Genomic DNA, 72,089 nt, shown 5'->3' on the forward strand with positions numbered 1-72,089 from the left:
GGGACTGAAGTATGGTCCTAAATGATGCCAAAATCATGAAGATGGTTCAAGCTACACATGTTAGAGGTCAAAATGCTCAAAGCTTACAAGCCAAAACACAAAGAGATGACATCAAACAAGGCAAGCATGACTGAAATAGATGACCAACAGACCTTAAACATGGTAAAGTAATGCCAAGACCTTCATAGAACTAGGCCAATACATGCAAGGATCATGGCCTAAACATAAGGCGTACTTCTAGGCCAAATAGGGGAGATGTAAAACAAGTATATTAAGCATGCAAAAAGCCACAAATCCAACTAAAAATAGAGATTACAAATGACCTAAAAACACCCAAAAACCTCTGAAAAAGAGCTAAAACCAATCAAGTATGCACGTTACCCTTTAAGCCAAAATGTAAGGAAATAAGACAATGAAGGGAAAGGGGTGTCCCTCCCCTATGCAAGACTTCAAAACACTTTCCTTACCACTGAAAATCCACTGGTTTTCAGTGGTGAGGAGACCAAAACACTTAAGCAAATAAGGCCTTACCAAGGAAGCAACAAAAAGGCCAAATGAGGCCTAAGAGGGTGAGTTTGAACTCAAACCACCAAAGACCCTTAATGAAAGTTCTAAAGCATGAAAATATAAGCCTTTTTTATGTTATGCACAAAAACTAAATCAGCAAGAAAGATAGGTAAAAGACTAGTGCAAGTTTGGGGAAACTAAAGCAAGATGCTCACCCTTATAGCACACCTCAAGAACAGCCAATGCAGCCCTCTTCTTCTGGTCAAAAATAGCCCCAAAACTCAAGAATCAACCCTCAAAGTCCCTCAATCTCGGAGCAAGGTGTAATAGTGTGTGTATTAGTGCAAAAGTAAGGTAAAATCACACTTTTAGGCCAAGAAACACACACAAAGGGGGAGAGAGAGGGAAGTATAGAGAGAGGGTGTATCTATATGTATAAGCCCTAGTTTTGCCTTCAAAGTTTCTAACCTACAGCAAGGAGAAGGCTCTTCCTCTTACAGAAGTCCCTCTTGTAAAGCTTATACAACAAGCTTGCTTAGAGGGAGATCCCTCCATACACGTGTATGGAGGGAAGCAGAGTTGGTGCCAGCTATCACAGCTGGCACAAAATATCTACATAAAGTAGATGAACAGTGGTTGGCTTCCCAAAAATGTCATTTTGACAAAAAAAGTGCCGACCGGCAACAAAATGTGCCGACCGGCAGAAAAGATTGCCGATGGAAGCAAAAACCAGTCGGTGGCCTCTAGCCACTGCTGGTGGTGTGTGGGGATGCCTCACAAGGCATTCCCTGCCCCTCCAAGGCAAAACGTGAGTGTTTGGTGCAAAATCAGACACTAAATAGTCAAGTTCGGAGATCCTGAGGCAAGGCGCGTAGCCGAGACCTCCGGGAACTCCAAACGAACACAAACAAGGGTAATCACCAAGTGTTCCAATGGTGACGTCCAAGTCTTGAGGACGGTCAAAAATGGGGTGTCTACAAGGGCCAACAAACCACCATTGGACAGAGACATAATATGACCCAAAACACCCAAAAAACTTCTGAAATGAGACCAAAGATAATCAAGCATGCATGTTGTCGTTTTAAGCCTAAACAAAGGTAAAAGAAGGACAAAGGGGAGAGGGGTGTCCCTCCCCTTTACAAGACTTCAAAATCACTCCATCACCACTGAAAATCCACTGGATTTCAGTGGTGAGAAGACCAACACGACAAAGTAAACAAAGCTTGAAGAAAAGGGCACCAAAATAGGCCCAAAGAGGCCTAAGGGGAGGAGTTCGACCCCCAATGCCAAAACACCCTTAATGAAAGATGTTAAGCACAAAAATACAAGACTTTTTCTTGTTAAACACAAAGCCTAAATCAGCATGCAAGACAGGTAGAAAACTAGTGCAAAATCGGGGAAACTAAAGCAAGTGTCTCACCCTTGAAGAAGCCTTGAAGAGCAGATGATCCAGCCACTCTCTACTGATCAAAATCAGTCCAAAACCTCAACAAACAACCCTCAATGCCTCTCAATCTCGGAGAAAGGTGTAATGGTGTGTGTTTTAGTGCAAAAGTAAGGTCAAAATGCACTTTTAGGCTTCCAAACACACTCTAAGGATGAGAGAGAGAGAGGGTGATATATCAGATGTATAGATATAGAAGCTCTGGTTTTTTGGTTGAAGAGCTCAAACCTCTAACAAAGGGAGAGGATCATTGCTTATATAAGCAAAGGGCCAAGACTAAAGCTTCTTAAGGAAGCTAAATGAAAGGGGCAAAGGGTGCAAAGGAGTCTTGGCTTCTTGGAGAAGCTAAAACAGCTGGCCAAGCTTCCCCAAGAAGCTTGGCCAAAGGGTTCAAGCTTCTAGAAGGAAAGGGGGGTCAAAGGCTCACACCAGCCAAAAACTGCACGGGGAGGAGTGATGGTGCATTCCAGCTGGCATGCACCATGTCTCAAGGGTGCAAAGAAGTCACACCGGCTAGAAAAAGAGGTCACCGGAAAAATAAAGTGCCGGCCGGCCAAATATAGTGCCGACCGGCCATTGATTTTGAGAAAACATGGCCGGTGGCACCCTTAAACAGCCGGTGATGCTAGCGGAAGACTGGTGGATTGCGGGGATGGCCAACAAGCCATTCCCCTTCCTTCAAGGCAAAGACACAAGTGTTTGGTACCAAAACCAAACACGGAATAGTCGAGTCGAGAGATCCTGTGGCAAGGCGCGCTGCCAAGACTTTCGGGAACTCAAGACGAAACACCAACAAGGAGGATCATCGAGTGTTCCAACGGTGACGTCCAAGTCTTGAGGACGGTCAAAAATGGGGTGTCTACAGTTGCCCCTCTTTGACAGAACTCAAAAGTCATAACAATGACAGGAGTGAATGTCAAAGCCCAGAGACGATCCATTTTTGACAGGGCCGAAGAATTAGACAGACATGCAAGACAAGCAAGATATGCGCCCGAAGGCGGGGGCAAGACGCAAGACAATGCACAAAGCCGAACATAACTTATGATCATGCAAGAAAGCTGTAATGAAGCATACATGCGACAGTTTTAAGCTAGCATACACCAAACTACACTACAATGCAGAAAGGATGTAAGAGAATTATGCAATTCCCGATATGTCTCACTCGGAGGATAAAAGTACCTGCGCGGCTCGTCCGGTTGCACCAACCTCAAATGAACCGTACATACAATATCGTGCCTGCAAAGAAAACAAACTTAATAGGTACAATATCGTTAGCAATATGCATAATAGTGTACTCGAAATGCGTGACAACGCAAAGCAAGTCGGAAGCATAACAATGCTGTGCAGGCACAGATATGTAAGTGGAGCACGCGGTTTACGCAGGCAACGAAATTGATTACAAACATGCGGTCTACGCAGGTAATGAAATTAAACATAAGAATGCGGTCTACGCAAGTAATGAAATTGAACAAACATGCGGTCTACGCAAGCAAAACATGCTGTCTACGCAAGTAATGAATTTGAACAAACATGCGGTCTACGCAAGCAAAACATGCGGTCTACGCAAGCAAAACATGCGGTCTACGCAAGTAATGAAATTGAACAAACGTGCGGTCTACGCAAGCAAAACATGCGGTCTACGCAAGTAATGAATTTGGACGAACGTGCGGTCTACGCAAATAAAACATGCAGTCTACGCAAATAAAACATGCGATCTACGCAAGGAATGAATTTGAACAAACACGCGGTCTACGCAAATAAAATATGCGGTCTACGCAAGTAATGAAATTGGACAAACGTGCGGTCTACGCAAATAAAACATGCGGTCTACGCAAATAAAACATGTGGTCTACGCAAGTAAAATATGCGGTCTACGCAAGGAATGAATTTGAACAAACATGCGGTCTACGCAAATAAAACATGCGGTCTACGCAAGTAATGAAATTGGACAAGCGTGCGGTCTACGCGAATAAAACATGCGGTCTACGCAAGTAAAATATGCGGTCTGCGCAAGGAAAATATGCGCTCTACGCAAGGAAAACATGCGGTCTACGCAGACAAAACATGCGGTCTACGCAAGTAAAATATGCTGTCTACGTAAGGAAAACATGCGGTGTACGCAAGCAAAGTGTATAAAGAGAAAGTTGAACACATGTGAGTGAAAACATATCATTCATAATGCAGGGATGTAAAATACTGTAACACAGCATAATTGAAACGATTTGTGGGAATCCTCAAGACATGAAAAGGATACAGGAAGGGACGCTCTTCGTACGTATCGAGCATCGTTCGCAGAAGTTGTGGCCTAAGGTCAACTCGAAGGTCCACGTTTCAAAAGTGTGCTTTCCCGCATGGTCTCAAGTGATGAAGGTGCCAAACCATGTAGTTGACCCGAACAAAGGCGCGGAAGGTGCGTTGACCGCAAGGGGAGTTTTACTGGTATCAATTCCGACACTTTGCTACCCTGCCATCCTATGTTTTACTTTCCTTTTTACCGGTAGATTAAGCACATTGCACTGCCTCGGGCATGTTTTATTCTTTCTCAAAATTACACATTTTGCAAAACACGTGATGGGAATGAAACAACCATTTTGTTCAAAAGATGTTGCATTTGTAAACTTTCTATGCATCGCATCGCAGGGTATCACACCACAATGTGAACCAAATTGAACCTTTTTGAACACTGAGTATTTGCATCGTAATAATCCGGTAGTGAACCGACTTACAACTCGATAAGCAAAACAAAGGCATGATATAACCAAACAAGTGCGAGTACAACTTGATAAACAAATCAAAAACTCAAAGAGAGTGAGATACAACTCGATAAGAAAATGTACAGTAACTTGATAAACAGACAGGTGTGACTCCGTAAGAATCGATCACCGGGGAAGGGACCGGAGGTGGTGGAGTTCCCCAATCCCTAGCATAAACAGCTCAGGGAACCAGGAGTAAGCCCATCGGCTAGGGGTAGAGGCCATCGGCCACAAGAAATGGCCATCGGCCAGAAATTTGTTCAGTCGGCAAAAGGTAATGGCCGGTCGGCAGAATATTTGGCCGGCCGACTATGAATGAGGGAATCACCAGAATGTTGACACCTGTCCTCCACCCAACCTTATCTCCTACAAAAGACCCCAGCTTCGTAGTTTTTCTCAATTCCACACTGATTTGCTCTAATGGAAGAGTTTCTTACTCAAAATCTCACAGCTTGGATTGCTAGCTTGGATGGCTCGGAAAAGTTGAATTTCCGGGGTTTTGGCATAAATGCACTATTCACTCTGGGTCGTACCCCATTGCACCTTCCGTTTCTTCATGCCGTGACAAGGTTTTGGAATTCGGTGACGCGTGTCTTTAGCTTCGCTGGGCAAGAGATATGTCCTACCTTCGAAGATTTTCGAGCCTTAATGGAGTCCGAGCGCGACGAGGAGCTCCTGCCCCAACTTAATTTTGGCCATGCCCAATCCTTAGGGCAAATGTGTGGACTCAGTATGCGTGACGCTCGGTCTCTGATTTGTGATGGGATGCTGGATATTCCGAGTTTGATCGATCGGTTTTCAAATGCCGGTGATCGCAACAACCATCGTTGGCAAGGCTTCTGGCGACACGCCCTCTGTTTGTGCCTGCTATCTCATTTTCTATTTGTCTCAGGCTCCGGAGGGTCTAGTGTCCGGCTGACCGAGGTTGCCCAAGGCTTGAAGGAGGGCAAGAGCTGCATTGCCATGACTCTGGCTGAGACGTTGATTGGCTTAGACGCCTTTTATCGTCATGAGACGACCAGATTAGCAGGGAGTCCACTACCACTACAGGTAATGTTTCCCACCCAATCTCACATATGCATTGCTCACATCACTCGGCCCTCAAGCTCGGTCTTTTCTTACAAAACCCTATTCTCACTTTTCTCTCCTCGTACATCTCTCTATTCTTTATTCTCTCATTTTTCATCCCTTCCCAGGTATGGTTGATGGACAAACTGCAGGTTGTGGACTCTTGCCCGGCATATTCAGCTCGCGGCTACTTTTTCCGGCACCGTCTAGTCAATGCCCTGGATGAGGGATGGTGGTTCGCTTGGATGTGCCGCTTGTCCGCAGACCGTATTGCTGGGCGGTGCCCTTGGCTGAGCCTTCCGGCAATGAGTTACAATATGTCCTGCCAGACTGGGATTCAATTGGTTGGTGTCACTCACTGTGCATTCTACTTCCCATTCCGGATTCGACGCCAATTTGGCCATGATCAGACCTGCCCGCCAGAGGGGATAGAGTATCCTGCTGCATTTCCAGCCCGAGGCGCACAGCTTGCTTGGCAGGCCACCGCGTGGAGGACGAGAGAACTCCTGGCCCCCGCTCCTACTTTTAGTTGCACTTTGTCTGATGAGTGCTTGGATTGGCTTAATGAGAAGGCACAGGTCGGGCCCATCTTGGCATCAGAGGCTTCGACCAGCTCTAGGAGGAGGGCGCAGGAACACCTGACTTGATTATGCCCCGGATTTATTACTTTATTAGTATTTTCAGCTTTTCTTTATGAATGTAATAAAAAGCCACTTCGATTGTATGCAAGAGCAGGAGGACTCTGTTTTGAGATCAATGAAATTGAAGGTTGTGGTATTGAAAATTTTCCGCTTTGGTCCAAAAATGGTCAAAGTTGTAAAAAGATTGTTTTGAACAAAGTCAGCTTTTATTAAAACTTCTCAAAATCATTTTCGATGTGGATCAGAACTGGACACGCCTGAGATCTATCACCAAGATGCACAACCCCGGATCCCTGCAACTGGAAAGTTGCCCCAAGTCTGAAGAGCACTGCGACACTGCGCAGCAACGGAAAGTTGCCCCTAGTCTGAAGAGCATTGCGGCACTGCGCAACAATGGAAAGTTGCCCCCAGTCTGAAGAGCACTGCACGGGAGATCATAACCGAACCCTTGAATGCTGAATAGACAAAGATGGCCGAGATGATCAAATGGACAAAGTTGATCGGGGAAGTGTTATGGCTGAACTTCCGGATGAAGCTGCCTACGTATCCCAAAGATGGGAATCAAGCCTTACGTAGTTCAGGCTTAGGTTCACTCGAGTATTTACACTCTCCTTTTATGCTCTAATTTTTGCCAAGGCTTCCCTTTGCGGGTTTTCAACCTTGCGAGCTCAGTTTTTATATTTTCCAATTTTCTATGCTCTAACTTTTGCCTAGGTCGCCCTTTCGGGTTTTCGGCCTAGCGAGCCTCTCAAGGGTAATATTTCTTCAACTTGTCCATGTTAATTGGTTGGGAGAATTTCAGGCCATCTAGGTCCATCAGAACCAGAGCTCCTCCTGACCAGATAGCTTTGATGATGTAGGGACCCGTCCAATTGGGTCTGAACTTGCCCCTTGGGTCGTGGATGGGAGCTCGGTTGTCCTTGAGCACCAAATCCCCTTCCTTTAGGTTCCTGGACTTAACCTTCTTGTTGAAAGCCCGGGCAATTCTGCGCTGATAACTTTGAGCATGGTACAGTGCTTTCAGTCTTCTATCATCAAAGAGCATGAGTTCCTCAAACCTGCTCTGCTGGCAATCTGCTTCGGCTATTTGACACTCAGCCAATACTCGTCATGACGGAACCTCAATTTCGATAGGTAGAACGGCCTCTATCCCATAGACTAATGAATACGGAGTCGCTCCGGTAGAAGTTGTAATTGAAGTCCTGTAGCCCCATAGAGCAAACGGTAGCTTATCTGGCTAATCCCGGTAGGTTTCCACCATCTTCCGCAGTATATGCTTGATGTTCTTGTTGGCGGCCTCAACTGCTCCGTTGGTTTGCGGCCGGTATGTGGATGACTTATGAAAAGCCACGTTATATTTCTCCAACAAGTCAATTACTTCCTTCTTAAAGTGGGAACCATTATCCGAAATAATCTCGTTTGGGACTCCATAGCGGCAGATGATGTTGTTTCTGATGAACTTTGCGACGTGCGACGCCTTCAACACCGCGTATGATTGGGCCTCGACCCACTTCGTGAAATAATCTATCGCGACCAAGATAAACTCATGCCCATTCGACCCCTTTGGAGTAACAGCCCCGATCACATCAATTTCCCAAACTGAAAATGGCCATGGTGAAGTCATGTTGTACAGCTTCGACGGTGGGATATTCATGCGATTCGCATGGATTTGACATTTGTGGCATCGCCAAACAAAGCTGATACAATCCTCCTCCATGGTGGACCAGTAGTAACCCTGTCGAAGGATCTTCCGTGCTAGCATTACTCCGCTCATGTGTGCACCGCACTCTCCTCCATGGATGGCCTCCATCAGGCGCTTCGATTCTTCGGCTTCGACGCACAGCATGTGCATTCCCAAATGACCTCTCTTATACAGCTTACCCCCACAGATGATGAACTGAACGGTCATTCTTCTGATCGCCCTTTTATCCTTGGCATTTGTCCCTGGTGGATACGTCTCTTTCTCCAAGAAGTTCCAAATGTCGTAATACCAGGGGTTGTCGTCCTGAGCCTCATCTATGGCGGAAATTGACTCATATGCTGGCGCAAACTTCTGGTCAATAATGAATGGACGCATCCGGGCTCCGGACGGGATGTCTATCATGGAAGATAGAGTTGCTAGTGAATCTGTGAACCTGTTGTTCTCTCTCACTAGGTGGGTGAAATTTAGCTTCTCAAACCGAGGAATTAACAAATCCAAGGTCTAGTGGTAAATTATCATCTTCTCCTCTTTGACTTTCCAGTCTCCTTTTGCTTGAGACACAACAAGGTCCGAGTCCCCAATGACGTCCAACTGCCTTGCCCCTAGTTCTAGGGCTGCTTCTAGGCCGGCAATACATGCCTCGTATTCTGCTTCATTGTTGGAGACTTTGAACGGGAGCTTGAATGCTAAAGGGATACGGGAATCGTCAGGCGCTATCAACAACACTCCTATCCCATACCCGTACTGGTTTGATGCTCCGTCAAAGTACATCGTCCAAGTTTCATCTTCGATGTGCAGAATGGCTTCATCTGGGAATAGGTACTCAACCGCCTCATCCCCTTCAACCGAGTGGTCGGCAAGGAACTCCGCTACCGCTCTTCCTTTTACTGACTTGCGTGTCACATACTTCAGATCAAATTCAGAAAGCAACAGCAGCCAACGAGCTAGCCTACCCGTAAGTGCTGGTTTCTCGAAAAGATATTTGATGGGATCCAGGCGTGAAACCAACATTACAGAGTGAGCTAACAGGTAGTGCCACAGTTTCCTGGTAGCCCATACCAAGGCCAAACAAGCCTTCTCCAGTGGAGTGTAGCGGGTCTCATAATCCAGCATCTTCTTGCTTGGATAGTAGATGGCCCTTTCCACTTTGTCCTCTGACTCTTGTGCGAGCATGCAACCCACGGTAGTCTCAGTTATTGAAAGGTACAATATCAACGATTTTCCCGGCTCTGGTAGTGACAACACGGGCGGGTTCTGTAAATATTCTTTGATATGTTCAAAAGCTGCTTGACATCGGCCGTCCCATTGGAATTTCTTTCCTTTCATCAGGAGACCAAAAAGTGGTTCACAAGTTAAGGTTAGTTTTGAAATAAACCGTCTTATGAATTGCACTTTACCTAGAAAGCCTCGCACCTCCTTTTCAGTCCTTGGTGGTGGCATTTCTAAGATGGCCTTGATTTTGGAAGGGTCGACTTCGATGCCCCTTTGTGTAATCAGAAATCCCAGCATTTTTCCAGCTGTAACACCGAATGTACACTTCTGAGGATTTAGCTGGAACCGAAATTCTCTGATCCTTTGGAAGAACTTTCGTAAGGCGGTGTAGTGGCCTTCTCTTTCTTTGGACTTAACAATCATGTCATCCACGTACACCTCAACCTCTTTGTGGATCATATCATGCAATATTGTGGTTGCAGCCCGTTGATATGTGGCCCCAGCATTCTTCAACCCAAACGGCATCACTCTGTAACAGTACGTCCGCTACGGGGTGGTGAAAGCAGTCTTCTCCCGGTCTTCGGGTGCCATCACTATCTGATTGTAGCTTGAGAAACTATCCATAAACGAGAGCAAAGCATGCCCCGCTGTAAAATCCACCAACTCATCAATATGTGGCAAGGGAAATTCAAATCCCTGAAATCCACGCATACTCAGATCTTGCCATCCTTCTTCGGCACTGGAACAATGTTGGCTAACCATGTCGGGTATTCGGATACCGACAGGAAGCCTGCATCGATTTGCTTGGTGACCTCTTCCTTAATTTTGATGGCCCAGTCCGGACGAATCCTTCTGAGCTTCTGTTTGATGGGTCGGGCCTCGGGGTCGAGAGGGATCCGGTGCTGTACAATCTCAGGATTGATTCCAGGTATGTCTTCGTAGGACCACGCGAAAACGTCTTTGAAATCTTTTAATAAAGCGACTAAGTGCTCGCGTTCCTCCGAAGACAACGTGGACCCGATCTGGACCAGCTGCAGGTCCTTCTCAGTACCAACATTCACAGTAGTGATTTCATCCATTAAGGGTTTAACAAATCTTTCCTGCTCTTGATCAATTAATCGTTGCAAAACCGGAGGAATTTCTTCCTCGTCGTTTTCATCAAAATTTTGAAAATCCTGATTTAAGCAATAAATCAAAGGCACAGAAAAATACTCAGAAACCACATCCACATCATTCTTATTAGATACTTCCAAGCCGCCCAATTCTTCTGTTACAACAGACTCAAAAGAGAAAGAAAATGACGACCTAGACAGGACTGCGGCATCCGGGTTATCACCCCCAGGAATATCGGACTCAGACTCAGTTGAGCTGGAACCTGATTCCGACTCACAAGACTTGGTGGAATCAGATTCTGGCTCACTACCTGACCCGGTGCTGCTTGATACAAATCCCTCTTCATATTGCCAGACGAGAGAGGGTGCAATGGATGCATCCAAAATAGTTGATGGTAGGCCCGCAGCCGTTTCATTTCCGATCATGCATACCGAGGAGTTATCCCCCAAGCACTTCTGTTCGATCGAAGGATCTGAAAGTAGACATGTCAGTGCTACCCCCATTTCGTTTTCAGCGTCCTCAGAATGCACTTCCTTACTCTGTTCAGCCTCAGTCGATAGATTTGCCGGACCTTCGGCGACGTCATTCTCAGGTAGCTGCAGGTCAAAGAAAATCTCAAACCCCGACACGCGCTTCCTCTCCGCGTTCAGCCACGGCTCTGGGAAGCCACAGAACGGAAAGTCCTCCCCTCCCGAACGAAGCGTCCGTTTTGGGTACCCTGAATGGGCCGGTGCATTAAGTCAAAAGGCTTCCCCATCTGTTTCGCTCTGGCTCTTCCGGCCATTTCCTTTCCTTTCATTATCTAGTCCTCTTTGGTGGGTAGATAACCCAATCCAAAGGTATGAGGGTTGTGTGGCACTTCGGCCAATGCTACGACGCCTTTCCGGCTGCTCTTTCCCAATCCCATCCCGGGGATGTGTTGGAGCTTGTTCATGAGATAGACTGCTTGAGCACTGACATATACCCCTTCATTAGCTGCCATGATGTCCTGTACAACCCGAGCCTCAGCCAAGGTAAAACCCGATATGAACACATCTTCCATACCGTGCTCGATTTCTAGAACAGGCGTAGATACCTCCGGCGGCGGATGAATCGATGAATTTCCGAAAACAATGGCTACTCCCTTCCCATAGGGGTATTTCACCACTTGATGTAGGGTGGAGGAGACTGCCTTTACCTGATGCAGCCATGGCCGCCCCAAAAGCAGGTTGAAAGTTGCAGGAACCTCCAAGACATGGAAATCTATCTCGTGCTGTCCCGGCCCGACCTTTGTTTGAATCTTAATTGTTCCCATTACTTCCCGGCTCGTGTTATCATACGCCCGAATCACCTGGGCCGTTGGCACAAAGTCCGCGATTTTCAAACCGATCGCGTAGGCTGTCTTTGCCGGACAGACATTGATGGCGGACCCTGTGTCGACAAGCACCACGGGTATCCATTTATCTCTGCACTCCACGGAGATGTAGAGTGGCTTGTTATGGTTCGCACCCTCAGGTGGTAGTTCTTTGTCAGAAAAGGTCAACATCGGGATAGCTCCTCCCGAAAAGACTAGGCCCACCAGCTGTTCGGGCGTGGTGTCTATAGAAAACTTGGCTTTGTCCATGGCTGAAAGGACAGCCTGTCTATGTTCTCGAGAAGCCATAAGCAGCCCCCAGATGGAGATGTCTGCTTGTATCTTTTTCAATTGTCTCAATACGACCTCATCCTCGAGTTGCTTTTCTTTTTGCTTCTCTGCCTCCCTATCTTTTCCGGACGCCTCTAGTTGATCTAGGTGTGGAGGCTTGAAATACCGTCCACTCCTAGTCATGTGATCGACTTCGCCGATATACCAGGTATCATCTGGTTGGTTACTCCCCCAATCTTCGTCTGTGTGGGCAAGACATAGATCATCATCCTTCCACCACATTCCATCTGCTGCTGACAGGCACCTGTCCGGTTCTGGCATGACTGTTCTCATACTCGCAGTACCTTCTATCCTTATGCTCGCAGCATTTTCAATTTCTGTGTTTATAGCAGTCTCGATCCCCACATGGGCTTTTGCCTTCCTGATTCTCTCGGAATCTTCGAATCTTTCCTGTTCCGACTGTGTCAATGCAGGCGAGTGTTCAATAATCCCCGTACTCAAAATGCTCCAATCCCGAACGAAATTCTTGACACCGGCGCTCTCCGGCGATGCACTCTGTTCTCTAACCCTTCCGGCTGTCACTGATATTCTTGCCCCTGCCGGGCCTTGTTGTGGCTGAGACTGTTCCACCACATCAGGATGATCGTCCAACCATCCCGTAGCCTCTGTTGATTCCTCATAATCGAACCAGTTGACGGCTAAGTCCCCTGGATCTTGGTTACTGTAAAACTGGAGCTTGGCAAGGTCCTCTTCCACAGCCGTTACATCATCCGTTCCCTGTCCCAGACTGTCCCCTCGGATCACACACAGCTCCCCCTCTGTTGGTAGTTCGATATCTGGCCTGTCCTAGCCTGTTGACAAAATGTAGTCAGTTGGACTATAAGCATTCCCAACACCACTCCCAGATTCCGCAGACTCTGGCTCAACAACCCCCTTCTCCTTTGGAGTCTTCTCTCTCCTGTTCTCGATAGTCACCACCGTTGGCTTTGGTTGAGTTATGGAGATGTCCATCATGCACAAATCGGTGCAATCGGGAAGGAACACTTCCGGCTTAGGCAGGTGGGAAGTAGTGATATAGATGCTAGGGTCGTAAGGCACGACCCCAGCTTGGATGAAGTTGACTCTTTTGGGTGGTGGAGTTTGGTTATGTGTGGGGAGAGGGTTTGTAGTAATGTTGGGTTTCTCGGGAGGCAAAATCACCCCGTTATCGATGAGATCTTGAATCTCATGACGCAATCGGAAGCACAGGTCGGTGTCATGACCGTGCTATTGGTGAAATGCACAATATTTGGCTGGGTCGTGGGCAGCGGGGAGTCTTTCTGGTAAGGGCCGCGGCTCTAGGGGCTTCAGATGCCCCTTTCTGATTAAGACCCCCAAAGCTTTGGACAGGGGCATATAAAGTGGAGCGAAGGTTCTGGTGTTTTTGGGTGGGTATTTGACTATTTGTGGGTTGCTTCCGGACGCACCGGAGAATGGTGCGGCTGCCATAGTTCTTGAGGGAGGGTTGGTGGTGACCATACTCACTTCGGAGGTCCTGGTAGTTGTAGCGCCCCTCGGGCCTGCATTAGTGTTACGATTGAAAGTTCTGCGGGGTTGCTTACGGTCATTATCAATCAATCCTTGCTTTAAGGCATCCTCAATCTGCACCCCCATTTCATGTAGATCAGAAATGGTAGGGAAGGGGAGTACAATCATCTTTTGCATCAACTTCGGCTGAAGATTGCGCACAATCATCCGAATCTGGTCTTTGTCTGTGGGCCTTAAGGTCATCATCGAAGCCTTAGCCCGCCATCTGGTTACGAATTCTGAGAAGCTCTCTTTCGGTTCTTGCCTCGTTGTCTCGAGATCCCGGGTCGTAATCTCGATTTGTGTATTGTATGAGTACTGCAAGATCAAGGCCTCAGCCATCTCATCCCAACTTCTCTTGACGTCATCCTCCAATTTGGCATACCATATGGCCGCTACACCCGACAGGGTTCGGCCAAATAGAGACAGCTTCTGTAGTCTAGTGAGGCCCATTGGCCTTAGGATGTCTGAAAACAATCTTAGGTGCACCATGGGGTCTCCAGACCCATCAAATCGATCAATGTGCGGCATCTTGAATCTGTCAGGCAGCGTTACGGCTGCGTCAGTATACCCATCTTCGATGTCAGGGATGGTCTTGACTCCCTGGGATCTTTTGAATAGCTTTTTGAGCTTACTTAGCTTTAATGCTGTGGGATCTGTCTCGAAGTCGAAAGGAGAGTTCGGTGGGTTGGTGGGTGTTTTGGATAACTGGGGTTGGATTTGAGGTAGGGTCGGGGGTGGAGGTGGTCCAATGGGAATGTCCGTGTCATTCTGAACATTGCTGTCTCCCCGAGGGTAGGAATTCCTGGCGGGGGAGGAACTTGTTGCGAAGCAGATGCTCCATTTTGCTGTTGTGACCTTACGATTAACTCTGCTTGTTCATTCATAACCGTGGCCTGCTGCTTGGCGAACTTTGCCTGCCGAAAAGCATCCTGCTGCATCATTTTCATGCTCTCTTGGAGTTGGCGCACCATCTCCTCTAAACTAGCCATACTGTTTTGTTCTGACTGAATTATCGGTGCATGTTCCCTCTCTGTGGGTGGAACAGAACCCTGATCCCTATTGTACACAGGTGGGGTAGATAAAGCCCTCTGTACTGACTGTCGAACTGATGCCCTCTGCCTAGCTGTCCTCCGTCTAGGAACCGGGGGTAGAGAGTGGTACACTGGTTGTCCGTCTACCAGATCCTCAGATCGATGGAGCCGACGACCTCTAATCCAGAGTGCTTGGGGAATATCTACTGGGTTGGAAGCAATGGTGCTAAACTACCTAGCAAAAAGATAAATAAAGCAGTAAATAAACAAACAATCAGACAGCACAACGGCGTAAAATAAACATATACAACGCACAGTTGGGTATTCATAATACACAGTTGGTAAGCTGAACACACTGTTCCTCGATGCTGATCACTGTTCCCCAGAATCACTATACCCAAAACTGAACCTGATACCCGCAGATAACTGATTCTCATAAACTGATACTGATGCCCTCAGGTCTAATACTCAATCTTGCAAACTATCATGTACGTTCCTGTAGAGATATACTCTAAAAGCACATAGCAAGTAAAGAGAGCCAAAACACCCCTATGTTGGGGTAGGGTTTCCCTGTCCTATTTTGTCAGGAGCTAGGGTTCCACTATGCACGCAGCAGTTTCAAACAACCTATAATTGGGTAAGCAGCCTGTCCTAACTTGGAATGGTCACTATGGATCCGAATATGCACTAGGTTGAATGGTCGAAAAGGGTGCCCTGGTAAAACCGGGGTTTGTGTTCCCATGCTGTTAGAGCCCATAACCGGTCAGCCTTATGGTCAGGCCTTGACAAGGCAAGCCTCCGGCAAACTGTTCAGGAATGGCAGATGGCAAACACGGTGTCCTAGGCGCACCAATGCACATGCAATGCAAAGAGACACATAAATGAAATCAAAACAGGATATCACAAGTTCGAGTCAAGCTCTCTAAAATCCCCAGCAGAGTCGCCAGAAACTGTAGATGCGCCCGCGTAGGGGGCCCTCGCTACAGTTCGGACTCGATTAGTGTCACGGTTCTTAATCTGAACCAAAGAGTCCAAATCCGGAAAATCGTTTTGAGAAACAGATTTTTGAAAAGAAGTGCCAAACATGGACTGCTTTGCCAGATACAGAGTCGCCACCTAAATATTTTAAAACGGGAGAATTTAGGAAACCCTGACTCGGTGCCAAAGGCCACGTGTCCGTCATCACCAAAGTTGCCTCGGCTCGGGAGCTAGGGTACGATTGGGGAAGGTCAGCTATGAGCACCCCCTCTCGCCCGATCCGAAGATCGGCCTCTACTAACCGTGATATCCGTTTTTGAAAACGTTATGTGTTCTTATCCCGATTATTAGCCTCGAATTACTATGCTATGTGCACAGTAAACAAGTATAGACCAAATCACCTAAATTGGAACAAAACATTTCATGTTTGCTTTGAAAATGGTTTGCAACTCGCAAGTAGGCCAAAATGCAGGTTTTGCCACCCTCAAGTGGGCCTTTAGAAAAGATGGTTTTGCCACTATTTAGTGGGCTTAAAATTCATAGTTTTAATGCGTTATCCCAATTTAAGCAATTCGACCTCCATCCACAGGCATTCAAGCAGTTATATCACATATGCAGCTAGCCTCACGGTAATCATGTTGTTGTGGCAACACTCACACGCATGCAGTATGCTAAAGCATAAATGCTTACCGAGTACTCCGAGCCAAAACAAAAACTAGTTAATAATCATATGCATGATCCTAGTTCATGTTAAGATGGCTAATGCAACACATGCAAGATGCAACTAATATAGGCTCGGCTAATCTACAATGACATGTGAAGTGCTACAACTAACACGTATCCAATTTGGAATTGAAATACAAATGCAGTTAGAATGATGCGCCGAGCCCGGTGCATGCAAGGCAAATGTATGAATGCACGCATGCATAGCATAAGGTATGCCAATTTAAATATGCCCTAGTCTACCATCATAAGCGGGTAAATAAAAGGGAAGAAAGACGTGGCGTTGGAAGACATACACACACTCACGCACACTTATTACACAATTGCCCTCACTCGGAGGATCCGAATAAATATTACAGTCCGAATAATAAACAAATAAATTATTACAGAATTTCTAATTAATTAACAGAATGAAAGGTGGCCACGGCCCCCGCCTCGGGATGCGCAAATGATGCATGCTCGAACCTGTCTCGCCCGGAAAGTCCATACCATACCACTACCGCCTCGGTTTACACTGCCCTGCATCTTGGAAAATTGCCAAAGTTCTAGGACAGGTCCCCTGAACACTGTGGAACACCATCGGCTGAAGGAAATGTCCACCGGCCATTGAAAATATCCATCGGCTGTTGATGAAGCTATCGCCCCAAGAAGGATTGCCGATCGGCACTGAACACTGCCGGTCGGCAGAAAGTTCCTGCAGAATCTGGTTTTTGACGGCAACAAGGACAGACAGTGTATGTCATGGAATTTCAGGCAAGTGTATGCATGGCTACTCTCCCAATCATGTAACGGACTCAAGGGAGTATGGCCCTTAACCCTCGGGCTATCAATCGTACATTTGATGCATGATAGCCTAAGGAACCAAGGTTGCAATTCAATGTAAAAATGCATGCAACACACAAATGAGGACCAAGATCCTATCATGCCAAAGTCAAGGGCCTCGGTGACCGAGGGTTGAGGTGTGTTTTGTCACTCGAAGTACAAACGCCCCTCATCCCTCACACTTGGTTTGACACCCCAAACCAAGCAATGCAATGCATGTTATGCAAACATGGCTCAAAATGTAACATGATACTAAGATGCAAAACATGTCAAATGTGATGCAATCTATCATGTTAAGTATGCAAAATGCTAGTCATATGAGATGCAAATGTGATGCAAACATGGACCAATATGCCATAAGGCTAGCATGGGACAACATATAATGAACCAAATAAGCAACAAGCATATGATAAGCATGCAATGGTGGACTTAAGCCATAAATGGCAGACCTCAACCTTGCCATAAACAGTGGCCAAAATGATGTACAAGAGCACAAATGATGCATGCAAGCATGCACACATCAAGGTCCATCACCTAAGCAAGAAAGGGGACAACTCTAAGCATACTTAAACGCGATATAAAAGGGCATTAAGCCAACATGCTAGGCTCTGAAAATGAATAGAGGATGATGCCAAATCGAACAAATCATGCAAGTAAGGCATGCAACAATGACCACTACTTGAAGCCAATAAAGGGGGTCAAACCAAAGCTATGTCAACCAAACCTTAAAGGACCAAAATGACGTAAAACAGTCCCAAGGGACTCCAAAACAAGACTAAAGCATGCATAGATCATGGTCAAAACATGCCAAGGAATGAGTCCAAAACAAGGGCATTCAAGGCCACCAAAAGGGAGCATCACTCAATACTTATCCCAAGCAAACATGGCATGAATTTTTCAATACAAAACAGAGTTCTAGTATGCAAAAAGGGCCCTCAAAACCCACTGATACGGCAGCCTAATATCTAAACACATGGGCATGCACAATGACCATTTCCAAGGCATAAAAGGACAACCCTTCAAAGCATGAAAGAGATGATGAAGACAAATATACAAGCATGGATTAGGGACTAAAATATGATCTACCATGACGTCAAATCATGAGACTAAGGTAAGCTAAACCTGCTAGAGACTCACACACTCGAGGCTTACAAGCCAAAATGCAAGGTAACTACATCAAACATGCTAAACAAGTCCAAATCAGTGGCCAACAGACCTTATTCAAGGCAAAATATGGCCAAGAACTTCACAAAGCAAAGCCAAAACAAGAGGATATGCTAGGCTAAACACATAGCACACTTCTAGGCAAGATGGAGAATTACAAAGCAAGTATAAAATGCATGCTAGGGGCCAACAAACCACCATTGGACAGAGACATAATATGACCCAAAACACCCAAAAAAATTCTGAAATGGGACCAAAGATAATCAAGCATGCATGTTGCCCTTTTAAGCCAAAACAAAGGTAAAAGAAGGACAAAGGGGAGAGGGGTGTCCCTCCCCTTTACAAGACTTCAAAATCACTCCATCACTACTGAAAATCCACTGCATTTCAGTGGTGAGAAGACCAACACGACAAAGTAAACAAAGCTTGAAGAAAAGGGCACCAAAATAGGCCCAAAGAGGCCTAAGGGGAGGAGTTCAACCCCCAATGCCAAAACACCCTTAATGAAAGATGTTAAGCACAAAAATACAAGACTTTTTCATGTTAAACACAAAGCCTAAATCAGCATGCAAGACAGTAGAAAACTAGTGCAAAATCGGGGAAACTAAAGCAAGTGTCTCACCCTTGAAGAAGCCTTGAAGAGCAAATGATCCAGCCACTCTCTACTGATCAAAATCAGTCCAAAACCTCAACAAACAACCCTCAATGCCTCTCAATCTCGGAGCAAGGTGTAATGGTGTGTGTTTTAGTGCAAAAGTAAGGTCAAAATGCACTTTTAGGCTTCCAAACACACCCTAAGGATGAGAGAGAGAGAGGGTGATATATTAGATGTATAGATATAGAAGCTCTGGTTTTTTGGTTGAAAAGCTCTAACCTCTAACAAAGGGAGAGGATCATTGCTTATATAAGCAAAGGGCCATGACTAAAGCTTCTTAAGGAAGCTAAATGAAAGGGGCAAAGGGTGCAAAGGAGTCTTGGCTTCTTGGAGAAGCTAAAACAGCTGGCCAAGCTTCCCCAAGAAGTTGGGCCAAAGGGTTCAAGCTTCTAGAAGGAAAGGGGGGTCAAAGACTCACACCAGCCAAAAACTGCACGGGGAGGAGTGATGGTGCATTCCAGCTGGCACAACTGGCATGCACCATGCCTCAAGGGTGCAAAGGAGTCACCCCGGCCAGCAAAAGAGGTCACCGGCAAAATAAAGTGCCGGCCGGCCAAATATAGTGCCGACCGGCCATTGATTTTGAGAAAACATGGCCGGTGGCACCCCTAAACCGCTGGTGATGCTGGGGGAAGGCCGGTGGAATGTGGGGATGGCCAACAAGCCATTCCCCTCCCTTCAAGGCAAAGACACAAGTGTTTGGTGCCAAAACCAAACACGGAACAGTCGAGTCAAGAGATCCTGTGGCAAGGCGCGCAGCCAAGACTTTCGGGAACTCAAGACGAAACACCAACAAGGAGGATCATCGAGTGTTCCAACGGTGACGTCCAAGTCTTGAGGACGGTCAAAAATGGGGTGTCTACAATAGGAAAAGCGCGTGACGCCGATTGCCCTGCCAATGATGGTCGCCGCGGTCACCAACATCGGAAAAACGATAAACCAAGCTTGGGATGTCCAGCTCCCCGTCATGAACCAATGATCGAGCATCACGCAAAGTGAGGCCACACAGTTGTCCTAAGGCTTGGACGTGGCCAAATTGGAGTTGAGGCAAGATTTCCTCGTTGCGCTCGGACTCCATCAAAACTTGGAAATCCTCAAAAGTAGGACACATCTCTTGCCCGCTAAAGGTAAAGGCGTGTGTTACCGGATTCCAAAACCTTGCCAGGGTGTGGAGGAAAGGAAGGTGCAGCGGAGTACGGCCCAGCATGAATAGTGCATTCAAGTCGAAGCCTCGAAAGTTCAACAAGCTGGAACTTTTAAAGAGGGTAAAGCACTATTCGGGGGACATGTGTCAATAATCTGGTGGTTGTTAAGCCAGGTGGTCGGCTGACCAGCTTTTCTGGTAGGCCGACCACCCCCCCTTGGTCTCTGATGGAAAAAGATGGTCAGCCAGCTCCCTATGATGGTCGGCCATGGAGGAAAGCAGGGCTTTGGTCTTGTCCTAGCTTCCGGAAGAGAGTTCTTAGCATTTCCATGCATCGGGAGTGTTGAAGGTGCAAATTTTTCTCTGTTTCGGATGCGTTCTGTCACCCAAATCATCCGAAATGCATTTTGTCTATTGAGTTGTTGTTAAGTCGTACTTACCGAGTTGTTGTTTTGCTTATCGAGTTGTTGTTTCGTTTATCGAGTTGTTAAGTTTTGTCGAGCCGTTGAGTTTTGTATATTGAGATGTTACCCTTTGTTTAAAGAACATTGTTGTGTCTTGTTTATCGAGTTGTAAACTTGCTAAGGTTCTGTTCTTTCTTAGTAAGGTAAGTTGTTTAGTTTGTTGTGTCGATTCACTACCTGACTTGGCAAATTTTCGATGCTCAATTTTCATTCAATCTCATTTTTGTGCAAAATGATGCTATGCGATGCTAAGAACATAAAATACAACACTTTTCCAACAAAAGTTGTTTCATTCCATCATGCTTCCTTTGTTACAACGTTTTACAACAAGGGTACAAGTTTTACAGAAAATAAAACTGCCTAATAATGTACAATGTGCTACAACTACTAGCAGAAAAGGGCAAATAAAGCAGGGAACAAATGCATTAGTGCTATCTGCTGCAGAAATGAGAGGCCCTCTTCGTCCTCTTCTGCGGAACAGCCGCTGCACTATCATCACCATCTGAGTCGGAGCTGTCATCCTCGGGATTCTCCTCGGCATCACCTCCGCTCTCAGAACCAGAACCGGAGCCGCCCTCTCTGTCAGCGGATGTCTCTGACTGGGGATGTGCAGGCTCCTCCTCCTCGCTGGACTCTTCCTCTATGACATGCGCTCTGCGTCTGCCTCGGCCGCGAGTCGAACGCCCTCTCCCAGCTCCTCGAGAAGGCCTAGATGGCCCAGCTCCTCGGGAAGGCCTAGATGGCCCGGCCTGTGGTGCAGTATGTAGCGGAGGCATCTGAAAAGAAAGAGCGCAATACATCAGCCAAAGTATGTATATCAGATGCAGATGTAAGAAAACTGTATAAAGTGGGTGCACGCAGATACAGTACATGAATGTGGTGTGTGTCAGATCTGCTCTACACTTACAGTTAATCAATGCAATGAGATGTTCAAGTTCAGCATGTCATTAGAAGTATGATAAATGTGAGAAAACTAAAGAGTACCGGGAAACCCATGATGGATAGTTGCGCCTCTCTCCACAAGACCATGCCCTCAAGTGAGGCCACCAATCCGAGCATCCCCTCCATGTACTCTCTTGGTGGCTGCAGATACAAGCTCAAATCATCAATGAATGAATAAGTGCCTAAGTATCTGAGTGATAAATGAAAAACAGTGGAGCATACCGGTGGTGAGTCAGGATCACTGACGTATCGATGATCAGGCATACGAGGCTCTATCGGAATCGGGTAGGAAGTCCCGTATCGCCATCCTGTCAACTCGGTCGGCATGTCTGGCCATCCGGCATGATGATAAGTCGGAGGAATAAGGGGAACCAGTCCAGCCCCACCTCTCGATGTGCCGGCTCTGCTAGTCGGCTCGATGATGGCATGCCAGCAGACCTCCTCGTGGGAGTACGGACACCTGTCAATGGAGCCTCAAGTATGTATGACGGTAGGTCGCATAGTCCCCCTCCTCCAAATGCAGTAATACGTCGGTACCCAACATGGCACTAGCGACCTCCTGGGGAGTGAGCCTCCCAGTGAACCGCATATCATCTGAAGGTGCTGAAGGGATATCCTGATAAGGGTAGCCCATCGTCTGGCGCATGAAGCGGTCCCCCAAGAACCAGGCCCTACCAACTGGCCTCTCGAATAGGATCCTGTACCGGGAAGCGGCCCATCCCCCAGCAAATTGAAATCGGGTATCCTCCCCCAACGGCGCCCAAGGCCACCAATTGACCTGCAGATAACCAGTTTATGAGCCGATTAGATATCGCAAATGTACAAGATGAATCAAAGCAAAAATATGAAAAATATGAAGAACTGAGTGTTCTGAATTACCTCTGACGGCCGCACTGTATCGAAACACTGTCGCAGGTAGGGCAGAGTCTCCCGAGCTCTCGGTCGATACTAGCCCTCAAACACGAGAGAATAAGGGATCGTAAGAGGCACCTCCACCTCAAGCTCCGGGGTTAGCGTGGGAAAGTATACGAAAACCCATAGCTGTGGAAAACAAGGCAATAGCCATCAGAATACATAATGCTGAGTATAGAATGTACGAAGAATGCAGAATACTGAGAGTAAAGTGCAAAGCACAGAATGTGAAGTGTGCCGTGTGTGCAATGTACAGATAATGAAAAGCAGAAATATAAATCACGAGGGCAGAAAATACCTCCCAGGCTCTCCAATAGCCCCCGACTATGTTCCCCCGTCCGCGGAAGGTCGCGCTCATGTAGCAATAGAGGGTAGCCAAGCTGGCGCCACCCTAATCATACTGACTGACCCGTGAGAGTTCTACCAGAACACTAAGCAGATATAGTCCAACCGTGTTCCCCTTATCGAAGAACAGAGTGGTCCCAAGGAGGAACATCAAAAACCCCTGAGTGTACAAAGCTACCTCCTCGGGAGTCTCAGGCACCATCTCTCTAAAATGCGTAGGAAACCAGGTGTACTGGACTCTGCCTGAGGATTTGTCAACCGGTGGGCGAGCTCCCAGTAGATAGATCCAGGCGGCCTCCCACTCGCCCATATCCTCATCATAAGGGATCGGCCAGCCTCCCATGTCGAGGCCTGTCAGTATGGCAAAATCAAACGGGGTCATAGTTATATCCCCGGTGGCTGAAAAATGGAAGGAGTTGGTGGTGTCCCACCATCTCTCTACAAGCGCGCCCATCAACATCCTGCTAGCAGGATAGCGGGATATCCCTGTGCAGAAGTGTCCGAACCCTGCCTGGTCAACCCAATCACGAACAGCCTCCGGGAGCTCTGCATACCACTCTCTCGCAACGATGGAGCCATATCCTCGTGTAACACTGGAAGACACCTGCATTCATAATGAACATATTCAGTTTCGAAATGAAATGAATAAGATGCGTGCAAATGAAATGTATTGAGCTGTGTGCAAGCCAAGTTAGATACAATGCTGTGAGCCGTGTGTTCAACATGAAGTATATGAGCTGTGTGTTCAGAATGGATGCATATGAGCTGCGTACAAATACATGTGTGTGCTGTGTGTTCACCACAAATTTGGGCTGCGTGTTCAGAAAATCAGAGTTTGAGCTACGTGTTCAACTTTCAACAAGCGCGGGCTGTGTGTTCATCTCAAAGTTCGAGTTGTGTGTTCAACATCAAGTATTTGAGCTGTGTGTTCAGATTTCAAAATCAGTGGGCTATGTGTTCATCTCAAAGTTTGAGCTGTGTGTTCAATGTCAAGTATTTGAGCTGTGTGTATAGATTTCAAAATCAGTGGGTTGTGTGTTCAACGTCAGGTATTTGAGCTGTGTGTTCAGATTTCAAAATCAGTGGGCTGTGTGTTCATCTCAAAGTTCGAGCTGTGTGTTCAACGTCAAGTATTTGAGCTGTGTGTTCAGATTTCAAAATCAGTGGGCTGTGTGTTCTTTTCAAAGTTCGAGCTGTGTGTTCAACGTCAAGTATTTGAGTTGTGTGTTCAGATTTCAAAATCAATGGGCTGTGTGTTCATCTCAAAGTTCGAGCTGTGTTCAACATCAAGTATTTGGGCTGTGTGTTCAGATTTCAGAAATAGTGTGTGCCACGTGTTCACAATCAAAATTTGGGGCTGCGTGTTCAGAAATTCAAAGTTTGGGCTGCGTGTTCAACTCTCAACAAGTGTGTGCTGCGTGTTCACAATCAAATATGGGCTGCGGGTTCAGAAATTCAAGTGATTGAGCTGTGTGTTCAAGATGCAAAATAGAATACCATGTTATGGACTAAGTATTCAGAACAAGCTGTGTGCTAGGATGAGCCGAAGTGTGGTGCGCGAATGTGTTCAGAACGAGCAGATAAGCATGCATAGCGAAAGCATGAGATGCACGGAAAATGTAGAATATATTCCAGGAAATGTAAAAAGTGAAGTACATACCTCCCGTGCCTGATAGGAGAGGTGGGACTCTGGCTCCCACAACAACAAATCTACAGGCGCCCGCTCGTCAAAATCAGTGAAGTGGTAGAAAACCGCCCGCGGGAGGATGTGCGTCGGGGGGTCATACCTCTCGGGAATAAGGGGGCGAATCCTCGGCGGCAGAGACATAATATCTGGATCGCCCGCGGCACCTGAAGGACCTCCGCCATGGGGGAAATGACTTGCCATTTCGAAAAATCTACAAAAAGGAGCAAAAATGAGCAAAATGAGCCAAAATTGGAAAAAAGTCAACAAAAGTCAACTCTCGGGAAATGAAAAAGTCAACAAAAGTCAACTCCCGAGAAAATCTTCCAAATGTTGAAACAAACTTACCTCAAGTGGTGAAAATGAGAAAAAGAGCTCCGAAATCAAAATCTAATCGGTTCAAAGTGAAGAAAACTGAAAGATTTCGCGAAACAACATTGCGTAGGGCATTGGAAAATGCGTATAGAGCGCAGATCTGAGAGGGAAAACGCTCTAGGAAGGGAGAGGGACTGATTTCGGACTTAGAGTTGTGAGCACAAGAGCTTTGGCCGAATGTATTTAAAGAAATGAGGGTGAAAGGACAAAATTGCCCCGGATTTGGGCTAGGTGGTCGGCCGACCACCTATTCTGGTAGGCCGACCACCCCCCTTCACCAAACCTGGTTGGTGGCCTCCAATGCCTTCAAAACCTGGTCGGTGGTGTTCCCAATGTGGTCTCCAAGGTCTCTTTGAACTCCCTGCAAATTTTGGTAGTGATCGGAGTCCCCGACACTCGAGAAAGTACAAGGAAAGTGCACTTTTCGTCGCGAAATCCCTCCGCGGGAACTTCAACTCCAACTTTCAATGCGTGTCTCATCGTCACTCGTCAAGAGCGAGGTATATCCTTTGTTAATATGTTGTGAACCTTCCGGGGGGTAAACCGGAGGCCACGATCGAGTCGCCCTCGTCGAAACTTGCATTTCTTTGCTCGCTGTTTTATATCAAATATGCATTCGAACTTGCACTTATCCTGCATTGTTGTGCACGTCACTTGCATTATCATGCACACCACTTGCATCGTTGTGCACGTTTCATTGGTATTGTCATGCCTCCATGCTTAACTTGCATTGTCACGCACGTTTCTTCTTGCATTGCGATGCACTTTCTCACCGGCACCATGATCGTTTGCATTCGACATAGTGTTGGACATATGTTGCTAACTACGTTGCGCTTGTTAAGTTTCTCTCTCTTCCAGGCACGATATTATATGTACGGTTCATTTGAGGCTGGTGCGACCAGATGAACCGCGCAGGTACTGTATCTTCTCCGTGTGAGACGTGGCGGAAATTGAATAATTCTCCGCATTCTTAAACTGCAAGAAATGTAGTTGTTGCTTTGCATTCTTGCTTAAAACTGTTGCATCTACTGTGAATATTTGCTTCATTACAGCTTGCCGCATTGCATGATCATGAGTTATGTCTGGCTTGGTGCATATCGTTTTGCATTTTGCCCCCGCCTGCGGGCACATCTCTTTGTTTATCTTGCCTGTTTGTCTAAGTCTTCGGCCTTGTGAAAAATGGGTCGTCTCTGGGCTTTGACATTCACTCCCATCACTTATGACTTCCGAGTTCTGTCAAAGAGAGGCAACTGTAGACACCTCATTTTTGACCGACCTTAAGACTCAGACGTCACCAATTGAGCGCTCAGTGATGATGCATATTGTGCTCGTTCTGAGGTTTCAGAGTCTCGGCTGTGAGCCTTGCCTCTGGACTTCGGGCTCTTTTGTGTTTTGCCTCGATTTGCGAACCAGGTCCTGTTTTCTCTGTTTTCTCTTCCCGGAGGGACAGAGAGGTCGCATAGACCATCCCTCAGTGGCCGTAAGCTACGTTTCATGGTCGTAGGTCATTTTTCCCGTTTGGAGACCAGTTTTCGGTTTTCAGAGCCGTTGGTCGTGTGCCTCGATTCGGGACCGCTTAACTACCTCCGTTTGCTCCAATTTTTGGCACACACCTTGTTTCCTCTCCCTAGAGGGACACTGTGGCCCTTGAGACCACCTTCGTGGTCGCACGCCACCTCAGGTGCCTAACAGCCGATTTTCAGGGCCCCGGGCCGCTCATTTTGGCCCCCGAACCCTTGTTTTGCATCGGTTAGGGTTCATTTTTGGCATGGACCCTATTTTCATTGTTTTGAAGGTGGTAGGATGGTGGGAGACCAGCAATTCTTTTGAAAACCATTTTCTCTCTCCTCCGGCCGGTGTTGTTGACATAAAGCTAGTTTTTCTCACTTTTGGACCTTAATTTCTGGTCTCCTACACCACCATTGTGTTGTACTCACCTGGGATGCCACCAATATGGGTAGGCCAACCAGCTTTTCTTCTTGACCCTTTTGAACCTTGCTAAAAAGCTGGTTTTTCTCTCTCTTGGTTCACATTTTCTGGTCTCCCTTCATACAGCTGTATTCTACTCATCTGGGAGGCCACCTTTCTGGTATTGCCGACCAGCATTTCAGCTTGACCCTTTTGAACCCTGGTCGGCCGACCAGGGCATGTGGTCGGCCGACCACTTGAACTGGTCGGCCAGCCACCTTCTTTTTAGCCTTCTCAAGTGTAACACAACTGTGCTAGCTGTGAAGCACTTGACCCTTCCTCCAAGATTTTGAGCCTTTTGTTGGTCTTTTTAAGTTGGTTTTGACCCTTAGAGAAGCTTGACTCTTTTGTCAAGCTTCTTGAGGAAGCTTGACCCTTTTGGTCTAGCTTCCTCAAGAAGCTTCACCCTTTTGGTTAAGCTTCTTTGAGAAGCTTTGACTCTCTCTTAAGGCTTCTCCAAGAAGTCTTGACTCTTTTCCTCTATAAAACAAACACTCCCCCTCCATTTTCAAGGGTTAGAAAATTTAGCCAAGGCATATACACTCCACCCCCCCATATCTATCTCATCCAAGCTCAAATACTCCATTGTTCTTGGCCATTACACCACACCTCCTAGCACAACACCTCCACCATCCATCCAAGCACCTTGGAGCTATTTTTCAGAGGTTGAAGGCTCACCTTCTTAGTCCAGAACTTGCTGCATTGCTGTGCTACAAGGGTAAGTCCTCATTTCTCCCTTTTTTACATTATTTTGTTTCATAACTTAGCCCTATTTGAAAGCATTTTTGAACTTCGACATAATCTTGAAGTTTTATTAAGGATACTTTTCTGTTTGAGGTCATATACCTCCTTGTATGCTCTCTCCCACTTTGTAGGCTTATTTTGCTTCATATCTTAGCCCTACTTGTGAGCATTTTCGAGATTTTTCATAAACTAAAAACAGTCTTATTTTGAGACCCTCTTGATGTTTGATTAAGGGAATTTTTCTATTTGAGGTCATTTACTTCCCTGTATGCTTGTTTTCCTCTTATTTTGAGCCTTGCATCTAGGCCTTTGTTGCATGCCTTGTCTGGCCTTCTAGCCACTGAAATCCAGTGGATTTTCAGTGGCTAAAACACTGTTTTGAGAGCCAAATTCAGAGGGGGGTGACCCCCTCTCTCCTTGTCCTGTTTGTTGGCCCTTTTGGCCTTCCAAAGGGGCTCCATCTTGCATGCTTTGAAGTCTTGTTTCAGGCCCTATTATGTGAGTTTTGAGGTCTGCCTTAGCTCTGCCCGGGGCCCTTTTGGCCATATTTTGTGTCCCTCATGCATATGTCGAGCAATCCTTCTCAAGGCCTTTCTAGGGGACCTTTCATTGCATGTTTCATTGACCCATTTCAGGGCCTTTTTGGTGAGTTTTAGGGCTTTCATAACTGATTTCCAGAGTTGGTTTTGCCATTTTACATGTCTATCTTGTATGAGTTGAGTAATCCACCTCATGGCCCTCCAAAGGAGCCCATCATTTTTGCATGCGTTGACTGAGTTTCAGTGGTTATTTGGGCATATTTTAGCATACCATGTTGTTGTTTTTGGCTGGTTTGGTGACCTCTCTTGTGCTTCATATACATGTAGTGAAAACCATACTTACTAGCCTATGTTGCATGTTATTTTGGCCTTTCATGTTAGCACTTTTTGGCCATGCCTTAAACTGATCTTAGGCATATTTTGGACTGCTTTAGCTCTATTTTTGGGTCTCATGGTCGAATGGTGTTTGTTTTGCATGTTTGTGGTTCAATACACTTGCTTAGCTTTGAGTTTCAAGGTCCATCACATGCATATACTGAGGTATTTCCTTGTTTTGGGGCCATTATACGTCATATTTCAGAACTTTTTTGAATGCCATATTGTCATGTTTCATACTCTTTAAATGCGTTTGAGAGTCGAGCTTGTATGCCTCATTTACCGACCATTGAATGAGCTCCATTTTGTTGCATTCCGAGCCATCATTTTAGGCCATTTCCCCACTGTTTCAGACTTGCCTAGGGTCTGTTTGGGGTTGGTTTTGCCTTTGGTGCATTGCTTTGGGTACCTCTAGGGTAACGCACTTCACTAGTTTCGGTACTCGGGCCCCTAGCTTGCATTGTGTGCCATGTTTGCATGTTTCGGGACCATTTTGTATCATGTTTCAGAGCTAGGATTTGTGTATTTGTATGCCATATTGCACCCTTTTCCATGCTTTCGTAGAGTGGCATTTGATTCCTTAGGATCGATCCCTTGCATCGTACATGTTTGCATGTGTTTCGGTTGTCTCATTTCCATCATATGGCCACTGATGTGAGTGTGGCTGAGGTCCACTCATGTTGGTGTAAGTCCATCGTGCATTGCGTATGCCATTTCAGTCTATAGCATTGCGTTTGCTAGGTTGCATGTTAGAGCATTGTGTATGCCATGTTACATCACGTGCATTGTGTATGCCATTTCAGCCCATAGCATTGCGTATGCTAGGTTACATGTTAGTCGCATTGTGTATGCCATCTCATTTGCATTATGTTCAGGATAGGAGTTAGCCCAAGCACGGGAAACGAGGGACGTTTCGTACTCAAAGTGACGAAACGTGTCTCAATTCCCGGTCGCCGACATTCCGGATTAAGCATGATGGAGTCTACACCTTGTTGTGTTTATATGTGCATTCATTTTACATCGAGTCATGCAATTCGACCCCTCGGCCATCGTGCATCGAGATGCGTGGTTGGTGGCACAAGGATCGAGGTGTGCATACATGTGTGAAAATACTATGCCATGCCCCTTTCTTGCTCTCTGTTGCAGCAAATCAGAAATCAGCAACTTCCTAAAGCCTTGCACAACATTCTGGGATCAATTGCAAACAGAGGCGAATCAGGGCATCGCAATGGATTTTCGCGCAAGGCAACTCGAGCATGCATCTTTCATCATTCGGAACAGAGCTGAGGCGGTCCATGAATTTGCATACTAGTCTATTGCTTTCCTAGTTAATTTGTTAATTAATTAGGGTTTTGTAATATTTAATTATTCATTCGGACTGTAATTTTTTATTCGGACTGTATTATTCATTCGGACCCTCCGAGCAAGGGCACAATTGTAATAAGTGTGCGTGTGTGTGATGCATGTCTTCCAACCCCACGTCTTTCTCCCTTTTATTTACCAGCTTATGATGGTTAGATTAGGGCATGTTTCAATTAGCATACTTATGTTCGCATGTTTGCATCATTCATCTGTATTGCATGCACCGGGCTCGGCGCATCATACTAACTGCATTTGTATTACAATTCTAAGTTGAATACATGTTAGATGTAGCATCATCATATGCCATCTTAGAATAGTCGAGCCAATTGTAGCTGCATTTTTGCATGTGTTACATTAGGCATTTCTGTATAGTTAGGATCATGCATGGATTTCTAACATAGCTTCTATTTTGGCTTAGAGTACTCGGTAAGTATTTATGCTTTAGCATCCTTGCATGTGTGTGAGTGACTGCCATGATAGCATGCTTGCCATGAGGCTAACTACTTATGTGATATAACTGTCTGAATGCCTGTGGGTGAAGGTTGAATTATCTGAATTGGAATAATGCATTGGCTGTGAGTTTTAAGGCCACTAGATAGTGGCAAAACCATGTTTTCTAAGCCCACCCGAGGGTGGCAAAATCTGCATTTTAAGCCTACTTGCTAGTAGCAAATCGTTTTCAAAATAAACATAAGATGTTTTGTTCCAATTCAGGTGATCTAGTCTATACTTATATGCTGTGCGCATCACATAGTAAATCTAGACTAATAACCAGAATAAGAGCGCATAATGTTTTCAAAACTCGATATCATGGTTAGTAGAGGCCGATCTTTGATCGGGCGAGCGGGGGTGCTCACGAAGTGACCTTCCCTAATCGTACCCAAGTTCCCGAACTGAGGCAACTTTGGTGATGACGGACACGTGGCCTTAGGCAACGAGTCAGGGTTTTCTAAATTCCCTGAAATAAAATATTTAGGTGGCGACTCTGTATCTGGCAAAGTAGTCCATGTTTGGCACTTCTTTCAAAAAAATCTGTTTTCAAAAACGATTTTCCGGATTTGGACTCTTTGATGATTCATCGGTCTTGCATTGCACTCTGCGAGATTAGATATAGGACCGTGACATTGAGTCCTGAGCTGTAGTGAGACTAACGAACAGAACGGGATCTCCTCCTATGACGTTCGGGGACGTCTACAGTGACCAAGATTTATTTTAAATATGGCCATACTCAAAATGATACCAAATAGAGTGAAAAGAATGTGTTTGACTTACCTCTGAATGAGGTAGAGGCCATGTATATATAATACATTCATGATACAATTTAAGAAACAAGATGAACAAGGCTCTAAATCTGTGATTCATACAATCACAAATTTTATACAATCTACTAAAAATAATTTAGTTTCAATTTTCTAGATTCAATTTTATGGAAATTGAGTCTTTTATTTTTTGTGTTTTTTTTGTTTTGAGTGAATATTTTTAAAAATTTAAGAAATTTTTTTACTTTTTTAGATGCCCCATACTTAGATGTATCTAAAAAATAAAATATTTGGCAAGCACCACCGTAGTTCCTTTCCTAGTCGTAGTGTTAGTCGTGTGTCCACGTCTTTCTATGTAGTCCATACAGACATATGGGGTCCATCTCGGACTCCCACTATTAATGGCTTTCTTTATTTTGTTATTTTTTTGGATGATTACTCTCAGATGGCTTGGTTTTTACTCACGCAGCGGTCTGAATTATTGCAAATAATTTCTAAGTTTTATAATGAAATATTTACTCAGTTTGGGAAACGTATTAAAATATTCCGGTTTGATAATGCCTTAGAATATATGCAGTCTATTGTGGATCTTTTTTATGCTAATCGTGGTGTTATTCATCAGACTAGTTGTGTTCAAACATCACCCCAAAATGGTGTTACTGAGTGGAAACACTGCCATTTTTTAGATGTTGCTCGCACATTGTTTAACATGCACGATCCCAAACAGTTTTGGGGGAATGTTGTGCTCACTACTTGCACTCTTGTGAACCGCATGCCCTCGGTTGTGTTACAAAACCAGTCTCCCTACTCTCAGTTATACCCTGACTGTTCCTCGTTTCCTCTTTCTCCTCATATTTTTGGTTGTGTGGCTTTTATCAATGTCCTTGATCTGGGCCTGGATAAGTTATCTCCTCATGCTCTTAAGTGTGTGTTTTTAGGTTATTCTCATACTCAAAAAGATTACTAGTGTTATTACCCTGAGTCGCATCGGTTCTTTGTCAGTGTTGATTATACATTTTTTGAGTCCACCCCATTATTTTGTTCGTCTAGGTAGCAGTTGTCAATCGATCTTATATCTTGTCGTGAGGGGGAGCCAACTTCTCCCATACCTATTTTTCTAGTGCCTTGTGTCTCCTTATCCTCTGTTTCACCCCCCACCAGTGTAGATCCCTCTTTTTTACCTCCATCACATCTCCAAGTTTATCAGCGGTTCCAAACTCATCGCATTGTTTCTTATGGCCCGAGCAGTTCATCTTCTTTGTCAGGGACTCCTGGCCCTCCTACCATTCTAGACTTTGATGATCTTCCCATTACTTTGCGCTGAGGTAAACGTGCTTGCACTAAACATCCCATTGCCCATTTTCTATTTTGTTTCTTATGATCATCTTTCCACTAGTCTTCACTCCTTTGCTTGTAGCTTGTCTTATGTTTCCATTCCATTTTCTTATGAGTAGGCTATGTCCATGTCTGGTTGAAAGCATGCTATGGATGAGGAAATGAGTGCTCTTCATCAGAATCAGACTTGGGAACTGACTCTATTACCTTATGGGAAACCTGTGTCGGTCTGGGAACTGACTACATTACCTTCTGAGAAACCTGTGTCGGTTGTCGTTGGATTTATACTGTCAAGTATATTCCTGATGGTACTATTGAGTGGCTTAAGGCCTGCTTGGTGGCCAAAGACTACACAAACTTATAGTGTTGATTATCTGAAAACTTTCTCTCCTATGGCTTGCCTTAACTCTGTTCGTATTCTCCTCTCTGTTGCCATTAGTCAGTCTTGGCCTTTATATCAGTTTGATATAAAGAATGTCATTCTTCGTGGCGATCTCGAAGAGGAGGTCTATATGGATCAGTTGTCTGGCTATGTTGTTCCTGAAAGTGAGCATATGGTTTGTCAATTGCAGAAGGCCTTGTATAGTCTCAAGCAATCTCCACGTGCTTGGTTTGATCTCTTAAATGGAGTTGTGCTTTAATATGGATTCCATCGTTCCACTTTTGATCATTCTGCTTTTGTTCGCCATTCATCTATTGGGAGTGTTGTTCTCATTGTCTATGTGGATGACATCATCATTTCTGGTAGTGACTCCATCGATATTACTGATTTAAACTGAAATTTAGGTAAGCACTTTCACACCAAGGACTTGGGTCCTCTTTGCTATTTTCTTGGGATTGAGGTTGTTTGGTCTTCTCGGGGGTGGTTTTTTTCACAACGCAAGTATATGCTTGATCTTCTCTCCGAGACTGGCCTCTTAGGTACTCGTCCAAGTGATACTCCCAGGGACTCCTATGTTAAACTAGATGATGATACTAACGACTTATTTCCTGATATTGGCCGTTATTGTCGTTTAGATGGGATGTTGATTTATCTTACTGTCACTCATCTTGATATTACATATGTTGACAGTGTGGTTAGTCAGTTTATACATGGTCCTCGTGACCCTCATTTTGAAGTTGTTTGTCGTATCTAGTGTTATCTAAAGAGTGCCCCAAGTCGTGGTCTACACAATCATCCATATTCCTCCTTGTGTATCACTGGTTTGAGTGATGCTGATTGGGCTGGTAATCGGATTGTTCGTCGTTCTACCTTGTGGTATTGTGTGAGACACCTAACTTTTGTAAACCCTATTAGGTCCCTTACTTTTCTTTTAAATTATTTCATTGAAATCGCTCAACTTCTTAATTAATTGCAATTTTAACCCTAGGATCTAAAAACATGCAACAACTGAAAACCCGCAAACCCTAATTGATTTCAGAAACTTCGAAATAATTTCTAATACTCTAATTGACTCCCTAAATATGAAATTACCACTTGAAAACCATAGGTTTTTTCCGATCTTTATCACGTTTGTCGGTTGATCGCATTTTTGTTCGAAATAAGAAATTCAAACCGAATTAGATTCTCTAACCCTAACTTAGTTAAATTCTATTCTAAAATAAATGTTTCAATTCATAAATTAAGGCCTTAGCCCTCATATTTTACTTAAATATACAAATAAGGTTCCAATCCATGAGTTTAATTCCAAGCCCTCACTTCTTTTATTAATTTCAAGAATTGCCGCAAACTAGTACATGTACTTTTTATACTACAGTACCATCAAATCAATTTGTGGATCTATCTATATATATTGGGAATATGTCCATAGTACTCAAAAATTGAATAAAATATTCGTCATTTCTCTTCCCCATGGCCGGCCAACCTAGGAGAGTGTGAGGGACCAATTTTCAAGACTTGTAATTATAACATTCTAGAAGCAAAGTACCAAGTACAAGGGTTGTGTTCCCAACCTAGTTCCATTCCAACTAGAGGCCAACTAAATCTTGTCTAATCACATAATTAAGTCCTTTAATCACTCCCTATTCCATTAGACTCCAAGTTAATCCAAACTTTTCAATCCAATTCCAACTAATGGGCCTTTCTGTCTTTTCACACAAAATTTGCCTATATATACAACCACCCACTTAGCATAGCATACACAAACAACACACACACACACACACCTACATTTGGCCTAGAGAAGAGAAAGGAGAGCAAGAGAAGAGTCTTGAGAGGGAGAGGAAGGAAGAGGAGAACAATCTTGTTCAACTTGGCCTAGCCTAGCAAGTAAGCCACAACACAACTTTGTCTTTTATTTTCCTTTCTCAAATACATGCTCTTAGAAGTTTTAAACATTCATTTCAAATGTGTTTTGATAGTATTCCCGTATTAAGAATGAAAGGAGTTGAGCCTTGATTCTACCCTTCTTATATTTCTCTTAATCGGTATAAGACTACTTTTTTCCATATCAAACTCTCAAAATTTCCAAAGGCACACCTTCACCTTAAATTTCTGAGTTTAATACACATTATTTATCATGTTTTCATCACAAGAGAAGTGAAAAATTTCCCCTAGCCGACCTCTTTTCTCATCAACTTTCTATTTTCAAGAACTGTGACAGAAAAATCTATTTTACAACCAACTTTCAAAAATTCTAGAAAAATGCATAAAAATCTTCTAGAACTCCATTTTATGTAAACAAATCTTCCTCTGGGAGTTATCTTTCAACTAAAATTGGTTTCATTGAAAACGAGTGAGCGGTTTGTGAGAAAATCTGATTTTCATAACGATCGACAAATCTGGACAGCGCTGGAACATTTCCTAAATAACTAAAAATCTAGAAATGCTATCACATTTTCGAAACATGTTCTGAAAAGTAGATTAAATTTTCTACGAACCATAGGAAGGCCAAGTTCGTTAAAAATCTAAAATAGCCCTTTTGATTTTAATCTTTAAATGGTACTGAATCTGAAAATTTAGTTTTACATGGGTGTTTTATGCTCTTGTGTTCATGAATATGCTTATTAGTTTATGATCATGTCTTGGTATGATATTGCATGTGTTATGGTTATGCCCCTTATCTTTTTCATTTTAATGATGCTCATGCTTATGTGAATATTACTATCTTGTTGAGTTTGTTCAAACTTGACTTAAAACATTGATCCAAACGGAAAACTTAATTGGAATGGTATTGGGTTTTCGATCACTTGAATAAAGAAGAGATGATGATGTGTTATGTATGGATTGATGGGTTGTGCTCCCTAATTGAAGTTTAAGTCTTGTGCAAGCGGTTGTCGTGTTAACCCTAGAATGGAACGGACGTATTTGGACTCTTTACGATGGTTTGATTGGTGAGATAAGGTTAGGTCCAGATGGGACATTCAGGATGATAAAACTTTTTTGGAAGGATAAGGTTGGATTCAGGAGATAAAACCTTTTTCTTTTCGCTATCCCTTTTGAGGCCCTGCGGTTGGCGCTACACGGTATATAACCGTTGGTAGGCATTCGTGGTTAGTTCTACAACAAAGCAGCAAAAGGGAGAGTTCTGAATAGTCCGGTGTCCAATTCTTGTGATTAGGAGAATGAAATCTCTTTGAGGGATTTCTAGAATACTAACCACTAACATTATAACCTTTGTTATCTATTTGAATGACATGTTCCTTTCCTCTATTACTGAAATTTTTGTTATTGACTTAAATATCATGCTTCACTACTTGCTTGCTATAAATGTGATGATGTATTGGATTGGGAAAAAAGGGACGGGGTGTGTGTGCGTTTACTGGGCATTCAAAGCTCATGGCATTTTATGCCAGGTATTGAAGACTACTAGACCGGTCGAAGGCAAAGCTAAAGCATTTGAGGACGTACAGCTACCCTAGGAGGATTATAAACTAGTTTGTAAACGTGTTTTGAGATTGTAAGTGATAGATCTCATGTCGTATTTAAGGCATGATTTTGTAACTTGTATATATATAACATTTGTAACCTATCCTTATACTCCCTCAACGCATGTAGGCCTTGTGTTAATACCTTGTCAAGATCTGTAAAAAAAGTAGCTTTGCTATCTAAGGTGGGTGGACTTAGAATGGAGGCTATTTTCACTCCTCCAACCTTTCTGAGATCTTGCTTGGTTATTAGCCAAAGGACTCATTAGTGACGTTTCCTACTCTTGTAACCTTAGATATACCCTGTATTCAATGGTTAATATATTATCTAATGTTCCCAGTTTTTGGGGCATCACAACTTGGTATCAGAGCGTAGGTTCAACCCTTACCCACGCGTTTCGACTTGCGGATAGAGACTACCTTACCCCGACTATGTTATATCACTACCTATTCTATCAACTAAAAGACATCATAAATAGAATCGTTCTTGACCTATCTTAGGAAATTTCTTCGAATTTCGGGCACACCAAGATCAACTCATGAGGACGTATTTTAGGATCGTGAAATGGTTTTAACTTTGAGTACGGCCTCACATCGCACAGTAGGGGTACTATTAGTTCTACGCGTCTTCCATCGATCGTCGTACCCTCATCTTGTATTCGTAACCCTTATTCGTTGTCATCCTTTTCCAAGATTAAGTCTTGTCCATCTACTATTTGTAAAATTGACCTCTTTTGACCTTTGATTATTTTATTTTAGCCCAAGGATTCTTTTAAATAATTTCATTTTCTTTACTCGGTGACGAATCTTGGATATTCAGTTTGAAACGTGGATGGCCAACGTAGTTTCAAGTTAAATATCTTGTTTAGTCACTACCTCTATAACCTTGATCACATTGAAGTTCGAAACCATAACATCACGCCATTCATCCATATTTCAGTTAATCCTGATATTATCACCGTAACTGCTTCGTATTCTTCGTCTCCACTTCGATCCAATTTTAAGAATCTTGTAATTATTATGTATATATGAAGTTGTGCTGTGTGAACATCCTAGGATAATTAAACTCTAACTTAAGATTAGTTGCTTACCCATAAGGAATTGCCTCTGTAGTTAGAATTTGACTTACACCTCACCCCATTCGAAGAACGACAAATGGTGGACCATACATAGAGAGAAGTAATAACACGAGCTCACAAGCAACAATAGGAATGTAGTACCAGGAAATTGAAACCTTAAGAATGGACTAGTAACTGTGGTTGAAATCTTGAACCCTATCAGAAATCAAATTTTGGAGGAGTCTTAACATCTTTGTGGAAATAATTGGCAGAACATTGACTTCAGAATAGGATGAGGTAGAATCCAAGAGGATTTGGAGCTTATGGAAAGGAAACCCAACTTCATGAGGGACTAGAAAGGAGCAACTAGAAGAATACAACAACATACTCCAAGATAGAAAGGGACAACAATTATGCGGAAAGAAGTCAAGGATGACTATTTAAAGGGAAAGGGCTAAAGAACACTAGAAACCAGACCACATTAGCACCTTATGTAAGGCAAAGACAAGAACGGATGGATATGATTAACGACTAACGTAGGGAAGATGTAACTAGGAAATGTTTGTATGATTAATTTTCAATTCCTGAGACATGAAGATACCCTACTCTGACCTCATCTTAAAAATAGAATTGTTACACGTACCTTAGCTATTATTGATAATTACCAAAAACGGAGATGACTTACCCGTCCAACAGAATGCTTTTATTATTTAAGGGGGATAGATTAATGATTCAACAAATCGACAAACACAGTGGGAAGATTGCCACATCAAGAAATCAGCAATACAAGCCCTCACACTGGAGTAGCAATGTCATTACCCACACAGTGAACAGTTTAAGGAGCGTGGGAGATGAGCTTATCTCCTTAGTCATTAATCAGGTAAGAATTCGATTCAAAGCGCTTCTATTAGAATAAGACCAATGGTGACTCTAGACAGAACGGAGAATAATGTAAAAGGAGAAGATGATCTGAATGATTTAAAACATGTTGGCAGCACTAGGATGCAATTGCCCACAACATTTTGAGACATGAAGAATGACTGAAATTTCGAGGACCAAATTTATTTAAGGGGGAGAGGTTATGTGACCCCCTAGCTTTTGTAAACCCTATTAGGTCCCTTACTTTTAAATTATTTCTTTGAAATCGCTTAACTTCTTAATTAATTGCAATTTTAACCCTAGTATCAAAATACATGCACCAACTGAAAACCTGCAAACCCTAATCGATTTAGGAAACTTGAAAATAATTTCTAATACTCTAATTGACTCCCTAAATATGAAATTACCACTTGAAAACCCTAGGTTTTTTCTGATCTTTATCATGTTCGTCGGTTGATCGCGTTTTTGTTCGAAATAAGAAATTCAAACCGAATTAGATTCTCTAACCCTAACTTAGTTAAATTCTATTCTAAAATAAATGTTCCAATTCATAAATTAAGGCCTTAGCCCTCATATTTTACTTAAATACACAAATAAGGTTCCAATATATGAGTTTAATTCCAAGCCCTCACTTCTTTTTACTAATTTCAAGAATTGCCCCAAACTAGTACATGTACTTTTTATACTATAGTACCATCAAATCAATTTGTGGATCTATCTATATGTATTGGGAATATGTCCATAGTACTCAAAAATTGAATAAAATATTCCCTATTTCTCTTCCCCATGGCCGGCCAACCTAGGAGAGTGTGAGGGACCAATTTTCAAGACTTGTAATTATAACATTCTAGAAGCAAAGTACCAAGTACAAGGGTGGTGTTCCCAACCTAGTTCCATTCCAACTAGGGGCCAACTAAATCTTGTCTAATCACATAATTAAGTCCTTTAATCACTCCCTATTCCATTAGACTCCAAGTTAATCCAAACTTTTCAATCCAATTCCAACTAATGGGCCTTTGTGTTTTTTCACACAAAATTTGCTTATATATACAACCACCCACTTAGCATAGCATACACAAACAACACACACACACACACACCTACATTCGGCCTAGAGGAGAGAAAGGAGAGCAGGAGAAGAGTCTTGAGAGGGAGAGGAAGGAAGAGGAGAACAATCTTGTTCAACTTGGCCTAGCCTAGCAAGTAAGCCACAACACAACTTTGTCTTTTATTTTCCTTTCTCAAATACATGCTCTTAGAAGTTTTAAACATTCATTTCAAATGTGTTTTGATAGTATTCCCGTATTAAGAATGAAAGGAGTTGAGCCTTGATTCTACCCTTCTTATATTTCTCTTAATCGGTATAAGACTACTTTTTTCCATATCAAACTCTCAAAATTTCCAAAGGCACACCTTCACCTTAAATTTCTGAGTTTAATACACATTATTTATCATGTTTTCATCACAAGAGAAGTGAAAAATTTCCCCTAGCCGACCTCTTTTCTCATCAACTTTCTATTTTCAAGAACTGTGACAGAAAAATCTATTTTACAACCAACTTTCAAAAATTCTAGAAAAATGCATAAAAATCTTCTTGAACTCCATTTTATGTAAACAAATCATCCTCTGGGAGTTATCTTTCAACTAAAATTGGTTTCATTGAAAACGAGTGAGCGGTTTGTGAGAAAATCTAATTTTCGTAACAATCGACAAATCTGGACAGCGTTGGAACATTTCCTAAATAACTAAAAATCTAGAAATGCTATCACATTTCCGAAACATGTTCTGAAAAGTAGATTAAATTTTCAACGAACCACAGGAAGGCCGAGTTCGTTAAAAATCTAAAATAGCCATTTTGATTTTAATTTTTAAATGGTACTGAATCTGAAAATTTAGTTTTGCATGGGTGTTTTATGCTCTTGTGTTCATGAATATGCTTATTAGTTTGTGATCATGTCTTGGTATGATATTGCATGTGTTATGGTTATGCTCCTTATCTTCTTCATTTTAATGATGCTCACGCTTATGTGAATATTACTATCTTGTTGAGTTTGTTCTAACTTGACTTAAAACATTGATCCAAACGGAAAACTTAATTGGGATGGTATTGGGTTTTCGATCACTTGAATAATGAAGAGATGATGATGTGTTATGTATGGATTGATGGGATGCGCTCCCTAATTGAAGTTTAAGTCTTGTGCAAGCGGTTGTCGCGTTAACCCTAGAATGGAACGGACGTATTTGGACTGTTTGCGATGGTTTGATTGGTGAGATAAGGTTGGGTCTGGATGGGACATTCAGGATGATAAAATTTTTTTGGAAGGATAAGGTTGGATTGTGGAGATAAAACCTTTTTCTTTTCCCTATCCCTTTTGAGGCCCTGCGGTTGGCGCTCCGCAGTATATAACCGTTGGTAGGCATTCGAGGTTAGTTCTACAACAAAGCAGCAAAAGGGGAGTTCCGAATAGTCCGGTGTCCAATTCTTGTGGTTGGGAGGATGAAATCTCTTTGGGGGATTTCTAGAATACTAACCACTAACATTATAACCTTTGTTATCTATTTGAATGACATGTTCCTTTCCTATATTACTGAAATTGTTGTTATTGACTTAAATATCATGCTTCACTACTTGCTTGCTATAAATGTGATGATGTATTGGATTGGGAAAAAGGGACGGGGCATGTGTGCGTTTACTGGGCATTCAAAGCTCATGGTCTTTCATGCCAGGTATTGAAGACTATTAGACCGGTCGAAGGCAAAGTTGAAGCATTTGAAGACGTACGGCTACCCTAGGAGGATTAGAAACTACTTTGTAAACATGTTTTGAGATTGTAAGTGATAGATCTCATGTTGTATATAAGGCATGATTTTGTAACTTGTATATATATAACATTTTTAACCTATCCTTATACTCCGTCAACTCATGTAGGCCTTGTGTTAATACCTTGTCAAGATCTGTCAAAAAAGTAGCTTTGGAATCTAACGTGGTTGAACTTAGATGGGAGGCTATTTTGACTCCTCCAACGTTTCTGCGATCTTGCTTGGTTATTAGCCAAAGGACTCATTAGTGACGTTTCCTACTCTTGTAACCTTAGATAAACCCTGTATTCAATGGTTAATATATTATCTGATGTTCCCGATTTTTGGGGCGTCACATATTGCACCTTCGTTGGTGGTAATCTTGTTACTTGGCTTAGCAAGAAGCAAACAGTTGTTGCTTGTTCGAGTGCCGAGGCTGAGTACCGTGCCATAGCCCATACCGCTTCTAAGATGTTGTGGGTTCAGTCTCTTCTACAGGATTTTGGTATTCTTGTTCTCACCCCTATGAGTATGTGTTGTGATAATCCGGCTGGTATCTTTATTGCCAATAATCCAGTATTTCATGAGCGCACGAAGCATATTGAAGTTAATTGTTATGTTATTCGCAATCTCTTACTGAAAAAGCAACTTGTGGCTCTTTATGTTCGTTCTGAAGATCAAATGGGTGATATCCTCACCAAACCCTTGGCTCAATCTTCCTTTCATCGCTTGTCTACCAAGCTGGGCATGTTTGATCTCTATGCTTTAGCTTGAGGGGGGAGTGTTAGAATAGTCATATGTTATTATGTTATTAGTTGAGGGTACTAGGGTCATGTTGTAATATATCTTCATAGATATATATACTGTTGGAGTAGGGTTGATTTTCACAACTCTAAACCAATTAGTCAAACCATCTTCTCTTCTCTCTCTAACCCTAACCCTAATTGTCACGCCCCAAACTCGCCCCTAAAAGTTCGGGCATGACCCATACAAAAATGAACACTTAACCTGATATACATATCATATAGGACCTGAACGGAAGCATTTAATATTATAAAATAACACAGAAAAGCATCCATTGAGCTAAACCTAACATGCTAGGATCACATTCGTGAGAGCCATTTATTTTTATACATACCCATACACATACATGACCGCATAATCGAACATTGGTATAGAAAGGGGTCATATACATACATTTTAACCTTAGGTAAATAATTAAAGTGCAAGCCAAAATCTTAACAAAACTTGACATAAATGCATAGACTTGGTCTGGGAGCCTGGGCATACTGAGGTTGATACCTGAAGGGTGAGCATCAAGGGTTAAGAGGGACTCCCAAAGTGCTTACCTACAGAACAGACATAACACGAAGTGAGCGAAGCTCAGTGAATAATAGTACATAAACGATTCAATGCTCGATTTGAATTATAATACATATCAATGCATACATAAATAATGAGTCATAAGGTTAATTGATTCTGTATTACTTCTTGAATGGCCTAAGGCGCAGTCTTGAAACGTAATGACTTGAAACATAATATCTTGGAACATAATGGCGTTAAGCCCTTGAACATGGCGGCATCAAGCCCTTGAACATATTGTATGAAGGTGTCTCACGCAGATTCTAGAGGTGACTCACATCGTAGCACTTAGTTCCGCGTAGCACTTTGTTTCATATCATATCAACTTATACGGAATGGCCATAGGCCTCATAACTTTTACAGAATGGCTTTCAGCCTCATAACTTCTACATATGTAGGGACTCAAGAGGTGGCTCGTACGGATTCTAGAGGTAACTCGCACTGCAGCACTTAGTTCCGTATAGCACTTTGCTCCATGCCAAAAATATAGAATGGCCTCTGGCCTAATAGATCATACAGAATGGCCATAGGCCCATATTGGCTTTAAGCCTAGTTCATATATGTATGGACTCAAGAGGTGTCTCACATGGACTCTAGAGGTGGCTCACAATGTAGCACTTAGTTCCAAGTAGCACTTTGTTCCATTCCAGTAATTAACAAGTTTTACAGATCAACCATACATATCATGTCATACCATAAACGGAAACAAATTCATACATATGCATTATGCTTGAATCATAAACAGAAATCATAAACAGAAATCATAATTCATACTTGATTATACCCTGGCACTTCAATAGCGCTAACAAATCAATATAAAGCATTCTTGTTAGTTCCATACAGGAATCCCTCAGTACTAAGAATTTGTAACATCCTTGAACTTGTAACTTACGTGAACTTGTAACACACTTAAACTTGTAACATACGTAGACTTGTAACATACGTAAACTTGCAACATACGTAAACTTGTAACATACTTGAACCACGGTATTATTACCCCTGGGTAAGGGCCGTATGCTACGGTTGTCATCAATACTTTATATATATGGACAACTGTTCATTAATTCAAAACATAACATATCAAAACATAGAGCATTTCTTGTTATATCATATCATTACAGTACACTTAACAAAGGCAGAACAATTTACATCATAATGTAAGTTACATGACAATGTCACTGATATTTAATTATGTTTTCAGGTTGAGTCATCCATAAGTCAATTCGTTGTTTATCATAATGCTTAGCAGGTATTAACGTATAAAATCTGTGGTCTTAACCAATTATTCATTCTGGGTAGATATCCATGTCATAAAATACGTGTTGAACCAAATAAAACTGTAACAGTTCATGATAGGTCATTCAGAACATCATGTTCCCGTCAACTTACTGCAAAACATCGATGGTTGTAGGTAATTCTTGTACGGTGTTCATAGACAATTTACAGGTTATAGCACATTAATGATATTCATTAACCGCAATCGGAATACCGAGTAGGTTCAGAGTCATACCGATGTACGCCAACATCTTTCAATGTTCACACAACTTCACACCACTTCCAATCAACATAATGATAACATAACGTAACTACTTGTGAAGAGCAGAGCGTTAATAATAAAAATTATTAACTGTAAAGAAATGGGCAATTATAGTACTACTACTCACAGTTCTATATTGGAGCGTTTGACCCTCCCGAGGTATGACCTACACATGTGCATAACTTATACATTAGTTCTTGTTCTTTCTTTTGTTATTTCATGCATCATTTCACTTCGAACGAATTTATAGGCATCTTAGGAACATCAAACATGAATTTCAACAATACCAGAAGGTTAAGCACGTAAAACAGAGCGAACGAATTTTTGCAGTTTGGACCGCACGTGTGGCTGTGAGCCCCGCATGTGCGGCAGTGCTTCCCGCACGTGCGGCAAGAAGCCCCGCACGTGCAGCAATTCTGGCAGAATACAGTTCGAAAATGAAGAAAACTTCATTTTTTTATACACTTTTTCAAGGCTCCAAATAGGTTCTTTAATTGATGAAGTATGGTTCAAAAATCATGTGCATAGACTTCATAACACATATCAATCTCAACATAACTTGGGTCTTTGATCTTTCTTTAACATCTAAATACACACATAGATCCATTACACATAATTGGATGCAAATATGTAGAACTAAGAATAAGATGCAATTTCCTTAAAGCCAACTTATTCAAACCATTAATTAAATGATGAAAACACCTATTCAAACCCCAACTTATAAGAATACCAAAGAAATTCTTACCCATATTCAAGAGAGGAGTTAATTAAGGTACAATCAACATACCTTGAGCATTTAAATCCCTCAAACCTTCTCAATATCTTCCTTGGAAGCTTTTTCTTCTTTCTCCCCAATTCTTCTCTCCTAACCCTCTCAGGAGATATTTTTGTTTTCAAGGTTCCAAGTCAATGACTAGAGCATACATATATATTATGTTAAATGGCTAAAACTTACATTTATATATAATAATTGAATAGGACAAAACTTAATCAGTTTAATCATTCCAAATTGAAATTTCACAAAAATGCTTATCATGGCTTAAAAATCATGCTGATCTTAAATGTAAATTCAATTTTAGATTATCAAGCCTCTAAGGCTCTCAATTTCTGATCTGAACATCTCAATTATAACAGATTTTTCTCTTGTTGAGTAGATATGACTCTAGAATCATAAGATTCACTTAATTAAACTTAACTCCACATGGAATTGCACAATAAGCATATAACTGTACAGAATAAGGGGACTGAAAGTATACTAGAATCATAGACGAGGGTCGGGTTATTACACTAATATTCAACTCTTGTGCATTCTAACTCATCTTTTTAGCCTCATTTACCTCGTTGCCTTTAGAATTTAGCAAGTTCTCCTAAACTTCAGCTCAGTATGTATTTTCAATAATTTATGAAGATAACTCCACCATTATTAACATTATCTAATCCAAGGCAGAGTTGTTCTGCAATTTTCAAATTGGACAAACCCTATATGAATGGGTCAATAATTATCAATTTATCATCATACTTGCATTTGCAAGCAAGTAAACCACGAATAGCTGAAGATATATCTATATATGACTTCCAAAGGCACCTCAATTGAGAACATCCATTTTTCTTTCTATTCGAAGGTCAAAATAACAGGTCTTACATTTTGTGTCTGCATATACAATGTGTTACTTGGTGGTGGTGGTTTTTATTTTCTTTTTCTTTTTATGATCTTTCTATTACTATGGACTATTAGTGTGATTAAGGCTACGATGATATTGAATGCATGGCATGAAATAAAATGCATATATTAAATGAACACCTGTTTGCTAGTTTTGCTCTTGACTTTGGCTTCTCTACTTACACAAAAAGAATAAGAGACGTAAGAGACATATTAACTATATACCTTAAGAATATGAATTTTCATTAGATTTATCTGACCCAAAAGTGTAATCAATTGAAATCCACAGGATATGGAAGAAAGAGTATAGGCGTATCAACAATGTACAGTTGAACTAATAAATATTAGTACTATAGAGATTGTGAACTGGCACGATGACTAGTGCTACCCAAACCTAACCTTGTGGCATGGGTTCAAGCCATGTGAATTGGCCCCTCCATCCAAAATGCAGAGGTAACACTACTACATACAAACTTTTCTAAGCCGTGTTGTAAGCAAGAGCCTTGGGTATTGGGTATGACTTTCAGTACTAAACGTATGTTGTTGGTAACAAACCGTTGCTATAAAAATCAACTGTGCCCTCAATAATTTTTCATGCCCACACTTCAAACCATAAGTTTCTACCTTCTTTCCCATTTTCATTGACTGAGAGACATCATTAGTGTTAGAAATCCCAAAAAAAAAAAAAAAAAAAAAGAGAGAGAGAAAAGGAAAAGGAAAAAGAAAAAGAAAGATAAACAATAATGAACAAAATATGTTTATCATAGAAAAAGTCCGTGCAAAGATTGAGATGCAACAAATATTTGTTTTTTTAAATGCAATAGAAATAAAAAGAGAAGAAATTGCATAATTGTTAATCAATACAAGAAGACCACAAAACCTATTCAAGAAGACAGTAAGTTCATATGGAACAAAAAGGAATTGACAGTACCTTCTTTGTAAGGGGTCATTTAGAAGGCTTTTAACTTTTCTGGGAAAGTAAAAACAAAATTACAACTACAAGAAGGCCTTTCACAAATAGATGCCCTTCAACCCCGCCCCCAAAAAATGTTACTTTTCGGATCAAAATACGACTTAATTAAGGACAAAAATAATTTTAGTTTAAAGAAATGATAGCCTACCATGGATGTGAACTTCGAAAACAAAAGCTCGAGCAAAAGAAACCTCAAATACGAATGTCACCCAATCCAAAGGAGTGTTGACTATATCCATAACAGCTGATGCCATTGTATTCATTGCCTCAACTATAAAACATGCAAGACTTCAACCAAATATACACAAATAGAATTGAGTTGAAATTTAAAGAAAAAAAATTTATGAATAATTTCTTTTGGTTTAATGTAATTTGACTTGTGAAAAAAATGAATAAATGACCCTATCAACAAACTTTTGTGTTACAAAAGTAAACAAAACAAGAAAGAATGATTTCAAAACAACATTAAATACATCCATGAAACAGATTCATACTAGCCAAAAAAAGCCAACGAAAATATCTGCATAGGTGACAAAAATGCAAAGATGCAAAGACAAAAATGCACCATAAACTTTAAGTACTGCCACAACAAAAGTAGGACACCAGCAAGGCTGCAACTGTCGCCATACTTATGTTACTTGGAATGTGGAGCAGGAGTTAGAGGTGGAAGGGAGGTTTGAATGGGGGAAAACGCACATATAATTACAAACAACCATGAGTTATCCAAGTAAGATCAACTCTATTGTCCGATGGATTTGCCAAAGTATTTATTGGCTTGATACAGTACAAAAAGGCCACTTTTTTATTTTTTTTTTAATTTTTTTTTTATTTTGTTTTATTTTCTATAGCATTCGCTGGGAAAAAGCTAAAATAGCGTGGCTTTTTGGCTTTTTAGCTATTTTAGCTTGGCATTTTTAGCCTCGTTTGGTTTTTGTTTTTGGTTTTTTTGACTTTTGTGAGAGAAAAAGTGTAATGATTATGATTTGGATGTAACATTTTGTCTTATTGACTTATGTAGCCAATTTTTTCTTTGGTGCTTTTCTAGCCAAAAAGCCAAAACCAAACATAGTTGGTTCTCATGTTATCTTGGCACGCCTAAATTCTATCAATTTTGCTACTGTTTGATCTATTTTTCAACAAAGAAAAAAAACAAGAAAAAATGAAAAAAAAAAGAGCATATATTGGTCATAATTGGTGTGGAAAATTTGACAAAACCAAATCTTATGCCTTTTGACAAATTTTGGCTGAAGATTTGGGACACCATTGGAAGGCATTTTTTATTATAACTAAATGGCTTTGATTTAAGGATTTGACAAACCATTAGAGTTACTCTAACCTAATAATCTCATTTGATAATATAGTCCAAAAGTGTTCTTGTCTTTTGGGTTTAGTGGATGGTGTTCTGGGGATTTCTTTGTTTATGTTGTTGTGCTCTGTTTAAGGCCTGAAAATAGGGGACCATTTTTGTGTGCTGGTGCTATTTAGTTTTTTTTTTAAAAATTTTTTTTGTTGGGGGATATATATATTGAATTTAATGATTATATTTTTATTTCTATATAATTTTCAATGGATGTAATTATGAAATTACAGTTCGATCCGATTATCCCAATGATTGAATTAGTGAATCATGAATTGTAAAGTAATCAAAGTAAAGATCAATAGATATTAGTATGTATCAGCAGGTTGTGGCTTTGAAAGACTCCTAATTGGTCTTTCAACCCTATTTCTTGACACCCTGATGATTGGGATGGAGCTGAGGGACAAAGTGATGAAGTATGTCAAGGAACGAGTTTTTGCTTTGAGGGTAGCACATCTTAGTTAGTACTAGAATGTATCAGTGGTTAGAACTAATTCCATGAAATGCATTTTGAATTTCTTTGAGAAAGGATAGTTATCGATGATTTTTTCCTGTTCCTAATCCTCACTTTAAAGAAAAGAATTATCAGCGTCGTGGGATCATCCAGGCCACACTTGCTAGATGAATATGCTTATGTTCTTGGAGTTGGCAGTCTTATATATACGATTACGGATGTGGATGAACTTGGGGAGTGGATGAAGGCTTGTTTGGAGGGGCACCCTATGTTTGAAGCTCTTACAGATGAAGAACTTGAAGTTGATCCAGTTGTGAAGCTCTTGAGTAGTGTCATTGAGCAAGGATAGAAGGTTGCGCGGAATGGGGGACAAACTTTCCAAGCAGTTTTTAGATGCATCATGCTATTTGTTTGATCTAAGTGGCGCCATACCAAAAAAAAACGTACAGAATCTTTATCCACAATGATATAGCAGCTTTAGGTCCTCTCATTTTAAAATAGAAAAAGCCCATCAGAATGGCTTCTATTTCCAAGAATGCATTTGCCATTTCATTTTTCAAATTAATTTTGTATAACAATTTTGTTTCTAAATCATTTTCCCTTTGATTTTGATAGATAAATGTTAGGAACTATTAAGTACAATTAGGGGTGGGCAACTGTATATCTGACCCGCATAAAAATGGGCGGTTTTGCAAACACAATGCGGGCAGATGCGGTTTGGAATATGGCATGTTTGCAAGTTGTGGGTTTAACCTGCACTCGTAAGAACTTGCCCACACTTTTTTTTAAAAATCTTAACTGTTGATCTCATTCCTATATCCTACGTAGATATTTTTGCCCAAAACAAAACACCAAACACCTCTTTGTCTCATTTTTCCATATCTCTCTCTCTGTGTGGCGAGTCGACTGATTGACCTTTGATGATCGGTGACCTTCTCCGACAAGATTAACCTTCGCAAGATAAGTGGTGACCTTCGCAAGATCGACCTTTGACGATCAGTGACCTTTGATTCGACAATCAGTGACCTTTATCCGGCAATGACCTTCGACCATCTCTCTCTCTATCACTCTCTCTCTCGGTGACCTTCGACGATCGACATTAGTCGTGTAGGTTTGAATCGATCTTTAGCTCCTTTTTTGAGTTGAGACATGCTCTTGGGTATTCTTGTATTTCAAAGAAATTTTGTTTCACGAAGATGATGCTCTATGAGACATGCTCTGTGAAGATGATGTTATAAAATGCATATCATAATGCACCCTTTTTGGGTGCACATAAGCATCTCACATCTATTACAAATTCATACACAAGTCTTAGTCTCACTTGACTGGGAAGAAATTTCAATGTCACTTTTCTTCTTTCTTTTTATTTATTTATTTATTATTTTCTTCCTTTTGAGGAATATTATGTTATTTACAACACAAATTTGTCCGTCACTTTCTTTATCTATTTGTCAAGTGATGAAATTTCTCTGCACTTGTCTATGTAATATGTATGAAGTAGGTGTTTTTCTTGTCACTTGATTGGCATCAACATTCACTACAGTTTCTGTTTGCTTTCTACAGTCTCTGTTGACCTTGGCCCCTTTATTCTTTGAACTTACTCTAGCATTACATTTGCTAATAGTATTATATCAACTGAGACTGAATAAATACTGATCATATTGTTTCATAACTGAACTTGTCCCGGATGAAGTGTGATTTGGAATTTTAAATTCCTTAATGAATATGGAGTTCTGTTTACCAAAATCCATTTATGAAGGGAAATTAAAAATCTGTTTCTGGAGGGGAAATTGAATCTGTTAACTACTTTTTTTATATTATATTTATCATTTAGTTCTTATTTAATTTTCATTCCAATTTTTGTAATCCAGTTTGAATGGATGATAGTGTTCAATTTCTCGCAATTTATTTTTCTTTTATGATTGCATTTTGGATGAATGTAAAAGTTGATGAAGAATTACTTTTTGGTAAACTTAGGATTTTGAATGATTTTAATTTAATTGTATTGTTGGGTAGTAGATAGATAGTGAATGGGATTGATGATCTAGTTTATGATTTTGAAATATGTGTTTGTGTTACTTTATGATTTGATTTAGGATTTTGAATGATTTGTTTGTGTTAGGAATTGATTTTGTTGTATTTTTAATTTTATAAGTTTTAATTCATTAATTATTAATGTCGGAGCATTTTAGAAAATAGGGGGAAAGGGCCCAAAATAAATATTTATAAAATGGGAAAAAAAGGCTCAAAAATAAATTTTTAAAGTAAAAAGTCCAATCCGCAAACCGCCCGCAACCGCCTACACATCTGCAAACCCTAATCGCACAAACTGCAAACTGTACTACGGGTGGTTGCGGGTTGACTTTTTCCCAAATCACATACATGGGGGTTGGTCTAAACTGATCCACAAACCGTCCAAAACTGAACCGCGAACACCCTTACAATGCTCTTCAATTTTCACAGTTTATGCCAATTCTGTAACATGGTATGGTCTAAATCAACTTTAATTTGCCATGCTATTTTTTTTTGTACAACCTTTTATTTATTTAAATTAACTTTTTGGTAAAGTAGTCTTGATTTGTGCAAAATAACATTCACATGTATTTGTGCATTGTATACATAATCATCTTCATAAATATAAATTTGAAGTAGATGTGATTAGAATAGAAGATGTATGTATGTACAAGTAATTTTCTCGATTTTCTTGTTATCGAAAAAATTAATTTTCAAAATTTTTAACAAATACTTCGAGAAAATGATGACTTTTAAAAGTAAACTTAAAAATATGAAAGTGTGTGTTAGTTATGACAAATAATACTTCAACAACAAAAATCTTCTTTTGATTTTTGATTCAAGTTCATGGAAAAAATGAAGATGAAGAATTTCTTAAACACATGAATAGACTTACGAATTTGGATCATGCACCTCAAATGAAGACGACCATTGCAAGCAGAGCAGTACTTTCAAGGAAAATTCTTCTTTCATTTTATTCAAGGCATATTAAAAAAAGAAAAAAAAATTATATGTATAAGAAGATTTTTTTTTATAGATATAATTGATTTTTGTATATTATGTGTCGAACGCTAATTATTTTTTATGTATCTAAGAAGTAAATATTAGATATAATGTGATACATATAATCATTTCAATCTCGTTTTGTGATGAAAAACACAACATATTTAGGGTTCGTTTGGGATGTGGGTTGGCTTTTTGATTTTTTGACTTTTTGGCTATTTTAGCCTAGGGCTAAAAAGTCTCGTTAGGGATAAGCTTTTTGGCTTTTTTGATTTTTGTGAGAGAAAAAATAAAGTGATTATGGTTTGGATGTAATGTTTTGTTTTATTTGGCTAAAAACCTATTTTGTCTTTTTGTGACCAAAAAGCCAAAAAGTTTGGCATGCCAAACGAAGGCTTAGATAAGTGAGGAGACATGACTAGTGCACTTAATCCCCATTTATGATATTTTTTACATGGAAACAAATTTTTTTTGGTTCACCTCTCCTTGCCTATGGGATTTAAACATATCAAGGCACATTTTTGGTGAAAATAACATTACAATGTATAATTAATATGCAGATGATTTTACGACCCCATAAAAAGCATGTATGTTGCCATTTGTTGCTCTGTGGCATTGTATAGATTAGGTATTGGACATTAGTATGTTTCATATGACGCTATGCCCACAAAAGTTAATTTATATGCTTGCATATTTTTAGATATAGTTAATTAATATAGATACGTGCATGTTTTTAGATATAGATAGAGGAAAAATTTTAAAATATTTTTGGAGTACCATGTGCTTGTATTTCGTAACCAGTTATTATTCATCATGTCCTCTCATATTCCTCAATCATCCAACACAATACCCCACCTGTGGAAACATATTTTAGGATTGTCCAGGTGACTGAGTTTGTTAGCCAAGGTGCTACGTTGCCAAGATATGATGCGATCATATCGGAATCCGAGAGATTCAGATAGGGGACAAGAGTCCAAGATGGTTTCAGGCTCTCTATTTGGATAGAGATGAGACTCCGAAAGGAGTTCATTCTAATATGAATTAGGGGAGTCCAAGATATGTGTTATCCTTGTAAGAGATAGACTATGAATTGAGACTTCTAGGGGACTCTGTGAGTCTAAGATATGCTTTATTTAAGAATTTTTTACTTGTGCTATTATCTTTGAGAGATAAGTTGACTGACTTGATCGTCCTCGGATGGATGAGCTGTCGTGATTTGCTGTCCTCTTGTGCACAGGTGTTGGACTTCTCAATTATTTCATTTTCTTTATGACTAAGTTCCTTGGATCTCAGCCTCTCGGCTAGAAAATCTAGTTTGGTTGTGAGGTTAAAAATCAACACTCACACCACCTATGCACCTTCTCTACCAATTATAATACTATAGAGTACCACATGTCCATACTCTGGAATTACTAATATAGATGCATCCAGTATATTTACATATATTAGTTGAATTCAGTCTAGAACATTAGCTAAAAAAAATGTTTTGTATTCAAATGGAAAAGAGATAAACAAATTAAACATAATTGAATGTTTTGCATGCGCTAAATTTAGATTTGGCCTAATAAGAAAATATCAAAAACTCTATGCAATTCCACTAGTCAATATTTCTTCACTCAACTACTTGTTAAAATATATTTTATACAGTACATCTCAAACATTTTACACACATGTAGAACATAAGCCATTCATATATTTCGACAATTTTACACTGTTTGATCTAGAATCTTAAAGTAACTTTAACATAGTTTGCTAAGTTTTGTACTATAAATTTTTCCAATAAATAGATTTCTTCAAGAGAAAATAACAGTTAACTTATTTTACTATTTATAAATAAATAAAAAAAATCCATAAATACATAATATTTTTGTAACAAATTAATGTATATGAAATAAATCATATTTATTTAAAAATTCAAATACAATCTATACATAGTGATGGGTAGGCGTGGCCCACATAGCCCAGGCCCAACCCGCAGTCACCTCGGGTAGCCTAAATGGTCATTTAGTTGCAATCCAGTAGGTGAAGCTCAACAATAGGCCCACCGAAGAACTTGCACTGGTCTAGGCCTTGTGGCATTTAGACACCTATCGAGTAGAGAGTTAGCCATGTAGTAGACTAAGATCCTACAGAGGTATTGAACCCATGTTTTAGGCATTAAATGATGCTATCATGGCATTAAATGCAATAACACCTCTCACATTGGAGCACGCAAAACCCACCATGACCAATGGTAACTAGACTATAGACTTTTAGCTAGTGAGACAGTTTGAAGGGACAAGGAAATGATTAGTTAGGGATATAAGGAAACTTCTGGAGTACGTTTAGGGACATGTAATCTTCTCTTTCTCAGTTTTTCTTCTCTTTAACTCTCTCTTTCAACTACTTCCCATCTGATAAAATCGCCGGAGAGTCCATAGAGAGGAACCACTCCGATCCTGGTACCTTTCTATTGGACCTGTTGCAGGCTTGAACCAAGAACTTGAAGGCTAGCATACTTGTGGAGCACTGGGATCAGTTCGACCTAAACCTCACCAACATCCTTGCATTATTAGTTGGTGCCGTATGTGGGAACTTACTCTAGTTGGCAGTTGTGTTCACTGTCACCAGAGGTAGTTCCACCCCCACTCATCTTCCACGTCAAAGTGAATGGTTACGACGCGATCCATGGCTTCGCAACGCAACACTAACAACCCATAAGCAGAGTCTTCCAACCCAAACAACCCACCTCCATATTTCACCGAACTCACTAACAACATCAACCGCCCTGCTAAATAGAACCAAGCCTTGGTTAACGCCTTACTCCAAAGTGATCTACCTAATCCTCTCCCTCCACCACCATAAGACATCCCTCCAAACCAAGAACAAGCCCAACACCAACATCACCCATACCAGCCACACATCTCCCATGGACCGCTTCTCCCTCCCTTTGCCCTAGAAGCTCAGCCGTCGAATTTGAAGGGCTTGTATCCCCCTCCTTAAGGCCCACAACTCCATTAGGAAGAGCCTCTACTATTCATCTTTGCCACCCACCACATCATGCGGCCATTCATGAAGGAGAAGCTAGTAGTGTCGTGCCCCCACTTCATTACGGAGGAGATAATGTCCTGTTTGGGAAGTAGAGTTGCAAGTTGTGAAACTCAAGCTTCAGGGGGTCATGTAGAACATGAAGAGCAAACCCTCCTCCATTTCCAACTCCCCCTTCACTACTTCTGTTAGAGACAAACCTCTACCTCCCAAGTTCAAAATGCCATCGGTTGACAGTTTCAACGACATAACTGATCTGGTCGACCACTTGGAAGCATGCAGAACACTTATGGCTCTCCACACTTTTTCTAACGAAATCATGTGTCGCTCTTTCCCTGTTACACTCAAGGGGCCAGCACGACTCTGGTTTAGTCAGCTTCAGCCCAACTCATTCACTTCCTTTAACCAACTAAGCCAATCCTTCTTGAGTCATTTCATTGGCGCTCAACGTTAATGACATCCGGAACTCAGCTACTCAACATTTGACAAATGGAAGGAGAATCGCTACGTAGCTTCATTACTCGCTTTAATACAGAAACTTTACAGGTCAAGGAGAATGATGATAAGGTCATTTTAACAGCCTTTATGGCCGGTTTGTGCCCATCTGATTTCCTCTTTTCCCTATCCAAAAATACTTCGACCACCATGACCATCCTTCTCGCTAAGGCCCAGAAATACATGAACGCCAAAGATTCTTTAGTAGCCTGCCAATTCTATGGCTAACCCCCCACAATCCAATGAAAAGAGAAAAGTCCCTAAGCTTAGACACTCCCAATACACTCATCGACCTCCCTAATATTTTGACTGACCTCCGCGCTCCGACCGACCGGCCCCTACCCGTCCACCTGGTTATTTCGAGTGGTGTACTCTTCTTAACTCACCTATGGAGAAAGTCTTGAACTAAATCCAAGGTTATTATAACCTCAAATGGTGTTAATCTTCAAAATGTCCCTCTGTCCGACGAGATCAATTAAAATACAACCGCTTCCACCGTGACCATGGTCATACCACCAGGTTGAGGAACTGATCCGACAGGGGCATTTAAACTGATTCACCACGACCTGTCCGCACAATAAAGACATGACTGCTTCCCCAAGATAAAATGATAGATGCACTCTTCCTAGACAACCTGATTAGCCTGGGTGGACTGATGATAGAGCCCAACAAAAACACCGAACCCAGGGAGGCCCTACACACCCATTGGGGGAAATCAAGGTCATTGCAGGTGGACTCGCGTATGGTAGACCTTCTCGGTCGGCACAGCGAGCCGAGCTCAAAAGGATCAAACACAGGTCAGATAAACAGGTGACGACAGTCAACTGATCTCACAAACAACACAAATAAGGAGCCAATCAACTTGACGGAAGCAGACTGCACGGGAGTCCAATGCCCTCATGATGACTCTCTAGTCATTTACTTTCTTCTATCCAACTACAAAGTTAGGCGTGTCCTTGTCGATAATGGTAGCTCATTCGACATCATCTTTCTCCATGCTTTCAAACAACTCAGAATTGGGAAGGAAAAGTTACCACCCCTGTAGACCTCCTTAGTTGGTTTTACGGGCAATCGGGTGACCTCTAATCCGTCAATCTTCCTATCACTATTGGAGAACACCCGAGGTATTCCACAAAAATTCTCAATGCCTTCCAAGTTGTGACGTCTACGTACTATCTGGCAATGAAATTTTTGACTGACCGTGGGGTCGGCACTGTGAAGGGCAAGCAGAAGGTAGCTAGGGAGTGTTACGTCACCTTATTAAAGGAAGTAAAATTAAAGGAGCCAATGATCATTAAGGGTCTCGACGTTAGAGACGAAAAGGAATTGATTTGGAGGGAACCAGGGAAAGAATTAATCAAAATACCTATTTACCCCTCAAACCCAACGAAGATAGCTAAGATTGGCAGCCAGTTAAACCCTCAGGCCAAGATCGATCTCACGGCTCTCATCACGGAACATTAGGATATCTTTTCTTGGACTCATGCCGACGTGCTAGGCATCGATCCTTCTATTATCACTCATCGTCTAAGTATTTTACACCCCGACCAGTCCACCAGAAGCAACGCATTTTACATCCGGAGTGCAACAATCTCATCGCTGAAGAAGTGGACAAATTATTGAAGGCCAAGTTCATCGCAAATGTCAACTATCCCAAGTGGTTATCTAATGTGGTTTTGGTCTGCAAAAATAATGAAAAATGGAGACTTTGTGTCGACTATTCTGATCTTAACCGAGCATGCCCAAATGACAGCTATCTACTCCCCAGTATAGATCTATTGGTTGATACGACGGTAGGCCATCAAATGCTTAGTTTTATGGATGCTTTCTCGGGTTACAACCAAATCCTTATGTATGCTACAAATCGTGAACATACCTCTTTCATTATTGACAGGGGGACTTACCATTATCGAGTGATGCCATTTGCGTAACGGCCCTAAAATGCAAGTCATGATTATATTAATTGAATTATGAGTTAGTCATTGCTTATGTGATTTATTTGTGCATATCTGTCCAAATTGGAAAAAATATATGTTGGGGTTACGACTTTGGAAATGAAATTGACAACCTTAATGGGTTCAGAAAACAGAATGGAGTACATGGATATGTCGATGGAAATTTTTAAAACCAATTGGGAACTTCAATTGAAAATTGATTCTGTCTGATTCATTAAGTTATGTTTGGTTGGCCTAAATAGATATATATGACATGTTATGCATATTTGAGCTAATCTTTATCGCTTTCAAGACGGAAAAAACATGTAGAGAAAATGGGAGAGAGAGAGAGAGAGAGAGAACTCAAAGAGAAGAGGAAGAATGTGTGAAATTTGAAGGAGAGGCTCAAGATCAAGTTTGCGTTCAACTAGATTATGCAAAATTAAGAAACTATGAAGGCCCTAGGTAAGAATCTAACTCTCAATTCTTGAAGATTAAGTGTTACGGAGTTGGATTTATGGATTATGTGTGAGTTTTGCATGTATTTTGCTATATAATCGTAAGAACATGATGTACCCTCATGCATGGCATAGATTCATGAACATCATGCTCATAAACTTGTTTTTCTTGCATGATTCTTGAGATTTGAAGAATAAACTTCATGGATTTCAAAGATTGAAGCTCAATTTGCATAAATGATGGTTATGTATTTCAACTCAAGGGTTTGAATGTTTTGTATGAAATTTAAGCTCCATTATGAAGTAATGATTTTGTTTAAAGCTAGATATGTTACATTGGACATGCTTTTATAAGTTTTTGGCCTTGAAACGCATGAAAATGAAGTTTAAAGTTGCAAAATTGAACTCCAAAACTTGAAGCAGATTTCAGACTGGTTTTGAAGCAAAAGCGCACATGCGGCCTGCAGTCCCATACATGTGGAAAACAGGGCAAATTTGAGTGTGTACACTACTTTAATCCGCACGTACGGTTTTAGAGCAGGCCTCGGTTTCGCTTTGCTCCATTTTTCTCTCTTCTGGGCCTCCATTTGCATGGTTTTAAAGTGTTTTTCACGAGCATTTACATTACATGAGTGTATTGGAATGAACAAATGAGAAGTTAGAACCAAACGAATTCGGAATCGAATAGGTGTAAGAGCCGACTAACTGAAGTGAATGTAATTATTGAGTTTTTGTGCTTGAATATGGTTGTGTAGGTCAATTGCACAAAGAGAAACATCCAGCCAAACTCGGTGAGTAATGTCTTTGTAAAGATGGTTTTGTACAACCTATTTTGCAATTTGCTTTACTATGCAAGTATATTTCGTTTATGAACTATTCATTAAGACAGGTACGTTATAAAACATATAAGATATGATACGACTTTCTGATGGCTCATGCTATAATAGGTTTTCTGAATAAGTGCTTAAAATACGCTAAATTATATTGTGCGATTTGATTACGTTATGATAAGCTTTTCGAAAAGGGAATTGACTATGAATGAATAAGTTTCGTTTTGACACAATGAATATGGTAACATTTTATACGATGTCGATCCTTACTGATTGTTTCACATGAGTTTGATTATATATGTTCTATATGATATCTGCCATTATAAACGTTCTGAATAAAGTCGCACAAAGTGAGCATTTTGCAAGCGATCATCCAATGTGGATATTTTGTACTAAGTCGTCCCAAGTGGATGTTTCGTATAAGTCGCCCAATAAGGATGTTTTGTATTAAGTCATCCTATATGGGCGTTCTGTATGTGGTTGTCCAATGTGAGCGTTCTGTACAAAACCGTCTAAGAAGGGCGTTCCGAATGTTTCGTTCTGCCGTGAATGTTTTGTATGATATTTCGACAAGTTTGATAAGGCAATTGGGCACTACAAATTATGGAAAGGTTTGATGATCCATATTTGTTATTATATGTTTTTGAAGTATTTTTTAATTTTGTCAAGAGCATTATATTGTTTTGTTAAAGTTACCGAACACTTTTATTTACCTTCTTTACATTAAAATTATTCACTAGGATTTAGCTCATTGTTTTTATATATGTATTGGTGAGCGTTCTAGAGGACAAGCCTAGAAGGGTCCTTAACCGAGCTACCGATGTGAAGCCTACCGAGTTGCTTTGAGTGCCTCTGAGTTGGGGCTAGGCCTAAAAGGCCATTGTCAAGCTTTTGATCATGATGTAATCGGGATGTAAACATTTGATATACGTGTATATATTTTGTACAAGATGTTATAAACTATGTATTGTAAGCGGGTAAATTAATGTTTGTGTATGTATCTAAATATTTGTCCATATAGATGCACAACTCATTAGACTATTGGTATTCTTGTCTATAGCTTCCGTTAGCCCCGATTATTTTGATTTGTATAGGAAGGCCTTTGGTAATCTCGGGTTACTGGCCGGTCACTTCACTGAGCCTTATGAGGCAGGGTTCGGGTCGTTACAAAATGGTGTTAGAGCATGATTTAATTTACCCACACACGTGTCTATATGAGTTGTAGGGTGTCCTAGAAAAGAATTAGGACATTGCATTGCCATGTATGGGTGTGTGTGTATTTTGTGCATATACGTGAATTGAAAGTAATAGATTTGAATTGAAATGAACTGAACACTACTGTAGACGTCCCCGAACGTCCCGGGAGAAAATCCCGTTTTGTTCATTTTGGGCTCACTACAGTTTGGACTCAATGTCACGGTCCTGTATCAAATCTCATGGAGTGCAATGCAAGACCGATGAATCATCAAAGAGTCCAAATCCGGCAAATCGTTTTGAAAAACTGATTTTTAGAAAGAAGTGCCAAACATGGACTGCTTTGCCAGATATAGAGTCGCCACCTAAATATTTTATTTTGGGGGGGAATTTAGGAAACCCTGACTCATTGCTTAAGGCCACGTGTCCGTCATCACCAAAGCTGCCTCGGCTCGGGAACTTGGGTACGATTGGGGAAGGTCAGCTATGAGCACCCCCGCTCGCCCGATCAAAGATCGGCCACTACTAAACATGATATTTGTTTTTTAAAACACATGTGTTCTTATTCCGGTTATTAGCCTAGAATAACTATGTGATGCGCACAGCATACAAGTATAGACTAGATCGCCTAAATTGGAACGAAACATTTCATGTTCGTTTATTTGAAAATGGTTTGATGGTGCTACCCGCAAGTAGGCTAAAACGTGGATTTGCCACCCTCAGGTGGGCTTAGAAAAAATTAATTTTGCCACTCTCAAGTGGGCTTAAAACTCGCATTTCGATGAATTGTTCCAATTCAAGTAAACCAACCTTCACCCACAGGCGTTCAGGCATATAAGCAAATAGCCTCACGGAAAGCATGCTATCATTGCGACACTCACACTTATGCAAGATGCTAAAGCATAAAAGCATACCTAGTACTCCGAGCCAAAATAGGAACTACGTTAGAAATCAATGCATGATCCTAGTTCATGTTAAGATGGCTAATGCAACACTTGCAAAATGCAACTAGAAATAGGCTCGGCTATCCTAAAATGGTATACGAGATGCAACTTGATAATCATGTATTCAAATTAGTATTGAAACACAATGCAGTTTGTATGATGCACTGAGCCCGGTGTATGCAAGGCAGATGAATGGATGCAAACATGCAAGCATAAGAATGCTGTAACACGTCCGCGAGGGACCCCGCTACAGTTCGGACTCGATTTGTGTCACGGTTCTTAATCTGAACCAAAGAGTCCAAATCTGGCAAATCGTTTTGAGAAAACAGATTTTTGAAAGAAGTGCCAAACATGGACTGCTTTGCCAGATACAGAGTCGCAACCTAAATATTTTATTTTGGGGGAATTTAGGAAACCCTGACTCGGTGCCAAAGGCCACGTGTCCGTCATCACCAAAGTTGCCTCGGCTCGGGAACTTGGGTACGATTGGGGAAGGTCAGCTATGAGCACCCCCTCTCGCCCGATCCGAAGATCGGCCTCAACTAACCATGATATCCAATTTTGAAAACGTTATGCGTTCTTATTCCGGTTATTAGCCTAAATTTACTATGTTATGCGCACAGTAGACAAGTATAGACCAAATCGCTTAAATTGGAACAAAACATTTCATGTTTGTTTCGGAAATGGTTTGCTACTCACAAGTAGGCTAAAATGCAGATTTTGCCACCCTCAAGTGGGCTTTAGAAAAAAATGATTTTGCCACTATCTAGTGGGCTTAAAACTCACAGTTTTAATGCATTATTCCAATTTAGGTGATTCCACCTCCATCCACAGGCATTCAAGCAGTTATATCACATAAGCAGCTAGCCTTATGGTAATCATGCTATCATGGCAACACTCACACACATGCAAGGATGCTAAAGCAAAAGAACTTACAGAGTATTCCAAGCCAAAACAGAAACTAGTTAGTAATCATATGCATGATCCTAGTTCATGTTAAGATGGCTAATGCAACATATGCAAAATGCAACTAAGATAGGCTTGGCTAATCTACAATGACATGTGAAATGCTACAACTAACACGTATTCAATTTGAAATTAAAATACAAATGCAGTTAGAGTGATGTGCCTAGCCCGATGCATGTAAGACAAATGTGTGGATGCACGCATGCATAGAATAAGGTATGCTAATTTAAATATGTCCTAGTCTACCATCATAAGCGGGTAAAGAAAAGGGAGAAAGAAGTGGGGGTTAGAAGGCATGCACACACGCACCCACACTTATTACACAATTGCCCTCACTCGGAGGGTCCGAATAAATATTACAGTCCGAATAAATAATACTAAATTAATTATTACAAGATTTCTAATCTAATTTACAAATTAAATGCAAAGAGAAGATGGCCGCAGCCCCCGCCTCGGGATTCGTGAATGATGCATGCTCGGATTTATCTTGCCCCGAAAGCCCGTACCATACCACTGCTGCCTCTGTTTACACTGCCCTGCTTCTCTGAAAACTGCCAAAATCCTGGGACAGGTTCCCTGAACCCTGTAGGACACCATCGGCTGATGGGAATACCCACCGGCCATGGAACTTATCCATCGGCTAGGGTTTCATGTTATCGGCCACCAATCCATGGCCGGTCGGCACTCTACAGTGCCGGTCGGCAAAAACTCCCTGCAGAAACTGGTTTTTGACAGCAACAAGGACAGACAGTGTATGGCATGGAATTTCAAGCAAATGTATGCGCGGGAACACTCCCTATCATGCAAGGGACACGAGGGAGTATGACCCTCGACCCTCGGGCCATCAATCATGCATTTTGATGTGTGATGGCCTAAGGAGCCAAGGTTGCAATTCAATGAAAATGCATGCAACATATAAATGAATACCAAAACCCTATCATGCCAAAGTCAAGGGCCTCGGTGGCCGAGAGTTGAGACGCGTTACATCACTTGTAGTATGAACACTTCTCCCCCCTCACACTTGGTTTCACAGCCCAAACCAAGCAATCCAATGCATGTTACGCAAACATGGCTCGAAAATGCAACATATCACTAAAATGCAAAGCATGCCAAATGTAATGCAACATATCATGGCAAGCATGCAATGTTTCTAACATGCAATGCTACAATACAACTCATCATGCAATGCTAATATGGTACAATGCAAGCATGCGATTAGAGGCAACAAGTCACGCATACAACCATGTCCGAGAAGGGACTTAGACTAAAATGGGAGGCCTCAAACACCCCCCAAAACAGTGGCCAAAAGTGTCTCAAGTGATGGACAAAATGCACTACAAGCATGCAAGTCAAAAGGGGCCCAAGGCTAAGGCATAACAACAGGGCACTCCACTACCACTAACCCAAACAAGCATGGCATGAACTATACAACCCAAAAATAGAATTTTAGCATGCAAAATAGCTCCAAAACCCGCTGGTATGGCAGCCCTAAAATGACCCAAACACATAGGCATACACAATGCACATGTCAAGGCATGAAAACAGAACACTTCAAGGCATTGAAAGAGACACAAAGGACAATGTAAGACCACATTATATGGACTGGAATATGATCTCAACTAATGCCAAATGATGATAATAGGCCAAGCTAGGCATGTTAATGATCCATACACTCAAGGCTCATGATCCAAAATGCAAAGCAACTATATCAAGCATGCTAAACAAGACCAAATCAGTGGCCAACAGACCTCATGCATGACAAAATATGGTCAAGAACTTCACAAAGTGAAGCCAAAATATGAGAGCATGGTAGTCAAAAGTCATGATGCATTTCTAGGCACAAACAAGGGAATACAAAGCAAGTATGTTAAGCATGAAAAGGTTCACCAATCTGACCAAAAACAGAGATAACATGTGACCTAAATAGCACCAAAAACATCTGATATGGAGCCAAAAACAACCAAGCATATATGCTACCCTTATGAGCCCAAAACATGCACAAATGAGACACAAAGGGAGAGGGGTGTCCCTCCCCTATACAAGACTTCAAACCATCTTCTTCACCACTAAAAATCCACTGGATTTCAGTGGTGAGAAGGCTAATACAACAAAGCAAATAAGGCTTAAAGAAAAAGACACCAAAAGGGGCCAAAAGAGACTTAAGAGGGGGATTTCGACCCGCAATGCCAAAACACCCTTAATGAAAGTTCTTAAGCATGAAAATATAAGACTTTTTTTAGTTATACACAAAGCTCAAATCAATATGCAAGATAGGTCAAAAGCCAATGCAAGATTGGGGAAAGTAAAGCAAGAAACTCACCCTTGAAGAACACTTCAAGAACAGTTGGTCCAGCCACTCTTTTCTGACCAAAATCAGTCCAAAACCATAAGAATCAATCCTCAATGTCTCTCAAACTCGAAGCAAGGTGTGGTAGTGTGTGTCTTAGTGCAAAACTAAGGTAAAAATGCACTTTTAGGCCATAAAACACACACAAGGGAGGAGAGAGAGTAAAATAGAGAGAGAGAGGGTGTATATATTAGATATATATATATGTATAAGCTATGGTTTTTCTTTAACCACCAACCCTTGACAATGGGAGAAGAGGGGTCCTTATATAGGCAAAGGGAAATGGTTTAAGCTTCTCAAAGAAGCTTAGTGAAAGGGCAAAGGGGGCAAAGGAGTCAAGGCTTCTTGAGGAAGCTAGGACAGCTGGCCAAGCTTCCTCAAGAAGCTTGGCCAAAGGGTTCAACCTTCTAGAAGGAAAAGGGGTGCAAAGGCTCAAAACAGCCACTTCATGCACGGGGAGGAGTGTTGGTGCATTCCAGCTGGCACAGCTGGCATGCACCAAGTCTGAAGGGTGCAAAAGGGTCACACTGGCCAGCAAAAAAAGGTCACCGGCCAAAACAAAGTGCCGGTCGGCAAAATATAGTGCCGACCGGCCATTGGTTTTAAGAAACCACTGCCGGTGGCACCAATAAACAGCTAGTGATGTGAGGGGACAGCCGGTGGGGTGTGGGAATGGCCAACAAGCCATTCCCTGCCTTTCAAGGCAAAAACACAAGTTTTTGGTGCAAAACCAGACACCGAAAAGTCGAGTCGAGAGATCCTGAGGCGAGGCGAGCAGCCGAGACCTCCGGGAACTCGAGACGAACACAAGCGCGGATGATCACCGAGTGTTCCAACGGTGACGTCCAAGTCTTGAGGACGGTCAAAAATGGGGTGTCTACAGTTGCCCCTCTTTGACAGAACTCGAAAGTCATAACAATGACGGGAGTGAATGTCAAAGCCCAGAGACGACCCATTTTTGACAAGGCCGAAGACTTAGACAGACATGCAAGACAAGCAGGATATGTGCCCGAAGGCAGGGGCAAAATGCAAGACAATGCACAAAGTCGAACATAACTTATGATCATGCAAAGAAAGATGTAACGAAGCTCACATGCAACAGTTTTAAGCTAGCATACACCGAACTACACTATACTGCAGAAAGGATGTAAGAGAATTATACGATTCTCGATATGTCTCACTCGGAGTATACCATACATGTCCGGTTCGTCGGGTTTCACCAGCCTTAAATGAACCGTACATACAATATCGTGCCTGCAAAGAAAACAAACTTAACAGGTACAATGTGATTAACAACATGCATATTAATGTACTTGAAAATGCGTGACAACTCAAAGCAAGTGGGAAGCATAACAATGCTGTGAAGGCACAGACATGTAAGTGGAGCACGCGGTCTACGCAGGCAACGAAATTGATCATAAGCATGCGGTCTACGCAAGCAATGAAATTGGTTTCAAACGTGCAGTCTACGCAAGTAGAACATACGGTCTACGCAAGTAATGAATTTAAACATAAGAATGCGGTCCACGCAAGCAGACCATGCGGTCTACGCAAGCAAAACATGCGGTCTACGCAAGTAATGAAATTGATTACAAACATGCGGTCTACGCAAGTAGCGTAATTAATTATAAACATGCGGTCTACGCAAGCAAAACATGCGGTCTACGCAAGTAATGAAATTCATTACAAACATGCGGTCTACGCAAGCAAAACATGCGGTCTACGCAAGTAATGAAATTGATTACAAACATGCGGTCTACGCAAGTAATGTAATTAATTATAAACATGCAGTCTACGCAAGCAAAACATGCGGTCTACGCAAGTAATGAAATTGATTACAAACATGCGGTCTACGCAAGCAAAACATGTGGTCTACGCAAGTAATGAAATTGATTACAAACATGCGGTCTACGCAAGTAGTGTAATTAATTATAAACATGCGGTCTACGCAAGTAATGAAATTGATTACAAACATGCGGTCTACGCAAGCAAAACATGCGGTCTACGCAAGTAATGAAATTCATTACAAACATGCGGTCTACGCAAGCAAAACATGCGGTCTACGCAAGTAATGAAATTGATTACAAACATGCGGTCTACGCAAGTAATGTAATTAATTATAAACATGCAGTCTACGCAAGCAAAACATGCGGTCTACGCAAGTAATGAAATTGATTACAAACATGCGGTCTACGCAAGCAAAACATGTGGTCTACGCAAGTAATGAAATTGATTACAAACATGCGGTCTACGCAAGTAGTGTAATTAATTATAAACATGCGGTCTACGCAAGTAATGAAATTGATTACAAACATGCGGTCTACGCAAGTAGCGTAATCAATTATAAACATGCGGTCTACGGAAGCAAAAGTAACGTAATTAATTAGAAACATGCGGTCTACACAAGCAAAACATGCGGTCTACGCAAGTAATGAAATTGATTACAAACATGCGGTCTACGCAAGTAGCGTAATTAATCATAAACATGCGGTCTACGCAAGCAAAACATGCAGTCTACGCAAGTAATGAAATTGATTACAAACATGCGTTCTACGCAAGTAGTGTGTATGAGAAGAGTTGAATGTACACATGTACGGAAAAACATGTTATTCACGATGCTGGAATGTAAAGTACTGTAACACAGCATAATTGAAATGATTTGTGGAATCCACAAGACATGAAAAGGATACGGGAAGGGACGTTCTTCGTACGTACCGAGCATCGCTCGTAGAAGTTGTGGCCTGAGGTCAACTCGAAGGTTCACATTTCAAAAGTGTGCTTTTCCGCATTGTCTCGAGTGATGAAGGTGCTAAACCGTGTAGTTAACCCAAACAAAGGTGCGGAAGGTGCGCTGACCGCAAGGGGAGTTTTACTGGTATCAATTTCGACACTTTGCTACCCTACCATTCTATGCTTTACTTTCCTTTTTACTGGTTGTTTAAGCACATTGCACTGCCTCGGGCAGGTTTTATTCTTTCTTAAAATTACATATCTTGCAAAACACGTGATGGGAATGAAACGACCATTTTGTTCAAAAGATGTTGCATTTGTAAATTTTCTATGCATCACATCGCAAGGTATCGCATCGCAAGGTATCACACCACAATGTGAACGAAATTGAACCTGTTTTGAACATTGAGTACTTGCATCGTAATAATCAGGTAGTGAACCGACTTACAACTCGATGAGCAAAACAAAGGCATGATATAACCAATCAAGTGTGAGTACAACTCGATAAACAAATCAAAGACTTAAAGAGAGTGAAATACAACTCGATAAGCAAATGTACAATAACTCGATAAGCAGACAGGTGTGACTCCGCAAGAATCGATCACCGGGGGGGGGGATTAGCGGTGGTGGAGTTCCCCAATCCCTAGCATAAACAGCTCAGGGAACAAGGAGGAAGACCATCGGCCAGGGGTAGAGGCCATCGGCCACAAGAAGTGGCCATCGGCCAGAAATTTGTTCGGTCGACAAAAAGTGATGGCCGGTCGGCACAATATTTGGCCGGCCGGCCATGAATGAAGGAATCACCAGAATGTTGACACCTGTCCTCCACCCAACCTTATCTCCTGCAAAAGACCTCAGCTTGGTAGTTTTTCTCAATTCCACATTGATTTGCTCTAATGGAAGAGTTTCTTGCTCAAAATCTCACAGCTTGGATTGCTAGCTTGGATGGCTCAGAAAAGTTGAATTTCCGATGTTTCGACATAAATGCACTATTCACTCTGGGTCCTACCCCGTTGCACCTTCCGTTTCTCCATACCGCGGCAAGGTTTTGGAATCCGGTGACGCATGTCTTTAGCTTCGCTGGGCAAGAGATATGTCCTACCTTCGAAGATTTCCGAGCCTTAATGGAGTCCGAGGGCGACGAGGAGCTCCTGCCCAAACTTAATTTTGGCCATGCCCAATCCTTAGGGCAAATGTGTGGACTCATTATGCATGACGCTCGGTCTCTGATTTGTGACGAGATGCTGGATATTCCGAGTTTGATCGATCGGTTTTCTGATGCCGGTGATCGCAACAACCATCATTGGCAAGGCTTCCAACGACACGCCCTCTGTTTGTGCATGCTATCTCATTTTCTATTTGTCTCTGGCTCCGAAGGGTCTAGTGTCTGGCTGACCGAGGTTGCCCAAGGCTTGAAGGAGGGCAAGAGCTGTATTGTCATGACTCTGGCTGAGACGTTGATAGGCTTAGACGCCTTTTATCGTCGTGAGACGACCAGATTAGCAGGGAGTCCACTACTACTACAGGTAATGTTTCCCACCCAATCTCACATATGTATCGCTCACATCACTCGGCCCTCAAGCTCGATTTTTCTCACAAAAACCCTATTCTCACTTTTCTCTCATCGTACATCTCTCTATTCTTTATTTTCTCATTTTTCATCCCTTCCCAGGTATGGTTGATGGACAAACTGCAGGTTGTGGACTCTTACCCAGCATATTCAGCTCGCAGCTACTTCTTCCGGCACCGTCTAGTCAATGCCCATGATGAGGGATGGTGGTTCGCTTAGATGTGCCGCTTGTCCGCAGACCGTATTGCTTGGCGGTGCCCTTGGCTCAGCCTTCTGGCAATGAGTTACAACATGTCCCGGCAGACTGGGATTCAATTGATTGGTCTCACTCACTGTGTATTCTACTTCCTATTCTGGATTCGATGCCAATTTGGCCATGATCAGACCTGCCCGCCAGAGGGGATAGAGTATCCTACTACATTCCCAGCCCGAGGCGCACAGCTTGCTCGGCAGGCCACCGCGTGGAGGACGAGAGAACTCCTGGCCCCCGCTCCCACTTTCAATTGCACTTTATCTGATGAGTGCTTGGATTGGCTTAATGAGGAGGCATAGGTCGGGCCCATCTTGGCGTCAGAGGTTTCGACCGGCTCTGGGAGGGGGCGCAGGAGCACCTGACTTGACTATGCCCCGGATTTATTGCATTATTAGTACTTTCAAGTTTTCTTTATGAATGTAATAAAAAGCAACTTCGATTGTATGCAAGAGCAGGAGAACTCTGTTTTGAAATCAATGAAATTGAAGATTGTGGCACTGAAAATTTTCCGCTTTGGTCCAAAAATGGTCTTAGTTGTAAAAAGATTAATTTGAACAAAGTCAACTTTTATTAAAACTTTTCAGAATCATTTTCGATATGGATCAGAACTGGACACACCTGAGATCTGTCTATGAGATGTACAACCCCGGATCTCTGCAACTGGAAAGTTGCCCCTAGTCTGAATAGTGCCGCAGCACTGCATAGCAACGGAAAGTTGGCTCTAGTCTGCAAAGCACTATACTGGGGACCTTAATCAAAGTTCTTGAATGCTGATAGACAAAGATGACCGAGATGATCAAAAGGACAGAGTTGATCGGGGAAAAGGTTACGGCTGAACTCCAGGATGAAGTTGCCTACGTAAACCAAAGATGGGAATCAAGCCTTACGTAGTTCAGGCCTGGGGTTCACTCGGGTATTTTCACTCTCCTTTTGCACTCTAACTTTTGCCAAGGCCGCCCTTTGTGGGATTTCAACCTTGCGAGCTCAGTTTTTATATTTTCCAATTTTTATATGCTCTAAATTTTGCCTAGGTCGCCCTTTCGGGTTTTCGGCCTAGCGAGCCTCTCAGGGGTAATATTTCTTCAACTTGTCCATGTTGATCGGTTGGGAGAACTTTAGGCCATCTAGATCCATCAGAACCACAGCTCCACCTGACCAGATAGACTTGACGATGTAAGGACCGGTCCAATTGGGTCTGAACTTGCCCCTAGGGTCATGGATGGGAGCTCGGTTGTCCTTGAGCACCAAATCTCCTTCCTTCAGATTCCTGGACTTAATCTTCATATTGAAAGCCTGAGCAATTCTGCGCTGATAACCTTGAACATGGTACAATGCTTTCAGTCTTCTCTCATCAAAGAGCATGAGTTCCTCAAATCTGCTCTGCTGCCAATCTGCTTCGGCTGTTTGGCCCTCAGCCAATACCCGCAATGACGAAACCTCAATATCGATAGGTAGAACGGCCTCCATCCCATAAACTAAAGAATACGGAGTCGCTCCGGTTGAAGTTCTAATTGAGGTCTGGTAGCCCCACAGAGCAAACGGCAGCTTATTTGGCCAGTCCCGGTAGGTTTCCACCATCTTCTGCAGTATGTGTTTGATATTCTTGTTGGCAGCCTCGACCGCTCTGTTGGTTTGCGGCTGGTATGTGGATGACTTATGAAAAGAAACGTTGTATTTTTCCAACAAGCCAATCTATTCCTTCTTGAAATGGGAACCGTCGTCTGAAATTATCTCGTTCGGGACCCCATAACGACAGATGATGTTGTTTCTAATGAACTTTGCGACTGTAACACGTCCGCGAGGGACCCCGCGATAGTTCGGACTCGATTTGTGTCACGGTCCTTAATCTGAACCAAAGAGTCCAAATCCAGCAAATCGTTTTGAGAAACAAATTTTTGAAAAAAAGTGCCAAACATGGACTGCTTTGCCAGATATAGAGTCGCCACCTAAATATTTTATTTTGGGGAATTTAGGAAACCCTGACTCGGTGCCAAAGGCCACGTGTCCGTCATCACCAAAGTTGCCTCGGCTCGGGAACTTGGGTACGATTGGGGAAGGTCAGCTATGAGCACCCCCTCTCGCCGGATCCGAAGATCAGCCTCTACTAACCATGATATCCGTTTTTGAAAACGTTATGTGTTCTTATCCCGATTATTAGCCTAGAATTACTATGTTATGCGCACAGCACAAAAGTATAGACTAGATTGCCTAATTTGGGAATAAGCATTGCATATCCGTTTATTTTGAAAAAATGTTTTGGAATTTGCTACTCGCAAGTAGGCTAAGACATGGATTTCAACGAGCTATTCCAACTCAGACAATCCAACCTTCACCCACAAGCATTCAAGTAGTTTATATCACATAAGCAGCTAGCCTCATGGTAATCATGCTATCATGGCAACACTCACACGCATGCAAGGATGCTAAAGCATAAATACTTACATTGTACTCCGTGCCAAAACAAAAACTAGTTAGTAATCATATGCATGATCCTAGTTCATGTTTAAATGTCTAATGTAACGCATGCAGGATGTCACTAGAGTAGGCTCGACTAGTCTATGAATGACATGTGAAAATGCACAAGTAGCATGTATTCAAGTTAGATTTGAAGTACTAATGCAGTTAGCATGATGCGCCGAGCCCAGTTCATACAATACTGATGAATGATGCACGCATGCATAGCATAAGGTATGCTAAATTAAACATGTCCTATTACTAACCATCAAAGCATGTAAGTAAAAGAGGGAAAGAAGTGGGGGTTGGAAGACATGCACACACTCACCCACACTTATTACAAATTCGCCCTCGCTCGGAGGGACCAAAAGAATAATACAATTCGAGTAATGAATTAACTACCCTAGCTAATTAATTAAACCAATTAATTAATTTAAGAAAGCAAGAAAAAGGGCCTCGGGAAGAGAGCTCAGTGCACGCGTGCTCGGGTCTTGCCCGGAAGTCCACCGCCATGCGCAACCTGCCTCTGTTTTCCGTGCTCTGCCCCTCTGAAAACTTCCAAAGTCTCAGAATTGCTTCCCTGGACATTGGGAGACACCACCGGCTGAGGAGAATGGCCACCGGCAGTAAGATGTGATCATCGGCTGTTGATGAAGGTATCGGCCACGGATGGAATGCCGGTCGGCACTATATGCAGTCGGTCGGCAAAATGTTCCTACAGAATCTGTTTGACAGCAGCAGAGGACAGAGCTTTGCATGGCAATGCAATTCAAGCAATGTATGCACCAACCATATCCCTTATCATGTTTATGACTCAAAGGGACATGGTCCTTGGTTCTCGGACCATCAATCGCGCATTTCAATGCGTGATGACCCAAGAGACCAAGTTATGCATGTTGATTTCAAAGGTAATGCAATGCACATAGTCAAACCAAGGGGCTTCTACCTCTATCATGACTCACTTCAAGAGGTGAGACAATGCATGCACAATGCAATGCAACCTAGGCATGCGAGCTAAGGATGCAACATGGCAATGCAATGCATTTATGCAAGTATGCAAGCAAATATGCAAGGCAAACATGCAAACAAGCAAAGGATGGACTTAAGCATGGTTGAGGCAGCCCTCACTAGGCCCAAAAACAGTGGCCAAAGTGCCCAAAAATGAAGGACTAATGGCATGCAAACATGCATACAAATGATCTCCAACACTTCAAGCATTAAAGAGCAATTCTCAAGCACACTTAAGAGGATGCAATCATGGACATATAGCATGCAAATTAAGCTCTGAAAATCATGCTATAGGAGGTGCCAAACCAACTAAAGAAAGCAAGCATTTGGTCCAAATACTTGAGGCAAGGCAAGGAGACTTAAACCATGGCCAAGCCAACCAAGCCCCACAAGGCCAAGAAGACTTAAAACATGTTCAAGGCAGACCTAAACAATGCTAAGGAAACACCTAGATGGCATCCAAG

General features: G+C 41.9%; 1 pseudogene; it reads left to right on the forward strand.

Annotated features, from left to right (window-relative positions):
* Positions 1-33,341: 33,341 nt before the first annotated feature.
* On the forward strand, positions 33,342-48,815 carry LOC145819058 (tRNA (guanine-N(7)-)-methyltransferase pseudogene; annotated as a pseudogene).
* Positions 48,816-72,089: the final 23,274 nt, after the last annotated feature.

The sequence above is a fragment of the Camellia sinensis genome, chromosome 2 (assembly GCF_055761805.1).
Source record: "Camellia sinensis isolate YWXY chromosome 2, ASM5576180v1, whole genome shotgun sequence".
NCBI lineage: Eukaryota > Viridiplantae > Streptophyta > Magnoliopsida > Ericales > Theaceae > Camellia > Camellia sinensis.